The sequence below is a fragment of the Triturus cristatus genome, chromosome 3_2 (assembly GCF_964204655.1).
Source record: "Triturus cristatus chromosome 3_2, aTriCri1.1, whole genome shotgun sequence".
NCBI lineage: Eukaryota > Metazoa > Chordata > Amphibia > Caudata > Salamandridae > Triturus > Triturus cristatus.
The window spans coordinates 49683042-49755130 of record NC_140584.1 but is presented as its reverse complement, the minus strand read 5'-3'; positions in this window follow the sequence as shown (position 1 = coordinate 49755130).

Genomic DNA, 72089 nt, shown 5'->3' with positions numbered 1-72089 from the left:
CTTTGCAGAGAAGTTTTAAAGGTTTGCATTCTAGTTTTAATTTCGAGACGGTGGGGGACGGGTAATGTTCCTGTCACTCTGTTTTAGCATATGAGGATATGGGGAATCATAAATCGTATGCGTGCATTCTAACTGCAAGAACTGTGTCCCATCCTTAAAAGCTTGCGAATGGTAGATGCATGTGGCAACGGACGAACTCCTAGATGTCAATTCATCGTGAGTGGTCATTTTAGTAAAGATAAAGGTGGCAAACTAGTCTCATATTCAAGAGCGGGTGACGGCTAATGCTCGAGAATAAAATAGCTAGCATATGAAGACACAATCGGCATTTGCGTGCATTCACATGCTAAAAATATCTCATAGTTTGTTGGTTAGGAATTGCGGTAAGCTGCTGGTTGTTGGCTACAAGAAAGTAAGTAGTGTCTAAAAACCTTTACAGTGATTCTATGTTAATGTGTGGGTCTCCAAAGTCGCAGCCGCCTGAGAGGTCATGTCAGTGCGAGGCTCGATTGGGTACACACTTATTTAAAACTACCCTTTTGATCAGTGCGATGGATCAAAAGTAAAGGGGTATTTAAAGGCATCATAAGCTATGCTACACGGAGGCCAACAAGGTGTCATCCTGTGTTTTGTGGGAAAATATCCAATACATTAATTCTTGAAGATAGAGTTCCATGGGATGGTGTCATTCAGACCTGTAAGGTGAGTCGAAAGGCGATACACCCATCTCTGCTCCTTTTCGAAGAGTCGTTGCTGAGTATGTTGTCCAGGTTTCAGTTTCTCAATGACTGACCAGGCCATGTCGTTGGTTGTGTGATTGGCCACAAGAAAATGCTCTGTTAGTTTAGTACTCAATTTCCGACAGCGAATGGTGCTGCGATGTTCGCAGATGCGCTGTTTTATCTTCCTGCCGGTCATCCCGACATATCTCAATCCGCAGGGACAGGTAATCAGGTAAACCACGTCTGTGGAGTTGCAGTTAGTGTGTGTCATCTGCTCCCATCGTTTCCCTGGTTCTAGTTCAAGATATTTTGAAGGGGAAGTCAGGTGGCAAACACTACATGAGCCGCACGGGTAGTGGCCCACAATGGGAGGGAGGCCCCATGCGCTGGTGATGGACACAGTCTGTTCTCTGTCTTGTGGCCTCGGGCGAGTATGAACCAAAGCATCCTTCAGACTTCTTGCTCTTTTGTAAGAGAATAAGGGCTTTTCCCAGTTGTGTTTGTTGCTCGTCAGGATGTTCCAATGTTTTTTTATGGATTTACTGACTGCGTTTGATGCTGCATTGAAAGTGGTCACACACGTGAGAGGTATGGTGTCTTGATCGTCTCTTACATGGTCTTCTAGTAGAGCATCACGATTTTGGTTACGGGCCCGCTTATTACTTTTAGAGAGGATCTTATCAGGGTAACCACGGGATTTCAGTTTCCAGGTGAGTTCTTGTGCCTGTTTCTTGTAAACAGACAATTCGCTACAATTCCGGCGTAAACGCAGATACTGCCCAAAGGGGAGGTTTTCCCTCAGTGGGCGAGGATGGTAACTCGAGAAGTGTAGCAAATTATTTTTCGCCGTGGGCTTGTGATGAGTTTCGGTTACCAAGGTATCGCCGGTTCTGGTGATGACCACATCCAGGAAAATCATCTCGTCCTTACTGTGTGTGTAGGTAAATTTAAGATGGGGATCGCAAGTATTTACCCATCTAAAGAAATCCTGGAGGCGCTCCTCAGAGCCCTGCCAAATGATAAGCACGTCATCAATGTACCTTTTCCAAAAGAAAAGATTTGGCAGAAAAGGGTTATGTTGAGCTAGAATGAACTTGCATTCAAAATCGAATACGTATAACCCGGCTACCGAAGGCGCAAAAGTGCTGCCCATTGAAGTTCCTTTGGTTTGTTGGAACAAGTCACCCTTGTATTCAAAGAAATTCCTCTTCAGTGCGAGAGTAGCACAGCTTACAATGAATTCTCGCGGGGTGGTGTAGTTCCAGTCACTGGACTCAAGAGTGCTCCTTACAACATTGATGGTATCATCCTGGGGGATACAAGTATATAAACTTTCAATATCCATTGTCACCAGAAAAAGTGCTCCCTCTGGGAGAACAATCCTTTGAAGTATTGCTAGCAGACTCTTAGTGTCTTTTAGGTAGGTGCTGGTTGATTGAATCAGTGGTTTCAGAAAGAAATCACAATAACGTGACAGGGGTTCCAGCAATGAACCGATACCAGACACAATGGGTCGGCCGGGAGGAGGTGTTTTGTTCTTATGTGTTTTGGGCAGGGTGTAAAAATACGGGATCTTCCCTTCACTGGTAGTGAGGAAAGTCGCTTCCTGTTTGGTGATACTGCCATCAGCTTCAGCACCCTGAACCAAATCGTGAATGATATCTTGAAGTTCCAGGGATGGGTCCGTAGTCAGGGGTGTGTAGCTGATAGGGTCATCTAGGAGACGTCTGCATTCTCGGACCCATGACGCTAACAATACCTTTGTACTGAGTAAGAGTTCAGCCCCGTTTTTCCATGTTGTTGTTGTTTTTACCAACTTTATTTGTAGTCATGCACTGGAGCAACGGCGCCTGGCAAACACTATGTGCGCTCGTTTCAGCATGCACTCCACTTGAACGAGTCAGCTATTTTTCGGCATACACAATGGCTAAATAGCCCCTGTCGACTGCATATCGCTGGTCGACCAGCCAATACAGTTCTATTTGAACTTTTTCACAGACACAAATAGTGCTAAGTATCGTAATGAAAGACACCTATAAATGTATAGGTCCTCTTAGCCCTTAAGGAGCACCGCACCCTACTGTGGGAGTTTTTTATAACCACATAATGTTATTTAACACAGACTCCCGCGTCACAGCATGGGCCTACCATTTGTGTTCACCTGAATCACATAAAGTATAAGCAATTCAAGTGACACAAAGTGTCTGTCTTTATATATCTTTATGTGTGTTATGTCTGTTTTTGTCTGTTTTTTCTTTACAGGCGTTACTAGCCCCTGAATTATAGGATGGCTTTTTGCGGTATAAGAGTAAGTTGTACCGTTTAATAACACCACTGGTTAGGGTGCACCTTAGCGTGTGCATACCGCCGTGGTGCTCCCCATGGTCCTGACGAATGCTTAGCCAACTAGGCATGTTAAGCAGAAACATGTTCCCATGACGCTAACAATACCTTTGTACTGAGCGTTACTAGCCCCTGAATTATAGGATGGCTTTTTGCGGTATAAGAGTAAGTTGTACCGTTTAATAACACCACTGGTTAGGGTGCACCTTAGCGTGTGCATACCGCCGTGGTGCTCCCCATGGTCCTGACGAATGCTTAGCCAACTAGGCATGTTAAGCAGAAACATGTTGACCTATCCATAATTAGGACGAGCCTTGTCCCACCTAATAGGCCGGCTCTTGTCCGACTCACTTGCTTTTATCCGGTTTTTGGTTTGCCAGAATTAAATTGGTTATTGGTTAAAACCATTTACCTTTTAAACTTTCACCTTCCGTTCTATCACAACCAGCTCCGCTGTAATTCAGGCGTTGCAGCACACCAGAGAGGCATTCGGCCTCTCTGGTGGGAACCCGATGATGAAGCATGTCACCAACTAGGTTGGTGAGTGAGGGTTCTTTTAAAACACTATTTTGGTTTTTGCCCACGCCTTTTCTCTTGGTTTGCTCCTTACCTAACTCACTCTTTTGTTGTTGATTTATTATTAACCAGGGGGATCAAGAGTGATTTTCCCTCACCCTCTTGTTGTTATTGTGATATTTGGCAGCGCACAGCTGCGAGGGTATTTTTCCCTACGTTTTGCCTTTTATTAGCGACTCCTCAACACAGCATCATGGATAATCTGGGCCTCTCTTACTCGAATGAGGAAGTGGATGCCCTTCTGGCAGATCCCTCACTTTTTTCCGATCCCTCTATCGCTCAGACTATCTCACAAACTACCGAGTGGGATAAGTTAAGTGAGCAGAAAAGAGGGCGGATACGCACCATCCTTCACGGCACGATTCTCACTGAATATCTCCGCAATAATATAGCACCCAAGGGTCTACTAGTTACCAATGCCCCTCGCATTTTCCTAGATGATGCTCAGTTTAGGAAGGAATGGGCCCAAATCGCTTGGCACTGCACCAGGGATTGGTTGGTGCTGATAATAAAAACGGCACTTAGGCTCTCGGAGGCCATAATGGTAGAAATCCAACTAACGGAAACCCATTTCAAATCAACACTAGTTGGCTACAAGAAACGGCTTGATGAACTCAACAAAGAGATGAATGAATATAAGGAGTCTCTCACCCACTCCAAAGCCCAAAAATTCCAGAAAGATCTGGCTAAATGGTCCTATGTGCGAGCCTACCCTTATACTAGCCCAGATTACACCCCACCGACCAAGAATGACTTTGGCACTGACAGCTCACTTGATGGTTCAACGGGAAGTGATTCAAGCAGCGGCAGCTATAAAGCTCGGCAGCGGGGAAGAGGGAGGAACAGACGACAACACAACAATCAGTCTTGGCTCCCCTACCAACAACCCCCATTTCAACCACCCCCGTTCCACCCGATGATGGGTTGGAACCCCGGTTTCTTTCCACCTCCACAGTTCCAACAGAACCAATATCGCCCCCCTTTTTTAGAGAGGGGCAGGAGAGGCCGTGGCAGAAGAAGAGGTTCCACCCAAGTCCACTGGCAACAAGACGAAGCAGTGGGGGACAACACGAGAAGCAAGACCCAACGAGCAGGCCCCAGCAATCAATGAGTCTCATCACGAACCTCTCAACCGTTACACTCACGTCAGAAGAAACTTCAGTACTGGAAAAAGGGCTTGGTTTTATACCCACAGCCAACTTTGATCGTTTCAAATTGAGATGCGAACTCTCCAACTTTTTCAGGAAACTCAAGCTCAGGAGCTTTTTTGAGAAACTACCTTTGGACAACACCGATTCTTCACCGAGTGACACAGGATTTAAGGTCAAATCTACCTTTACTCCTCCTCCTCACTCTATTCCGCCCGAAATTACAGCATTTGAGCAGGCGGTATCTAATGACGTTGAAGCCTTCATTGAACCCAACCGTTTCAAGAACATGACGGCGGGCGAATTCCAAGCACTAATGTCTCTACAATCAAACACGGATATCGTGATCAAATCAGCAGACAAGGGTGGGGGAGTAGTCATTCAGGATTCCACTGCCTATGACAGGGAATGCAGACGTCTCCTAGATGACCCTATCAGCTACACACCCCTGACTACGGACCCATCCCTGGAACTTCAAGATATCATTCACGATTTGGTTCAGGGTGCTGAAGCTGATGGCAGTATCACCAAACAGGAAGCGACTTTCCTCACTACCAGTGAAGGGAAGATCCCGTATTTTTACACCCTGCCCAAAACACATAAGAACAAAACACCTCCTCCCGGCCGACCCATTGTGTCTGGTATCGGTTCATTGCTGGAACCCCTGTCACGTTATTGTGATTTCTTTCTGAAACCACTGATTCAATCAACCAGCACCTACCTAAAAGACACTAAGAGTCTGCTAGCAATACTTCAAAGGATTGTTCTCCCAGAGGGAGCACTTTTTCTGGTGACAATGGATATTGAAAGTTTATATACTTGTATCCCCCAGGATGATACCATCAATGTTGTAAGGAGCACTCTTGAGTCCAGTGACTGGAACTACACCACCCCGCGAGAATTCATTGTAAGCTGTGCTACTCTCGCACTGAAGAGGAATTTCTTTGAATACAAGGGTGACTTGTTCCAACAAACCAAAGGAACTTCAATGGGCAGCACTTTTGCGCCTTCGGTAGCCGGGTTATACGTATTCGATTTTGAATGCAAGTTCATTCTAGCTCAACATAACCCTTTTCTGCCAAATCTTTTCTTTTGGAAAAGGTACATTGATGACGTGCTTATCATTTGGCAGGGCTCTGAGGAGCGCCTCCAGGATTTCTTTAGATGGGTAAATACTTGCGATCCCCATCTTAAATTTACCTACACACACAGTAAGGACGAGATGATTTTCCTGGATGTGGTCATCACCAGAACCGGCGATACCTTGGTAACCGAAACTCATCACAAGCCCACGGCGAAAAATAATTTGCTACACTTCTCGAGTTACCATCCTCGCCCACTGAGGGAAAACCTCCCCTTTGGGCAGTATCTGCGTTTACGCCGGAATTGTAGCGAATTGTCTGTTTACAAGAAACAGGCACAAGAACTCACCTGGAAACTGAAATCCCGTGGTTACCCTGATAAGATCCTCTCTAAAAGTAATAAGCGGGCCCGTAACCAAAATCGTGATGCTCTACTAGAAGACCATGTAAGAGACGATCAAGACACCATACCTCTCACGTGTGTGACCACTTTCAATGCAGCATCAAACGCAGTCAGTAAATCCATAAAAAAACATTGGAACATCCTGACGAGCAACAAACACAACTGGGAAAAGCCCTTATTCTCTTACAAAAGAGCAAGAAGTCTGAAGGATGCTTTGGTTCATACTCGCCCGAGGCCACAAGACAGAGAACAGACTGTGTCCATCACCAGCGCATGGGGCCTCCCTCCCATTGTGGGCCACTACCCGTGCGGCTCATGTAGTGTTTGCCACCTGACTTCCCCTTCAAAATATCTTGAACTAGAACCAGGGAAACGATGGGAGCAGATGACACACACTAACTGCAACTCCACAGACGTGGTTTACCTGATTACCTGTCCCTGCGGATTGAGATATGTCGGGATGACCGGCAGGAAGATAAAACAGCGCATCTGCGAACATCGCAGCACCATTCGCTGTCGGAAATTGAGTACTAAACTAACAGAGCATTTTCTTGTGGCCAATCACACAACCAACGACATGGCCTGGTCAGTCATTGAGAAACTGAAACCTGGACAACATACTCAGCAACGACTCTTCGAAAAGGAGCAGAGATGGGTGTATCGCCTTTCGACTCACCTTACAGGTCTGAATGACACCATCCCATGGAACTCTATCTTCAAGAATTAATGTATTGGATATTTTCCCACAAAACACAGGATGACACCTTGTTGGCCTCCGTGTAGCATAGCTTATGATGCCTTTAAATACCCCTTTACTTTTGATCCATCGCACTGATCAAAAGGGTAGTTTTAAATAAGTGTGTACCCAATCGAGCCTCGCACTGACATGACCTCTCAGGCGGCTGCGACTTTGGAGACCCACACATTAACATAGAATCACTGTAAAGGTTTTTAGACACTACTTACTTTCTTGTAGCCAACAACCAGCAGCTTACCGCAATTCCTAACCAACAAACTATGAGATATTTTTAGCATGTGAATGCACGCAAATGCCGATTGTGTCTTCATATGCTAGCTATTTTATTCTCGAGCATTAGCCGTCACCCGCTCTTGAATATGAGACTAGTTTGCCACCTTTATCTTTACTAAAATGACCACTCACGATGAATTGACATCTAGGAGTTCGTCCGTTGCCACATGCATCTACCATTCGCAAGCTTTTAAGGATGGGACACAGTTCTTGCAGTTAGAATGCACGCATACGATTTATGATTCCCCATATCCTCATATGCTAAAACAGAGTGACAGGAACATTACCCGTCCCCCACCGTCTCGAAATTAAAACTAGAATGCAAACCTTTAAAACTTCTCTGCAAAGAGCATTCTCCGAGCAAAACATAGCTGGGATTTAATCTACTACCACACGCCCCTTTAGTTGACGTCACACGTAGACGCACGCATTTACGATCACGTGACACACGTAAATGCGATCACCTGATTGGTTAGCGCTAGTATTTCTTCCGCTTTCGCTCTGCACTCACCAATATCCGGGCCGAGCAGGACGAAGCCAGGTATTCCACGGGAGTGTGCGAGCATGGAAGTAAGTGGATATTTCTTTCCCCCGTCATCCATTCGGTCCCAGAGAGGTCCACCTGTGAGTACCTAGACAATTCAGTTTCTTCTGTTTTTACCCTCACAGATACTATAGCTCACTACCCCCCTCTCGGACCCATGACGCTAACAATACCTTTGTACTGAGTAAGAGTTCAGCCCCGTTTTTCCATGTTGTTGTTGTTTTTACCAACTTTATTTGTAGTCATGCACTGGAGCAACGGCGCCTGGCAAACACTATGTGCGCTCGTTTCAGCATGCACTCCACTTGAACGAGTCAGCTATTTTTCGGCATACACAATGGCTAAATAGCCCCTGTCGACTGCATATCGCTGGTCGACCAGCCAATACAGTTCTATTTGAACTTTTTCACAGACACAAATAGTGCTAAGTATCGTAATGAAAGACACCTATAAATGTATAGGTCCTCTTAGCCCTTAAGGAGCACCGCACCCTACTGTGGGAGTTTTTTATAACCACATAATGTTATTTAACACAGACTCCCGCGTCACAGCATGGGCCTACCATTTGTGTTCACCTGAATCACATAAAGTATAAGCAATTCAAGTGACACAAAGTGTCTGTCTTTATATATCTTTATGTGTGTTATGTCTGTTTTTGTCTGTTTTTTCTTTACAGGCGTTACTAGCCCCTGAATTATAGGATGGCTTTTTGCGGTATAAGAGTAAGTTGTACCGTTTAATAACACCACTGGTTAGGGTGCACCTTAGCGTGTGCATACCGCCGTGGTGCTCCCCATGGTCCTGACGAATGCTTAGCCAACTAGGCATGTTAAGCAGAAACATGTTCCCATGACGCTAACAATACCTTTGTACTGAGCGTTACTAGCCCCTGAATTATAGGATGGCTTTTTGCGGTATAAGAGTAAGTTGTACCGTTTAATAACACCACTGGTTAGGGTGCACCTTAGCGTGTGCATACCGCCGTGGTGCTCCCCATGGTCCTGACGAATGCTTAGCCAACTAGGCATGTTAAGCAGAAACATGTTGACCTATCCATAATTAGGACGAGCCTTGTCCCACCTAATAGGCCGGCTCTTGTCCGACTCACTTGCTTTTATCCGGTTTTTGGTTTGCCAGAATTAAATTGGTTATTGGTTAAAACCATTTACCTTTTAAACTTTCACCTTCCGTTCTATCACAACCAGCTCCGCTGTAATTCAGGCGTTGCAGCACACCAGAGAGGCATTCGGCCTCTCTGGTGGGAACCCGATGATGAAGCATGTCACCAACTAGGTTGGTGAGTGAGGGTTCTTTTAAAACACTATTTTGGTTTTTGCCCACGCCTTTTCTCTTGGTTTGCTCCTTACCTAACTCACTCTTTTGTTGTTGATTTATTGTGAAAACACATTTGCCTTCCTAACAGAGAACACCAGACACGTTATGAGCATGCACTCGAATGTTTAGGGATTAAAGTCCCCTGCATTGACTTCCCCAGTCTGATCCTGGCTGTCATTTATTTTTCCGTCTGTCTTGGCTAGGATACAGTTCTATGCTGTGGGAAATTCTATCCGTGCCAGACCACGTGCTCTCTGATTTACTACAGGATATAGGACACGGGTGGCTTCATCCGGACTCATGGCCATGCACGTGGCACGCTGTGCGATTGCTGCGTAAGAACTCGTTGACGTCATGCCAAACGCTAGGTTACACATAAGTGCCCTAGCTGTCCCAATCAGTATTAGGCAGAGATTGTAGCACTGGACTCTACCATTAAATCACATTTCTTAATTAAAGGCTCTCATTAAGTGGTTATAGAAAGCAAACAAATTGTGATAAGAGAGCATAAAATACCCTGCTTTTCAACCACAGGTAAAATATTTCCGTAACCACATGCATTTACTTTAAGTTCATGTATTGAGGATTTTAGCTTTATTACCGCTTTCAGTCCTGCAGCCTTTCCAGAGCTGGCATGACACAAATGCAGAAAGAAATAGTTGGGACAAGTAGAACGAGCTTTGTTATGAAGGGCGTGTGGTGAAGCTGGGAAACGTAAAGAAAGAAACCAGCCACTTAATGCAAGAAATGCACATATGCAATATATTCTAGCTTCTAGGATGGGCACTAAGAGTTACAAAGCTCTATTAAATATGACATTACTCAAAAGACTTACCAGAAGTGAGAGCCCAGGGGTTTCTATTTCTGCAAATCTTTGTGGGTGAATTGAAGTTAAATGGTCTGCTTCTTTGTTGCCATGGCATCAAGTAGGCGTGTTAGCCTATCAATTGCAGCGACTCATGATTGTACCCGTCAGGTGACTACTTTTAACTTCAGCCGTTGAGCTCAAACAGACAATGCATACCACAAGCTTCAACATCATGGTTAAGATTATATTCCAGGTCCTTACGGGCACTATGTCCAGTCCTGAAATGCTCATCTACAAAACATTGGTTTGAGGTGAGTGACTGACCTGGCCCTTTTTGCACAGTTATCCTCCAACTTGGTGCCTTCCTCCTCCTATTTTTTCAGACCTTCTTATTGTTGGCTTTAGGACTCTGGGCACTGAACCACTGCCAATCAGTGCTAACATGCATGTGATCTCTCTTCTAAACATGTTATGATTGATTTACCTCTCTTTGACATATTTGATTTACTTATGTCTCTTATAAAGTGGTATAGTATATACCCAGGGCCTGTAAATTAAATGCTAATAGTGGGCCTGCAGCACTGAAAGTGACACCCACAGATGTAGCCTTTCAAACCTGTTTCAGGCCTGCCACCACAGGGTCTGTGTGGGCAGTTTACTACCAGTTTGACTTGGCATTTAAAATTACTTGCCAAGCCTTGAACTTCCCTTTTACTACTTATAGGTCACTCCTAAGTGAGGCCCTAGGTAGCCCTACGGGGAGGTTGCTCTGTAAGTGAAAGATAGGACATGTACCTTGGGAATTCCCTTATATACAAGTAAGCAGTAATTGCTAACCAGAAAGGAGTCGCGTTGCCATGTTTAGAATGGTAGTGATAAATCCTTCTTACTGGTGAAGTTGGATTTAACATTACTATTTCAGAAATGCCACTTTTAGAATTGGGCATTTCTCTGTGTTTATGACTCTTTGTGCTTTGCAGCCTGTCTCCAATACATGCCTGGGCTGGGTGACAGCTACACTTTGTGCATTCTCTCCAGACAGCCTCAACACAGGAGGGGCTGGGTGTGAAAGAGGATACATATCCATTCATCTGCATACTGATAGTCTTCCTGGGTAGGGAAGGGAGAGGTGGTTCACACTCACATTTGAATAGGTTGTCATGCCCTTACACCAAAGGATGATTTACCTCCAACTGAATGTCTGGAGCCAGGGCTGGGCTGCAAGGGATTTTTGTGCACTTCTAATGGTTCTTTTAAAGTCACTCCCTACATCAAAGGCATGTTTGAGTATAAGCACTTGGTCTCTGACCACATATTTTTAGACACTGCGCGGGACTTTTAACCAGATGCTGCTGGCTCTACATCTGCAAATTACCAGGAGGACTGAGGTGCTGGCAGGAGAGACCACCATTCATGTGAACTGCTTTGCTGTGTTTGCCTGCTGACTGCTGGGCTGAAGGAGGGACTACCACTTTACCACATATTTGGTTGATCTGCCCTGCTGCCTGCTACCTGCTTGTGTCCCAAGTGTTCCTCACAGGCGTGTTGGCTTGTGTCCTGTATTCTGGGACCTCAGGGCCATCAAAGATCCCCTACGTGCCCCAGCAAAGTGACTCTGCAGATGGTGAGTCGGGACACGGGGCTTTTTCACAAACCAGCATGTGGCTGATCTACTATTCTGCTAAAGCGCTGGTGCTTCCTTCAGGACCAAGCGCCCTGGGTTGTGCAACTGGTGCTGCAGTGCTGGAAATTGATGCTGGCAAGATCTCCCCATGTGCTCGGGAGGATCCCTGGAGGGTTGGTGTGGTTGCTCTGGCCTGGATGTCCTTCCCTTGACTCCTGCTGGGTTACCAGTGCATGCTGAGTCACCGAGAGCTCTGTGTCTACCCCCAGAGGTGACGAAGCACATAGGGCCTACACTCTGACCCTGCCCTGTGAGCCATCCAAAGTGAGTGATCTATCCCCCTAGGAGGCACTGCAGCAAGGAGGGACACCCTCATAGCACGGACTACTGCTGTGTGCTGCTGAGTGCCAGGATCGTCTTCCAGGCCCGCTTGCCAACCAAATTAGAGGCGCATTCGTGTGCCATGTCTCCTCGGCCACTGAGGACAGAGTTGTGCAGCTGTCAGTTCAGTGGTTAATCCCCAATAGAGATCATTGCCTGAATTTACCGTGAAGCCCCTATTAAGTGTGCATGCGCTTTGCCTGCATTTACTCCAAAGGGGCTCACTACTTCCAACAGTGTACAGCAATTACCGTATAAAGTTTAGTAGGTGTGGACAACATGGCAGACGCGTTTTGAGCTCAATCCCCCATTTATTCCCTTAATCCGATACATTTCTCCTATTTCCTGAATCATCCACCACAGCAAGATGCCGTATCAGACCGGTGGGTGAGTCCCCAGGCACTTGATGGACTAACAACATCGCTGTGCGCCTCAAGACCCGGGCTTGAGGTGCGCGGCCTGCGAGGGAGCCGCACCAGCAGTGGAACGGCAGTGGGAAGTTGTGCAACCTGCTCCTCATCGTGAATGCAATAAACAGAAGAAGGAGCAGCACAAAGAGCCGTCTGGCAAGAAGCTGGACGGGTGGCGCTGTGACACCAGTAATTGGGCCTGGGCCTACTTGGACCAGCTGAAGAGGTGATGTGAGTGGCGGTTACAGGACACTGAGGTGAGGAGTGGCGGACAACGTGGACACGGACCACGCCGCCTGGTGTGAAGGAATACAGGCAGCGCTGTGCTGCGGAGGGTCAGCCATTGCCCTGGGAGTGGCCTGGGCTCGCCATGAGAGTTGGTGTGTGCTGCCTGGAGAGCGGGGAATAGATCATGGAAGTTACCAGTGGACCCCACGAGGTGGACAGCTGTTGAAAGAGATGCCTGGCCCTACATGATAAGTGCACTAATTGGTGGCAGTGAGGCGTACAAATACAGGAGACTCTAGGTGCCCGGGACTGGGCATTCCTGAACTGTTTTTTGGCGGCAGACTGTGCTGACACAAAAGTGGGCTTGCACAGCTGTGGAGAAGGCAGAGGTTGCCAGTAGGTCTGCAACAAGTCATAGCACTGAAGCAGAGGCTGGGCCTGGAGGAGCACTATGCGTTAATACCCCTGTGAATACAGGTGCTGATGAAAGGTTGCGGGCTGCCCGAGGTTGAAGCGGTAGGTGCACGATAGTGGGATGAAAGCTCACTGATAGACAAGGAGGAACCGCGTCACAATGAAGTCTGGCTGGAAGGAGGTCTGAATGTTACTGCTGTAACATTCACAATACCAGGTTTGGCGTAGGCCAGGGGGCAGCATATGCTTTTAGACATGGTGACGTGCACACACCTTTAAATGCAGATGGAAGTAATGGGATAAAGACCTGCAGAGGGAGACACCCCTGGCAGGAAGGCTATTGTGTAATGCGCTGGACCTAGAGGTGGGCTTGACAGATTGGATCATGGGGTGCTGATCGGGGAGGCTGCCTGAGACCCACAATCTTAGAAGGGGAACCTTGGACCCAAGATAATGGGCACTGGATGGATGTTATAGGGTGATTACTTGGTGGGCCCAGGACAAATTCGTTGGCCATCCTAGTGGGGGACTTGCAAGGGGCCCATTGTGGAGCTCTCACCTAGTGGTACAACACAGTGAACTGTGACGACATTGTGATTATACTACTCTGCCCTGCTGGGAGTGCTGTGGCGACGGGTGTACACCAAGGAACCCAGTTGAGTAGATGTGTCGCACTAAGGGAACCGGGTCAAGGACCTCCTCGCAAGTTACTGGCCTGGCAGATATGGACTAAACGCAATCACTGACACAGCAGAACCTCCTGAATGATTGATTAGATGCCATCTTGTATGCAACAGAGTGATCCAGGGAGTTGATGGAATCCAAAATTGATAAAGTCACGCTAGATCTCCCACTACTGCATGCGTATCAAAGAAAATTGAAGGAAAGAGTCACGGCTGTAGAACAAGATCTTACAGAACTGAAGCCCGCAACCGATTTCCTCTAGAAACAGCAAAATGCACACAAGGCCAGAATACGACATCTTGAAGATCGAGTGGACGATGCAGAGGGTCGTTCCAGGAGAAATAATGTCCACCTAATTTGGGCTGCCGGAGGGAGCGGAAGGTCAGGACACAGTAGCCTTTCTAGAACAATGGCTTCTGGCTCTGCTGCCCTCCTCTTCCTTTTTTCCATTCATCACCATAGAACAAGCGCACAGCATTCCAGGCAGGAGACCGCCGCCTGGTGCTGGGGCGCACTCACTTATATTTAAACTGCTACACTTCAGGGACAGGGATATGATCCTACGGGAGACCAGGAAGATGTCGGAGGTCAAGGTTGACAATGTTAAGGTCCTCTTCTTTCCAGACTACACAATTAGAGTTCAGCGTCAAAGGGGATCCTTCCTGCAAGTCAAACAAAAGCTTAAGCAACTGAACATTGCATACTCGTTGCTCTATCCAGCAAGACTTTGTGTGGTCTCTGAGGGAAAAACGAGATTCTTAGATACACCTGAGACTGGTTGGAAACCACGGACCAGTTCTCTGGTCCCAGACCATCAGGCATACTTGGCACCAGGAGTGGAGAGGTAGGAGGAATGAGGAATCGTCATCGATGGCCCAGGAGACAGCTCCCCGGCCGGTCAGCAGCCCCCGGTCCGGAGCAAATCAGACAAGTATGACAGGCGGCAGTTCATGTAGCAGAGCAGATTACTGAAGCTGTAGAGTCGTTCAGCAACGAAGGAACTCCCATTCACTCCTCGGAGAATGAGAGCTCGTCTGCAGCTAGACTATCAGATGTTGTGTCACTGAGAATGCCTGATGCCACACCGCAGACTTCTGATTGTATCATATGAGTGGTGTGGCCACGGCAGTGACGTCTTGAACTGTCAAAAGAACTGCACCCCACTGGCATTTGGTACATTTTGGTACACTTACCTTAACTTTCCTTTATTTGGCAAAACCGGCAAACACAGCTGAATATTTCTTTTTGCCTTTCCCAACACGTTTCGCAGCTCCTGCTGCTTGGTCACGGGACAGCATGCAAATGGGCAGATGCGAAAGAGACAAGTCCCTAATTGGCTGTTTTATTACTGTTTTATTCCTTCGTCACAAGGCTTATGGGACCTGTAGTTCTGTCGCTACAATATGACCCACAGTGGGTTCTGCCTCGAGCATCATTATTTCAAACTCTCCATAGAACCTTCAGTGCGTAGCCAGTTTAAAATACATGCAAACCTGTCATCCTGCTTGTACGATTTCAGTGTAGCAGGAGCTCCGAAACGCGTAGGGCTTATCTGATTGTCCAGGAATGCTTGCCGGTTGTGAAATGCAATAAAGGATCCTGCTGGCACTTGCAAGGTGCGCCTGATTTTGTGTGCGTCTTCAATAGTGGACAACTTTTTGGATGATTTATTCCGGCCGTCCAAGCCGGGAAGACAGAACCGCCACCAAAATGAAGCGTGGACTGTGGATTACAGATTCACCGTAATCACATGTGACAGAAAAACAGGTTTAGACATTAATACTACAACCGGCAGCACATTTGGAGGCCTATTGGAAGGTTTTTAATATCATGAATGACGTTGTGTTATGGCAGAACGTATGCTACGGTAAATCTGGTATGCAAGCACTACAAGTCCGAGGAGGCTAAAGTGACATTCCCATCTGAGGGCTTTTAAGCAATCAATTACGTGGCTTGTATTTTGCTTGCAAACTCCCATTTCACTTGGACAGCCTGTGAACAAGGAGCAGGAGCTCCCAAACGCGTAGGGCTTATCTGATTGTCCAGGAATGCTTGACGGTTGTGAAATGCAATAAAGGATCCTGCTGGCACTTGCAAGGTGCGCCTGATTTTGTGTGCATCTTCAATATTGGACAACTTTTTGGATGAGATATATATATATATATATATATATATATATATATACATATACACACACACACACTCCTTTACTCCGCCACCTTCCGTTCTCTTGAAAATACGAATGCAGACCCAGGAATCTGTGCAAATTATTTCTTTATTGAGGAACACCCTGCACCTCCGCCATATATATATATATTTACATGTTTTGTTTTCCGATATTTAGGCCACAATATTTTTGTAGCATGCTATATCTGTCCTCAATATTCTGACTCATACAGCTGAGGTGTTTGAATTTGGTGAGCAGGGGTATGAAGGCTTCCCCGGACAGGACTCTGATGAAGAATAAGGGTGAGAAATCATCTTCATAGGAAGAGTCTTTGAGGAAGTGGAGGATGTTGGCATGGTCTGAGAGAGATAGGTTTGAAAGCTGACCATCGTGAGATATAGCACAGACGGGTAGGTTCAGAAGAGAAGCACGTTTGGTTTTGTCGATATGCTGTCAAGTTGTATTATTTTAATTTTTTTACTGAAGAGGAGATTGATGGTATTCCACTTGTCTGTGAAGTGTGTCTTAGGAGGGTTAGTTAGAGGGTTAATGCAGTACTTTATTGTCTAGAAGAGCATTCTTATTCTGTTGGTAGCTTCATTGATGTTAATGGTATAGCAGGAGTTTAGTTTTAAATGTACACTGATAATGCACAACTGCTGTTCAAAGTGACAGCTTGGCATTCAAAGTACTGATTGCAGTTCTTATGCAGGAAAATCCAAGTGAGGCCCTCATCAGTGTACAGAAATGGATGGCCTGCAACTTTCCCACTCCACTGGCTACCAATAAAGAATAGAGTGCATTCCAAACGACTGGTCACAGTGCATGCAATCATACACACTTCTTTTACCTCCTTTTCGGGTCTCTGAACTTTAGCCAGGGCCGGGTCTAGGGCGGTGCGACCGGTGCCACCGCATCGGTTGACTCTTAAAGGAGGCGCCGTATTTGGAAGTATTTTATTGTTTTAAAAGCACGTGCTGCTGCATTGCTGGCCTCCGACAATTGCATACAACAATAAAAATGTCAAGATAACTCCAGTGAGTAATGTTCTTCCTAGAGAGAGAAGGAGTTTTGTCTAATGGAAGTTTTAACTCATTTTATTGTAGCATAGAGGGTTAATATACCTGCTGCAAAGAATGTGTACCATGCAGATCACAATGTGAATATAGTTTAAATAGGTCAGTGCTTTTGTCAGAGAGATCCGTTTGTTACTAGCCTTGGAGATATTAAAATCCTAACATGGAACAGTGAGCTAAAAACTGTCATCAAAGAGCTGCATGCTAACTGCAAGGTATGGATTAGAGGGTTAGGATTTCTTCCTTCATCTTTCATTATTCTAATGTTTCAAAAAGGGTTAATTTTGGTTAAAAAAAATCCTTATTATTAAATGTACCCCCCAACCATGGTTCTATGTTTTACATTCTGAGTCTGTGCTCCTCCAGGCCAAGCACTTTTAAAATATACTGTCTACCAGTATGGATGACATGTGACTCACCTTGTAGTTTTCTGGCTTATGTAACATTTCCTATACACTGATCTACACACATATGATTGATTGTCTCTGTGTAATGTGTGTGTGATATAAAGTGCTCTGACACCCTACACTGGTACAGGTGGCGCTGTATAACTAATTAAATACATCTTAGAGAGAGTAGTTATGGAGACTTGAGGGGGGCACTGTTAAACGGTGGTAGTGAGGGAGTCCATGGGGGGGGCGCCAACAAACATTGCCGCACAGGGCACCACCAGTGCTAAAGCCAGCCCTGATTTTAGCTTTTCTGTCTGAGTCACCCTCTGCTTTCTGGTTAACAGCTTTTACTAGAAATGCTCAAAAGTAAATCTGATACTTTTGGGAATAGAGTCTTTTCAGTGGCAGCAGCAAGGGAATGAATCTAAGTGTCCACAGAACTGTATGCAAATTTGCTTTTAACCAATAAATAAATCAGTGCCTACACAGCCTTAGAATGTTATCTCTCAGGTTGTGTTCTTATTTACGACAGTGACACAAATCTTTAGGGTAGTTCAGAGAAAGCATAGCATGTAGTAACTGGTTTGACTGATGCAATGAGTTTTAATGCATTTCAAGGGGAGGGATTTCAGTTACCTGAAATCATATGGGGACAGTTATTACTCCATTCCTTCCATTGTCTTTCGTGTCTGCAGATCAGTGCTTAATTTGTAAAATAATAAGTGCCGGGGCTAAAAAAAAATGTCGTTACCAGCGCTGCTGAACGTGGGGTTGACATTTATGTCAGCTACCAGCAAAAGCTCCCTGTCCCTTAATTTTACGTTTGCAGGTTCTGTTTCATTCCTGCTTTCTCCCCCTGGTCTCTGTTTTCCAGTCTTTCTCTTCCTCCTTCTTTATACCTTTTCTGTCTTTCTCTCTGTCCCAGTCCCCAAAAATGAGTGCTGGTGGCTATCACCTGCAACCATCGGCTCAAATTAAGCACTGGAATTGGGAGTCCTGGTGACAGTGTGGGCCTTTACTTTGGCTCTTCCTGTCTTGCTGCTTTTTCAAAAGCAAACAGCCCTTGGTATAACTACAAGCAGCAATTATGCACTGAAAGCACTCACATATTGTTAATTTCGTGCTAGAGGAAAACTGGGGATTACTTAGAGAAAGACGGTGCTGTTTAAATCATGACTAGGTGTTGTGTTTAGTTATAGCTGTTAGTGCCACTATTATGGAAGCAGTGCATTTTTTTCCATATTGACCACATCGCTTAAAGAATGTCAGTGGCAAAACTAAGCCACCGCTTCTTGCAGCAAAGAACTGGCTTAAACTTTATTGTGGTACCTCCAGGTGAAAAGAGCATAAAATCAAGCAATATGTTAATAGGGCAGATAGAGTGGAGCATTCATGTATTCTGGCATGCTCAGGTGCCTCAGTGAAGCAGAACTTTTATCTATTTGTTCCACTTTGTTAACTGAAGTCCCCCCAAGTTACACGTGTAGACCACATCAGACTCTGTTATGGTTGTTGTTGCAGTCCAGACTGTTACTAGTCTACCATGTCCTGTCATGAGGAGGTGCAGATCTCTAGTAACTGGTAAGGAGAAAGAATGGAGGACAGGACACAAGGAAAGCTATGTACTATCTGTATACTGTTAGGGTAACTAAGCATGTCTCATTTTACTTGACAGGACAAAGCATCATGGGGATTGTAGTTTCACTTTTGCCATTTTACTTATGGGTCTACAAGACACAGTATAATTACAGATCAGTGATAAGCTGTTACTGGCTGAAATCCACCTTCATAACATAATGCTAGTAATGCAACTCTTACTTTGAACTGAGGGGTGGAATGCATCAAAAGTCAGAAGGAAGTGCATTTTCCAGGAACGTGCACGGCACAACAGCACCATGGATGGCGTGGAGAACTCCAAAAGCCTGTAAGAAGGGAGAGCCACAGGATTCTAAGGAAATGGGCAAAGCATTTCAAGAACCTAAAACGAGGGAGAAAGTGTTACAAGAGACTGAAATGGTGGAGAGATTACAGGAGGAGCATGGTAGAAGTGAATGCTGATGCATGTGCCCAGACAGAGGGATCACACAGGAATCTGAAAGGAGAGAGTGCTGCAAGTGCGCAAAAGATTGGTACAGGAATTCGAAGAGAGAGACATTTCTGAAGATCCCTTTATTTAAGTAAATAACAATGAGAGATATGAATGTGCTTGCATCAGGAGAGTTGAAGGAGTGAGCTCTCTATTTCTAAAGAGGGATGGAAGTGATGTTACTAAATAAACAACAGAGTGCTTTAGGTGCCTGTAGACAAGGATAATAACCGAATTAGAGTGACCTGATGGCTTGCTGTCACAGTGATGCTACTTTTCCATTCTTGGGTTTTGCTTTGACATATCAGTGCATTATGAGAGTTGTAGTCTTTGTTGATTTTAACTGAGCCAATTGGACAAACACACGTAAAAAGGAACGAGTACGAATGGAAAAGTGCTGTCCTGGTAGCATAGAACCAGGTCATATTACACAGGATCTTAAAGATAGGGGGGCCTCAACTGGTATGTTTTAGAGGTTTGTATAGCTGCACAAGCCTTTAGGAACTTTAAGTCCGGCTGCTGAGCTTGGAAAGAGGAAGCCTGCAGGTAAGAAACAGAGTAAGAGCAGCAAGAATTTGGAGACAGTGAATTAGGGTACAGAACTTGTACAACAAAAATGCATTTTAGTGTTTTTACACGATGCTGAGCTAATGTGTAGGCGTTAGCCTTGCAGAGGTCAGATTAACAACCCCAATGCATACACATCTGATTGAGCATCTCTAATCCATTGACATCAATTCCCCAAAATGTTAGGGGTTGCGGAAGTGATGTCACATGGGCTATGACCCACCAACAATGATATCACAAGAAATTAGATTACAGAACATCAGGCCTGGTGCACTACAGGAACTGATGTGATATATCCTTTTACTCTGATGACATCCAGAAAGTAACACCACTGAAGAAAATAAAAAGTTACAAAAAGTGCAAACTTGAATGTGATTAGCATAATAAAAAGTTGCTAAACTAAACATGCCTATTACAATCACCAAGCATGTACTAATTAGGGTGCTGCCATTGTATGTCAGAGAGGCATCAGTCACAGATCCAAAGGGGCAAATCAACCATGCGGCAATCATGCTAAGCCCAATAACAGCTTCAAATGCCAGCCACATGCCCACACCCAAATACAATTGGAAGAGTCCTCAGGCACACATTAGTAACAATATAGGCGGCATCATTGTGCACCTTTCAGAGACCCAAATAGAGCATAGTAATAGCAGCAGCAATGAAAGCTTCCCTCAGCAGACAAAACATCTAGGCTTTTGAAAAGGACTGTTTTGCTGTACACCTGCAGTATAAAATACTTCATCCCGCAAGTTCCTGCCATCAACCTATAGGTCTAGAAATAATAGCAGTAACGTGCTTCAAACGTATACTTTCAGTAATTCTGGGATTACAAAAAGTGTGTAAGCTTTTTGTCCATGTTGCCGTTGTGAATCTGAGTAGCTGGAAGATGAAAGCTCACATAGTTGCATAATAAGCAAATATAAGTAATTAGTCTGCTTGTAGGGTCTTTTGAAATGTGCTTGGGTAAGACTGAAAATTAAACATATCAGTCCACCAGCATAAGCAACGTTGTTCCGCAGACACTGTGAAGACAGGCGCTCTGCCTGTGGGAAATTCAGTCGTGGTACACATGCAATAAAGAAAACCCCGTCAGGATGCCCTTCCCGTGCACAGAAAAGAGCACCTGTGTGTTTGATCTGCCTACACATGTGACCCATGGTATGCCATTCAGACTATCTTGTGGTGTGCTTTTCCTTAGCAAAATATCCAGCTCTTGCATCCTTTGGTGTGCAGAAAATCTGGAGAATGCTGAAAGAATTCTGCCTGCCCTCTCTTATACAGGCTCCAGCAAACTCTCCCGCAAAAGACTTCTTATTTCGAGCCGGCAAAAGGCTGCCTTTTTTTTTTATAATGAAGCGTTTTTAATTTTAATCATGCACTTTGTCTACTGCACGGCCCTGGACATTTAACTCCAGCTGCCCACCCTTACTGACGACTCTTGAGTGATATAGGTACATCTCCTAAAGTAGCCCTAAAAGTACTTACAGATAGGTGCAGGGTTTCAACGCTGACTCAATGCAAATCTGGTTTCCACTTAAAATCGACACGCTTGGGGCTTTAGATTTGAAGCACTTTCATTTGTATAATTTGCCTCTGTCTGCATCCGATGACGTCCAAAAAGAGCAAATACAAACATTCTCCCCATCAGTCCCCTAGGCCTCTAGTAACCAATAGGGAGCTGCTGAAAGGCATACGCGATACGTAACGGACATGAGGTTTGCCAGCCTTGTATCTATTTCTTATTCCCTTAAAGGCCAGTGGGAGCTGGAAGGCGTGTCAACTGTAGAAATTAAGGTGGTTCTTGACGAGCCTGTTTGCGTTTTTATTTTTTGTAAAAGTTCGATTTCCAGTCACTGGTGTGCCATCTAGGGACGCATGCATTGATGAATGGGTAAGCGTGAGAGCAGCACAGATGATGTGGGGGAAGTAAAGCTGAGCTGCCGAGGCTTGTGCATGCATTTATCAAAAATTTAGTTCACCGCTGCTGTGTGAAACAAAATGTATAGCACCGGCCCTGTCAAAAAAGTGCCGGTGCTGAGCACCAAAATGCACTGGCACAAATTAAGCACTGCTGCAGATGGTGCATTTCCTGTTGCAGTGGTCATTAGGTACCAGGATTCAGAAGGGTTCAGATGGCACTTTTATGTTTTATTTGGACCGTAGTTGTTGACCTGGTTTTACAGAACTGTGATTAAGCTTTTAAAAGGACACTGATGTCCACTGTGGCAAGTTGAGATTTGTTCGAGCTTAAAATCATCAACAGAGAAGTCTTCGAAGGATCTGAAAGAATTTTGTTTATTTTTGGGTTGATCTCTGGCTGTTAGTTGACCTTGAACCTTGCTCACTTTGCCACTGGATTCATGCTAGCCTGGCTGATGAGAGGTGTAACCCTGAAACCTGTCTCAGGATGCTTGTTTCCGGTCCAGGGAAGACCTGGCTTGGCAGGTCGGGCTGGACTGTTCCCATGAGGAACAGGGTCAAGAGTGATTTGCATATGACTGGGTCTGTGATGGCAACATGAGCTAAGGAACGATGATGGATTTAACACAGATCTGTGATTGGGGGTTGAGTGTCTGAAAAGTTTCAGCTCTACGTCCATCATCTCCTTGTGTTTGCTTTGTTTGCCCTAAATAGGTAGAGTATTATTAGACATTGGTCCTTTGCTCACTTTGCCACTGGATTCAAGCTAGCTTGGCTAATGAGGGGTGTAACCCCGAAACCAGTCCCAGGATGGTTGTTTCTGGTCTGGAGAAGTTCTGGCTTTGCAGTTTGGGCTGGACTGTTCCCATGAGGAACAGGCTGAAGACTGATTTGAATATGCCTGTGTCTGAACTGGGGTGGCGAAGTAAGCTAATAAACAATGATGGATTCAACCCAGATCTGTGACTGGGCTGTGTGTCTGAAAGGTTTCAGGGCTCCGACCATCATCTCCTTGTGTTTGCTTTGTTAGTTGAACTTTGGCCCCAGTGATTGGGATGATGTGGTGCACAGGCAAGTTCGGGGATATGGAAGAGTTTGCATTGGGTGGATGGCGATATCAAGAGGATGAGGGTGAATATTTGACTTTTGCAATGTGCTTGTTGAGTGACATGCTGTACACCTTTGAGTGTGTCATTGCAGTTGAGGAAGGAATATCTTGTATTTTTACAAGGTTGAGTAACCTGGGAGGTTAAAGTCATCAAGAAACCTGGAATGGGCATGTCTGATGGATGAGGAGGTTTGAGAATTAATCTATTAAATCCATATTCTGCACTGGGGGCCTGTATATTAGTTCGAAGGTGGTAGAACTAGTAGTGGATAGAGAGTAGTAGTATGTGAGAAGTGCCATGGAGTTGAGTGTTGTTTGCTTGCCTAGAATGCGCCCACATGCCAGACATTGTAGCCTAGGAGGGAGACATTTTTCTGTCAAAGCCTGGCCATGGGGTACTGCAAAGCCAGCATCAATGAGCTTGAACAGGCGTGTGTTTGGTAGTTTCAGGAATTGTGGTTGTTGGTTTGATGTGTGTGAGGTAAAGTGTATGTACTGTGAGGATTTGCTGTGAGCATTTGTGTGTTCTAGGTCTCAATTTAGTTTTAGGAAATTGGAAGTGAACGGTATTGCTAGGCATGGTGAGAACTTACCATGTAGATGCATGCTGACACTGCAGTGCTTCAGTGGCTCTGGTTCTGTGCTCTTTCTGGCTCTAACAAATCCAAACAGCAGACATCTGTCTGTGTCAGTGCTTAGCTTAAAACACACTTTATCAATTAATCACCCTCAAGCGTTGCTGCGGACCACTGCTCACCATAGGAGAGAAGCGACAAGTGCAATAAATGGAAGAAAAAAGCAAAAAGTGAGGAAAGGCGGAAATGAGCTTATAAAATAGGGTAAACAAATAAAATGAGAATAAAACCCGATGATTTAGAGATGAAATGAAAGAGAATGCAGACCAAATGTCATAGCTAGAAAGATGGAGCAGAAAAACTAAAAAAGAGAAAAATGAGCACAAAAAAAACAAGAAGGGATGAATAGAAAAACTGCAGGCTTAGGGAACAATCTAAACCAATTTAAATATGGAAATCTGGCAATTCACAAGATCATAAGTTTGCAAAAGCAATATATATATATTTTTTAATTCGAAACCCATTTTATGAGTCAGAAGTGAACTGGCAGCCAACACCAAATCACAATTTGGGTGTAAACAAGGCATTCCTTCCTGAAAGCTAATTGGTGTGGGATGTGTCTAGGGTTTGTGACTGTAATTGTGGTTGCACACTATTGATCAGTTACCAACTACGAAAGGAGGCGGTAACGGATTTGCGAAGATGCTAGCACTGGCAGATCTTTACATGTAGCCGATGGGCTTTATAAATGACAAATAATACTAACAGATTTGAAAGTGGAAGGAATTTCTTTAGGGAATCGTGTTGGGTGATCTCTGGGGGAGCAAACTGTGGCCTAAGGGACCACTGCCTGCTTTCTAAGATGTCTTCCCAAACAGCAAACTATTTTTTTTAAAGAAGTGGCAAGTCTTTTATGGAAGACAGTCTACTTAAAGAAAGGTTTCCGATTTGGGAATCTAAAGACAGGTAGAGTTGTTTGCCGCCCCTTGCGTGCCACCATACCTGTTTTTGAATCCAATCACAGAGGATCACAATTAGTGACCAGCCTACTAAATTGTCGTTCTGTGACACCTTTCTAATTGAGTTTTTGCTTTGCGACCTACTAGTACACATGTTGTCTTGCAAAATAAGAGACTTGTCAGAAAAAATGACTGTGTAGTTTGCGACTGCTTTTTGTGACCTCTCTCTGCATACATCTGACTACTTATCTTGAACAGAGGAACAGAGTAGATAGAATGAAAAACATGAAAGCACAAAAAGTAAACCAGATCTGTATGTCATTCATTAAAATATGAGTGAAATAGCGCATGGATTCAATGTCCCTATTGTAAAGTTTTGTGTAATATGCCGGTCACTGTTTCCAGTTCCTGCGACGCTAAGCAGTGGGTTAATATACCGACTACAGGCTAGAGGTTGTAATCGCAGTCCGAGTATTCAGTTGTTGAATGCACTAACGACTGTGCTTCTTGTGGGACACAGATGCTTATTTTAATGAGTAAATACAATGGAGAAAATGCACCCACTGAAAATATTTACATGCAATGTATGAGTAGCAGATTCCAATCATATTGAGAAAGAACAGTTGTTTAAAGCACTTAGGCCCAGATGCAGCAAGTGCTTTTGCATTCGCAAATGGACCGATTTGCGACCACGAAAAAGCATTTAGGTGTGTAAATTGTGATTTGGTTTTTAAGAGGAGCGTGTTTAGGATGTTTCAAATATCAAACTTGAATAGGATGTATTAATATCCTGTTGCAAAAAGAAAATGCTTTATCAACTACAAACATGTAGTGGTAAGCAATTTGCAAATGGAAAGGGGTATCCAGGGATCCCTTCCCCTATGTGAATGTTGAAGAAAACTGTTTTTTACAAGTAGGCAGGGGTCCCGTGTGCAACTGGCTACTCGTAAAGTATGTTACGTAAACTTTATAAAAATGAATCCTATTTTTCTTTTATAAAATGGCTGTGTTTAAAGAAGAAAATGCTTAATTTAAAAAACAATCACAGATATGGTGGTCTGCTTACCCTCAGCAGTCCACCATTCCAGTGATGGCTGCAATTAATGAGGTGGGTCATTAATATTCAAGAAGTAGGTTGAGATTGCGACCAACTAGGAATTGTAGCTTGCAAATTACCATAATTAGTGCAAAAATAGTGGTCGCAAATTGCAACCAGTATTTTGCAACCAGTGCCGCATCCTCTTTTCTACTTAATCCAGTGAGATAACTCCCAACAGCACCTACAAGTGTGGGGCCTTACCAGTGTGACTCTTTCATCAGTACAGTTCATAGTAAAAAAGGAAATTTTAAAAATGTAATTTGATGTCCCAAAGATGCAACAAATGCCACACAGAATGCCGCCGCAAACTACGACTGCCCAAAACTCCATCCTACACCACATATGACCCACGCAAGAGTCTACATGGCTCTTTGTCTTCGCTCTCCCACTGTAGTCTGGAGATCTGTGCATCAAAACAGAATGTTTACACTTGTCTGCTTTTGCCAGTAAGACCAATGAGATTTGTATTGATTTAATGTTCATGGAAGGAAATATGTTCTCTACAAAACACTTTATTAACTCAAGAAGTCACTAAATTGCACAGAATGCCCTTTTCATGCCAATACCAAGCCGGAGAAAAATGTATTCCGCTGTAAAAGAGGTGTCTGGCGTATACCAAGAAGGCTGAATCAATGTGGACATTTTAAATAAACACCATCAATGATCATGAGGTCCATGTAGAACAATTTGTATGCAACTTTATTCGTTGTGGAGGTCTTGAAAACGTGGCATAAATCAGGCTCTTTTGCACAGTCACAGACCATCACTGATCTATTTTGTCACTTAAAATGTTAATTCTGTTGCATTTAGAGTATTGAATGCATTTATGTATTATCTATTTGTAATTAAGCTTTCCAAGGAATTACCTTAGCATGCTTGATTTATAAACTTTCAAACATGTTAAACTCAAGAATAAGATTTTTTTATATCTTCTCGAAAAACAATACATATTACTTAATAGACCTACATACAACTTTGATAGAATGTAGCACACAAATGTTGTTTTGGTGCGGACAAGAGGATATGTTGTGAGCTATATAATCCAGAGACAAGTGATGTAGGTTAGGTTAGACTTTTGGCCAAATGTAGCCTGAGACATAAACAATTCAAGCTTTATTGTACATAAATTATATTTAGAGGCAAACTGTAATAGCCGTTTGTTAAAGGATTTGTGATCATGGTGGGAGCAGTTCAACATCAATCAATGAGGCTGAAATTAGCCTCTTATTCGACCAGTATCTGATTCGCTGGTGGAAGTTTGCATCTGGTTCATCTAGCATCATATTTACAGGTGGAAGGTAGCACCTTATTTGACCAGCATTTTACTTACGACCAATAGTTTATATAAAATACAAAGAATTTACTGAACCTTAAATAATTCATCTTACTCCATTTTATCAGACTTTCCATTTCCATACTATAAATATGTTGGTTTTTAATTACAACACATACTACTATTAGGTCTATTAGGATTTAGTCTGAGAGAAGTAATGTGGGACAGCTTTGCACCCTCAACATTTATATTCATCTTAAGAAATAGAGCACGCCTTGACAGTACTTGTATGTAAATTGTCTGACCAGTCATAATTTGTCACAACAGGTGACACCATATAGGTCCACCTGACTTCAATTCATTCCTAGGCAGGTTTGTCTTAATCATAATTTTCCTTTATGAAAACAACATTGGTTCCCAAATATTAATGCTATGTTGGAAAGACATCACACTCCTTACAAAGTCCATGAGGATTAACCATCAGCCAAGCAATGTTTCCACCTTCAAGCCAATGCATTCCATGGGATGAACTTGGCTCATCAATTTTCATACTGATCCTAATAAAGGGAGTACTCCTTCTTTGCTGCCTGTACGTAAATTGTCTGAGCCAAGCAATTTTTTTTTAAACCAGTGGCACCAAAAGGGTGACCCTCTCCTCAATGTATTTCTAAGCAGTTATATCCAAATATGTAATCATAGTTTTCGTATAGGAAAGCCACATTGGTTCAAAACTACATATGCTGTTTTTCGAACACACAACAGCACCTTACAGGGTCCATAAGGATTTAACCTGAACCAAGCAACGTTTCCATCAAAACATAGACCCAATGTCCCACTCATTGGCCAATGCATTTCTATAGAGTTATAGATGAATAAGTAACCATAATGTTTGTCATGAAGATCAACTTGGCTCACTAATTTTCAAATTGCTCTTAACAACAGGAGCATACCTCTACAATACCTGTATGTAAATCGTCTCAGCCAAGCAAAATTGTCACAACAGATGGCACCAAACAGGTTACCCTCACCTTAATGCGTTCCTATGCAGTTGCATCTGAATAGGTAATCATATGTTTCCTATGAGAAAATAACATTGGCTCACAAACATTTATGCTGTGTTTCAAGCACATCACATCCCTCTACACGATCCCACTTCATGGTCCATGAGGATTGATTTTGAGCCAAACAATGAAATGAAATTAAATGAAATTTGGATTTGTAATGCGCACTAATACCCAATGTTCCTACCTTGGCCCGCTTAAAGACCCTCAAGCCAATGCATTCCAATGGCGTTATAGACGAATATGTAACAATCCTTTCATTCATGAATATCAACATGCCTCATCAATTTTCATATAATTTCATGATAAAGTGTGCATTCCTCTATACTACCTGCATGGAAATTGTCTAATCCGAGCGAAATTTCTCGCAACAGATGGGCCCAAATAGGCCGCCTTCACCTCAATATATTCCTATGCGGTTACGTCTGAATAAGAAATTATCATTCAAATCACATTGGCTCACACATATGTAACACCAAATGATTTCCAATAACAGCTAATGCTCTTGAGTGTTGCACTCTGTATCCATACTTATGTCTGATACTGGTGCAATCAGTAAGGGAATCAGCCAATATAGAGCCCCTCTATGAAAAGTCTGGCAGATATTTAGATCAATTTTATAGCAGTATGCACTCAGTAAGCCAAGTATAACATAATTAAAGTTCATTCACTATATGATGTGACTTCATCTACAGGAAAACACCAGGTTGGAATGTCATTCAATTAAAAAAATATATACTTTATTCTTGTAATTTTATTCCAAAATTCTTATTGTACCAGAATATCAAAATCCATTCAACAATTTAATTCATAACTGATGCATTTCATCCCAGCTGAGACTTCCTGAAGGCTGTAAACAATAAACAAATATACATGCATTCGCAACAATTTTTTAAAAAAGATTTTAAAAACATTTCAAATAACTCTACTGCAGCAAACATAGTACACAGAGAGAAAATGAATTGTCCTTAAAATCCAGATATCAACCTTGCATTCTAACTTATGTTTACCTATTGCATCTTATACAACTCGTGGTCATAGATAGCCATAAAGCTGTTTTTTCTCTTAATATTAGAAATACCACCATTGTTATATGCTTAACTTTTTCATGTTATTACAAATCTCATCTTATTATTCAATTCTTATTTTTGGACATTTTTGAGCAAACCCCAGGAGGCTATTTTTACAGTCTGTAAAGCCTGTTCCCTTATTACATTATTTGATCATTCCCAAGGTACCACAAAACCCACTATCCCAAAACAATGTATTATATATGAATTGCTTATCCTTATAAGTCGTAACATCATATTTGATCCTTCAACAATCATGACGTATCCAAACCTTGTCCAAAATGAATTGATTTTTAGGATTCAGCTCACATAAGTACTGCTTTGTGCATATTTCCCACCCAAAGCTCCACTCAATTAAATTCAAATTAACAGTGCCTACATTACAATACCTATTCTGATCCAATTGTAACATACCAGAAGCATACCTTCATTTATTTCATGAGCTATAAAAAGAATATGGTATTACGTATACATGGTTGCTTCTTGACTATCGACGTCACCTCAACATCCTGTGTTTAGGTAATAGTCAGACATCTTAACACACTGAATGTAACTTTCTTCACATCTTGTTTTAATCAAACTAACCACAAACCTCATCACATCTGCATTTAATTTTTTTTATGCAGGGAGAATTAAGGGGTTGTTTTAGATCAAGTCGGAGTGGATTAGTTCATCACAAACGTGATGGATATCCCATTTGCCGTATTACGATACCATTAAATCCTATGAGGATCATAATACGGGGGGAATGGATATCCATCATGTTTCTGACTGAGTATTTCCTCCACCGAGATCTAAATCAGGCCCTATGTATTTTAGGAACCGATTTTTTTGCATCAATTCCAACAAAGGGGAGGCATGCCAAATAGCTGTCATTTTCTGACAGTATCACAATATTCATTCATAATGTTATTGTTGTCAAAGAAAGGATGCTCTATTGTGCATACCACCACTGCTGAATTATTTAATCTCATTACTGTTCTTCATTTAAACCAGGTCCAGAATCCCTCTGGGGATGAACCCCATATTGCTTGTACCGTATGTATTGCAGTCTACCTCCGAAACACCAAATTAAGGACCCCATGTGGGAGAAAATGCTAACTCAGACATCATGGGAGTTTATTTTGATGTTAATAGAACAGTCTGAGACAAAAATGGAAAGTCTTAGGAGAGAAATTGATGATGTTAAAAAACAGATTGCAGAATTGAAATTGGATGAAGGTACCAAAATTAATTACAATTTATTATTGTTCTTGAGAACGCTCCAGAGAAAATCAAAGAGAGAAAAAGGTCAAAAAAGTTTAAGGATTTAAAGAGACCTCCAGAGCAGTAAGAGTTTAGATGTATACCAAGAAATTAGATGTAATTTAGAAAAGCAACCAGTTATGACCAAAACATCGTCTTTAAGTAGTACATCAGGATCTGAGGTATTGTGAGTAGAATTACATATCATTAATCTTGAGGCTTTCCAAAGGACTTTAATTTGCATCAGCTCTCTGGCAATCATATTTGTTAAGAGTAATTTGTGTATTGAATAGGTCAAGGTAATTGTAAAATATATTGGTATGATATAAGAAAATTAAACATAATCATGGATTTGTATTGAGAATCAATTGTACAACAGGAGGTGAACCTATATGTATTAAGATTGTTAAACTTATTGCTCCCATTTTAGAATTTATTGTGATTGAGTGAACCAGAAAGGTTACTGGCCGCAAAGGGTTCATGTAGCATAGGGGCAAGACATCAAATTAACCTTTTTGTTGCAACTATGGATGTGAATGCGCGAGCTTGGCTATCATGTTTGTCTCGTGCACTTATTATAATAATCCTGAATAGCAGAGGCACTCAATTCAAGCGTTTCCTAATGATCTATTAACACACTTTTTAAATCGAATTTAGAGGCACCTAAAAGGAAAGACCACAATGTTTACGACACCAGTATCCCAATCATTTACTACCATGCTGATCGGGTATGTGGGTTTTCAAACGCAAATACTGCAGATCAGTCTTTTTCTAACAATGTACTGTTCAGTCTCAAGGGATTACATAAGGCCCTTGCTTCCACCAGATCAGAATAAAGCAGAGCTCATATAAAAATTCAGGGGTATCAGTTTTGGAGACATAAAAGCTGGCAGCAATAGTTTTTTACACTGGACAGATACTCCAGTAAGGCTTTTGCAGAAAACAAGTAGTGCTTTCTACTTCTTGGCAGTATGTTCATAAAAACTTTAAAAATCAATATCTCCTGCTCTACTAATTGGACTTTCATCATTCTTGTATCATTCTATTTATTAAAATCAAACCTATTTTCTTTAATTTTGGGGGGATTTTTCTTTAGTTGTGTTTTTGCTTTATTACTATTTGTGTACAAGGACTGTGGTTGTTGCCTGAATGGGGCTTCCACAGCTCTTAACCAATAACCCAAATTGTTAAAATAACTCTTTAAATGTAACTGCATAGGAACGCATTGTGTTGTAGAGGTGACCAGTTTGGTGCCTCGTATTGTGACAAATTTTGATCTGCCCACACAATTAACATAAATATAGTGTAGAGGTATTCTCCCTTTACTGCAATATTTATGAATATTGGTGAGCCAAGTTGATCTTCATGAGAGAACACATGGTTACTAATTTACCTACACCTCCATATGAATGCATTGGGTAGTGGGTGTATATTGGACCCAGGTTTTGGTGGGAACGTTGCTTGGCTGAGTCTAAATCCTCATTGTCCTTGTAAAGGGATGTGGTGTGTTTGAAAAACCCCATACATATTTCTGAGCCAATGCGATTTTCCTATAAGGGAACTGTGATTACTTATTAGGACATAATTGCACTTGAGAACATTGAGGCACGGGCAATGTGTTTTGTGCCATTGTTGTGACAAATGTTGCTTGGCTAAGACAATTTACATACAGGTACTATAGAGGGGTGCTTCCTTTAATATAATTGGTGTAAAAAGTAGTGAGCCAAGTTGATCTTCATTGGAGAAAGGATGGTTATGTATTTGTCTATAACTCTATAGGAATTCATTGGCTTGAGGGTGGCACAGTGAGCACAGGTGGAAATACTGCTTGGCTCAGCCTAAATCCTACTGGACCTTGTAAGTGGGTGTGGTTTGTTTGAAAAACAACATACATATGTGTGAGTCAATGGGGTTTTCTTATTAGAGAAGTGTGATTACTTATTTAGAGGGACATGTATAGGAAATGTATTGAGGTGAGGGAAACCTGTGCATTACCACCTGTTGTGACCAATTTTGCTTGGCTCAGCCAATTTGAAAATTGGTGAGCCAAGTTGTTTTTTATGGCAGAAAGGATGGTTACTTATTCATCTATAACTCCATAGGATTGCATTGGCTGGTGGGCCGCACAGTGAGCCATGTTTTAGTGGAAATGTTTCTTGGCTTTAGGGTAAATACTTGTGGAGCTTGAAGGGGGATATGGTGTGCTTGCTTGAAAAACAGCATACATATTTGTGGGACAAAGGATTTCCCAATAAGAGAACTATGGTTATGTATTTGGATGTAACTGCATAGGAATACATTGCTATGACGGCAACCAGTTGGGTGCCAACTGTTATGACTATTTTTTCCCAGCTCAGGCAGTTAACATACAGGTATTGTTGAGAGGTGCTTCATTTATTAGGATCATTATGAGAACGGGTGAGCAAAGCTGTTCTTAATGGGAGAAAGAATGGTGACTTATTCGTCCATAACTCCCTGAGAATTTAGAGTCTGCAGGGTTGCACAGTGGGCACATGTGGAAACATTGCTTAGCTCAGGCTAAATCCTCATGGACCTTGTAGGGGAGTGTAGTATGTTTGAGAATCAGCATACATTTGTGTGAGTCTATGTGATTTTCCTATAAGAATCCTATGATTACTTATAAGGACTTAACTCCATAGGATTACATTAAGGTGATTGCGACGTGCTTGGTGCCACCTGTTATGACAAATTTTGCTCCGTTCAGACAAATAATCTACAAGTAGTATAGACGGATTCTCCCTTTTTTAAGATCAATATGAAAATTGGCTTGGGTGGCATAGTGGCCTCAGGAAGAAACATTGCTTAGCTCATAATAAATCCTCATGGAATTTGTAGAGGGATGTGGTATGTTTGAAACACATAATTAACATTTGTGAGTAAATGTTTATTCTCTTATAAGAAACATATAGTTAATTATTTGGACATAACTGCTTAGGAATGCATTTGAAGTCAGGGTGAACCATATGGTGCCACCACCTGTTACAAATTATGATGGACTCAGACAATTTGCACACAGGTATTGTAAAGGCGTGCTCCATTTCTTAAGATGAGTATGAATTTAGAGGGTGGCAAAGTTGTCCCTTGTTTTGGTGGAAAGGGTTCTTGTCTCCGGCTAAATCCTATCAGAGCTAATAGTGGTATGTGCTGTGATTGAAAACAACATATTCATAGTATGGCAATGCAAAGTCCAATAAAGTAGAGTTAGCTAAATTATTTTGGGTTCAGTAAATGTAATATATCTAACGTAAAAAATTGCCTGTAAATAAAATGCCCAGCCAAATAAAACGCTAATTTACTCTTGTGAATCTCATTCTGGCAGAAGAAGACACCAACTTTCACTAGGGAATAAGATGCTGGTCAAATAAGCGGCTAACGCCAGCTGACCAAATAATAATCTCACTGAAGCCTCATCATGAATCGGCACTCTACTAACTAAAAAGAAGGTCCTTTGGAGGGCGGGTGGAGGAGGAGTTAGAGGGGGTATTATTCCTAGGCCCCTTGCTTCTTAAGGACTCCAGTAAGATGCTAAATATATTTACTGCTTTTAAAAGAAGGCTGCACTATTTAATAATGAGAAGGTGTCTAAAACGTCTAATGCCATTAGGTAGCGCCAGACACATCTGTTAAGTTATTTCTTTCCTTGCAGCCATTTGTTTTTAGCTTTGAAACAGGTCTGTAGTCAATATTTGTTGTTTTTACACTATATATGTGAAATACTCTGAGATATTCAGTCCTCTTCTTTTTTGTAACATTGGACATGGACAGTATTCACTGTAATAAACAAATACACAGAAAAATGTTTTCTTCTTTTTTGTACTTATTGGTCGCTGGCCTAATAGAATTATCTATCAAAGCTGATAATGGCAAGATCAAGTTTGCAATATTTCTCCAATTGTGCATAGTGTCAAAGTGCCATTACTTGTAGATGTCCCAGGCTTTCATTCTTGGATTGTATGCACTAGCTGGCATTTCCACAAACATGTTTAAATAAACTTATAGCTCATTTGTTGTTTGCAAGGTTTGACCACAAAGAGGTATCTCATCTTTCCTCTACTTAGACAATTTTCTTTCATTAATAGCATCACCTGACCTGGTGACGCCAGGGAGGGAGGGTGTGCAGAGGAGTGACAGTCAACTAGGAGAGGGGGTGTCCTAAGCCATAGTCCTCACAGACACTACACTCTCCTTCACGACTTTGTACATTTTTCCTTTTTAGGCCTTCCCTAAGACAGCTCATGCACTGTCAGTTGAGACATATTGTTGGATTACAGTGGGCTTAGAGCCCGCCCAATGCTTGCCATTTGCTTGCTTTGTTGTAAATCTCATTTACTTGCTTCTTATTCATGTGCATGTGGGCTTTCCTTCCTCTTTTTGTGCTGGTCTCTCCTCTGGAGCATGAGCCCATTAATGTTGACTTCCACTGCTTGCATTTTCAGGTGCCACTGTTTTCTTTTACTTTAAGCACTCCACGCGAGTGACTGTGTTTTCCAACTGGCTCACTAGTGCTCTTCTTGCCTCCCTCCCCCTCACTTGGTTTTCCTCTCACAAACCCATTTTCTTCGCCCGTACTCCCCTTGTGTTGTCTCCTGAGCAATGTGCTTCCCATATGACACTTCTCCCACTCGCAGCCCCAGTTTTGCTTCTACCCCCTCCGATGTCCCCTGTGCTGCCTTCCTCCCCAGCATTTGTTGGCTCCCAGTATTGGTCCCCCCAGTGTTGTTTTCCTGGTGTGTCGTCCCCCTTCCACTCAAAAAAAAGCAATTGAGCACGTTTTTCTTTCTTTTCAGTTATGGATCCAACTCAGATCAGTTGCTAAAAAAAAAAGTAGATGTGTCGTTTTATATGGTGCGCACCTACACTGATGAAGCACATAGGTCCTAAAGGCAAGACCTATTGACACTGCCAATGCTTGTTTATGTTCTTATCATTACACCTTTCATCTTTTCCATTCTCCTCACTTGATGGCCTTAAATAGGTCCATATTTTTTTCTCTTGCTCCATCTTTGTTATTTCTTATAGAGCTATTTCCTTCTTCCAGCTCCTTCCTACTATCCTTTTCCATTTGCTGTTTTTTTCTAAACCTTTGCCTCTAAAATCTATCTTCACCAAACATAACTCCTCTGTCACTCTGGTTTTCTTTCTACCACACTTGTAGTCCTCTTTCTAGTCTTTGACACAAATTCACTTTCTCCATCTCTAAACTTTTCTCTTGCCCTCCACTCCTTCCCAATCCTTTTTTTTACACCTTTAATCGCCTTTTTCCCCACTTTTTCTTTCAGTTTCTATCTCAAAAGTTTCCATATAGGCCCTAACTGGCATGATTTATCATACACATATTTTGCAGAATCACTCATGGCTCCTGTCCTGCTGCCTGTGCAGAGGCACTGCAGAACATCCATTGTCCTGAATGTTGGTCTTCCGCCACTTTCAATGGACAAGTATTTCTCACTTTTTCAGCTTTTTATGAGCTGTGAAAGAGATGCCTGTCTGTGGTTGGGAGGGAGGAGCTGCACACAGCAGGCATCTTGCACAATACAGCTTCAGGAGCACATTCAGCTGATGAGATGCAAATCCTGCCTCTTGCAGATGCACCACTCTGAATTGGTACCCAAGCTGGGTACCTGTCCTAAGACTATGCCTACGTATAGAGTTTATCACCGTCATTAAGCCTGTTTCAAAGTGCTGATATATTGTCATATCAGTGGACAGTTGCACAGGCAGGGCTGGACTGGGAACCGAACCGGGCCCTGGCAAACTGCTTTGCTGGCCCCCTTGGGAGGGGGCATGGGGGCAAGCCCAGCTGTTTGCTAGGGATGCTGTCAGCTGATATTGTTACAGGGGGGTGATATTACTGGCCCCGGTAACAAAAATGGCCCCACAGGGGCCCAAAACCGGCCCCCACCCTGGTGGCCCACCGGGGAAATGCCCGGTGCCCGCTACGGCCAGTCCGGCCCTGGGCACAGGTAGAGTATGCTTTGCCCAGGATCAAACGGTTTGTTAAAGTAGTTGATCCGAGACTTCAGTGCATGCTTACTTTCTGCAAAAGCCATGCATTTAACACTGACCTGCCATTTGGTGCGGAGACTAGACATTATTACACTCCGCCATATGCTATTCCAACCATTTTTTAACCACACACTTGCTAGCAGCTTCTACATTAATTTTAAATACCCCCAACCTTGCCAAAAAGAGAGCAGATTAATACATTAAAAAGTAATTGTCCAAGAGCACACATTTTGGCCAAAAGGGAGACAAGTTCAATTGCTAAATCACACCCATTGGGCCTGGTCTTGTGGCTGAAAGTGGTTATTCTGTAGTATGTGTGGTAAACACTGATGTTTACCATTGTTGTTTCAAAGCTCAAGACTATTTTATTCCACTTGGATACAGAATTTTTCATTTTATTAAGTTGTCTCTCAAAAGTTGCAATAGACCAGTCAAGGCTTGCTCTGGGAAGTGGAAAATGATAATGGAAGCAAATACAGTGCAAATAGTGATCACATTCGATAAACTGACAGAGATGTATATTTCAAGATGGGCCTGATTTACTGCAGGGGAACGTAGAATGAAACTCTAAAACGCGACTCGGTCCCCATTACCCAACAAGCGTCTTCATGTCTCTGCATGTGCAATGTTTCTCCACACATACAAAGTGATAATGGAAGGTTGGTCTTTCTAATGCAAGTTCTTCCTCTCCATGCGCTCTCCTCTTGTTATTTTATGTTTTTGTTTGCAGTAGGTTATGTTGTACCTGCTGCGTCTAACTCTCTTCCTGTAGCCACGCCCCATCCCTCTTCCATCTGCTCTTCCCTTTCCGTTTATCTTTACCTCTAGAACTTAGTTTTATTTCCTTCTTTGCCTCATACCACTTCCCTGTTTTTAGGTCAAGCCTGGAGAGCGCATGCGCTGCTGCGAGGCATGCAGTATTAGAGTATGGACTTGAAGCCCCGCCCACTCTCCACCCATATTTTTCATTGACTTATGTCAATCTCCCTCGTAAACGCTGGCTTCTGATTCATTCATATGCTTGTTAATCCCTCCTTAGTACCGGCTTGTCTTCATTTGTAGCAACCCATCAGGGCTGGACCTTTTACCATGTCCTTTCTGAATAGCTTGTATTAGGCCTCAACAAGAACTCTTTGCCTAATTAATGTGAACACGGTGCACAGGCGCCGTTCATGATGTTGTTGCATGGCACCGATTTTATCATTTAAAATATATATATGCACGGGCGCATGATCATGGTGCCCGCATGAGGTTGTTGCACGGCGCTCATTTGAGCCTTAATTTTTTTTAAATATATGCAGGGGTGCCAGAGGCACAACTAGAGCCAAATTTCTGGGAGGAGAGGGGGGCTAGGGGGGGGGCTACTAAAAATTTCGGGGGGCTGATTCTTCCAGCAATATGCAGAGTGGAGATACAGGCGCTCTAAGAAGGGGTGAAAACGCACAAAGCGTCGATAGCAAGTAAATGGTCTTTTAAAGACCTGTGAAGTACTTGTGTGCAGCTGTATGGTACCCGGGAAGCTGTCTCAGCAGCCAGGCTGACATACACGGCGGGGGGGGGCGGATTGGGGGGGGGGTGGATTGGGGGGGGGCTGAAGCCCTTTGAGCCCAATGGGCGCTGCGCGCCTGACGGGCGGTGCGCAGGCATTTACAATGCAATATGTCTCGCATTTGCGAGAATTTGAGCTATTGCCATTGTAAATGACAATGCCTTTTATTTACGTGATGGTTTTTATAACATAAATAAAAGGCACTGCCATTTACAATGCCAATAGCTCAAACTCTCGCAAATGCGAGACCTATTGCATTGCAAATGCTTGTTTCTATTGTCCTGAGCTATTCTTTAGCACTGCACTGGTGAGGCCTCACACGCGGTGCGTGAGGCTCCCCTCTGCCCGGTCACTGAGTGAACCCCAGTGCACCCCCTCTGTCGACGGTAGCTCATCCGTCGCCTGTGAGGTGTCGGCCTGGGGTGGACCCCATTACATTCCGAATAAGGAATTATTGTAGATCAGGGGAAGGCCGGGGACGAGCAGCTCTCTGCTTCTGCTCGACAAATTATTCTTCAATCAAACCGCTCATCAGCGGCTCGGCAGTCGCCACTCAGGCTTGGCTGATTGCGTTTCATGGGGGCACACAATTAAGACGTGCGCCACGCGCCCCGGCAACAATCTGAGGCCGATCTGGCTGGCTGTGCAGGAAAGTGCTGCGCTGTGAATAAGAAGCGTTTAGGAGCGGATTACGATGCACTCTGGGTCATAAATCGGGCAGAAGAAGTAATTGGCTTCAACAAAGAGTTGCAAATAAAAGCTTGTCCCCATCCGCAGCGTGACAGGACCCTTACTGCGCATGCCTAGCTGTACATTGTCATTCTGTGCGCATCCGCGGACCTTGACAGCAGGCCCTAGCTCAGAAGCCTTCGATGACAGCTCCGACGCCCTCTTGTCTCGGAGAGCTTTCTGCAACTTTAGTTTCCGGTATTATAAACCTTCACCGCGGATCCATACGTGAACCTCAGGCCGCTACTTTGCGCCTCTAGGACTTCGCTACCAGCAAAGTGGCTAGAACTTTTATTTCGTGTCTGACTTATATTATGATAGCTCGTACGAAATGCATAATATTGTATTGTCTTACATTACACAACATTACAATTTTAATCTGTTGCATTTGTGCCTATGGTAATGGGTTTCCAAAGAATTATATGCCATTCTAATAAATAGCAATACGTTATTTTCTGCTGGACTGCATGACATGCAATTTAATTTGTTCGATTACATTGCTTTTCAGTCCTCATTTTCAATATAGAAAATGCCCAGTTACAAAAAGGCGGGCAGGTCTCTGGGGTGAGTGAAGTGAGGATAAACGTCATAACTCTGGCTTAGAGGGCAAAAGCATGATAGAGGGGGAGAAAGGTGAGATATGTGGATGATGGAGGGGAAATCAAGGAAGGGCCTCCTCGATTCTTCAACAGAGGAACTGACCGATTAACATGAGATGGAGGCAGGCGGGCAACTAGAGCCAAATTTCGGGGGGGGCTGAAAAAGATTTGGGGGGGGGGGGGACTAAGTCTTCCATCCATAGGCAGAATGGCTGTAAGAAGGGGCGAAAACGCAACAAAAGCCTCATTAACCAGTAAATGGGCAGTACTCTGGTGCGGCTGCAATTAGACGGACGCCAGCCCGCGAGGCTGTCTCAGCCGGGCTGACACACACGACAGGGGGGGGGCTGAAGCCCGGTGAGCCCAATGGGTGTTGCGCGCCTGGTTGGAGGTGAAGTCACGAGGAAAGCTGGTGCGAAGGGAGATTTGAATTGTATTATTGTATATTTCAGTATGATAGCAGAAAATGGTCGCTGGACTCAACTAGCATGACCCCTTCCATCCACTTTCCACTCCCTGCCCATGCCACCTAGTTTTCCAGTTGCTCTGCCAGAATAATCACCCCTATGTCTGTACCTCTCCCTTCAGAAATCATTTTCGGTTCATCTACTCCTCTTATAATACAATAATCGAATTCGTCACTGTTTTTTTCTTTTTGTTTTAACAAAGATTCTGCAATATTTCTCTTGAAGTTCTATTGTTCCTCTAATCAATCTAACCTACCAACATAATTTAAGAGTTTTCTTCCAGTGTCTAAGTGTATCTTCTCTCTTTGAGACACGAGAGAATATAGTCCAATTATTGAAACCCCTCCTTGGAGGACTTGTTAATGCCTGAGATGCAAATCGATGTCAGAAAGGGAAAGCACAGGAAGGGTGTAAAAGAAGTGACTATCAATAATCATCAGGCGGAGAGAGCATGTTGTATTAGGAAGGAAATACAACACGTTATAATCTTTCTTTTCTTATGTACCCTTGGGCTACATGCGGGACAAAAATTGGGTCAAAACACAGTTACTCCAAGGTCATCTGTGAACATGGTTCTTTTCCTCACTTGTGCCTCCGAATGCTGAAGCTGTGTGTACTGAGCTCAGAATTAAATTTCTTTGAAAATTAATTGGCGCTTTTACCAATTTCCCCGCTTTGGTGTGGTGGACGATCACTTTTCTCTTATTTTTGTGAGCAACTTTTGGGAAGTTCTCAAGAGAAGTCCCTCCGTGGCCGTTCTATTCCATTTGACGCCATTCTTTTCTTCTTTTTTGAGAAGTTTAAAACATGCCATTTATTTCTGAGCACATACTGCTGGATTCCGTAGTCAAATACTATTCCTAGCTGCTTTATATCTAGTGCCACCACTTGCTGCACGTTAGCCTTCAGCCGCTCTCCATATCTATACCTTGATCGTGGGGGTCCAACCTAGGAACAGGATGGCCAAATACATTCCAGATTTCCAGGGTAACTACTGACTATGTAAATTAGTTAATCTTGGAATAATTGTATGTAAGGCTACCCTAAAAATGTGACATGGTTCCCGCTCTCTTGGTTCTAACTTGGAAACCCCTCTCAGTTCTTTATGATTCTCTTTAGATGTGTTGTCAAACCATCACCTCTGAAGACTGCCCAATCCAGCTTCTCTATGCATGCTAATATGGATCCCCTACAGCTGTGGCAATGTCTAGTCTACTAATCACCACCTCCTGCCTCATTCTACATGCCTGATGATGTTGGGTGATCCTTTGCCCTATTCTCTGCTGCTTTCTAGTGTGTCCCACCTTCCACTGCTATCTAATGGTCTGTTCGTCATCCAAACTTGTTGCTATGTTTGTACTTCAACACCAGTTAAATGATACATTTATCAACTAACTGTGCCTTGTTTGTCCAGCCTCCACCAAGTATCAATGGCTGTGTTATTTCTGTGAAATAACTGCATTGATTTAGGGCCTGGCTGTCCACTAACATGAACATTGCTCGGTCTATTGTACTACACATGTTGTGTGGAATGGTATTAGGTAATAGAATGTGGTATTCAGGGTGCGTGGAACGTAGAAAGGGTAGTAGGCATAGCTTTAAGGGTGATGGTTAGCGGAGAAATTGGAGAGCCACGGAGACACTGTGTTTATGTACCTGCCTGCTCTTCGTTACGAATAAAGTAATCTACAATATAACATTTCATTTTGAACTTTATTGTAACAAAAATGCCAATGATTATTTCTTGTGTGTGGCAAATCATCCTCATGTTCCTAAAATGATGATTCTCTCAAGATCGGAGATTGGTAAGTCTCCAAACCTGTAAGTGATTGAAGTTCCAGTTCTGTGAATTTTAGTTCCCCGGATTTGTGAGTGAAGATCAGTTGAGATCTGTGTAATACAGTTCCCAAAGTTCTTTGAATGGCAATGCCAGTTCTTCTACACCTGTGAAGAAAGCTCCCTTCACAAGTTTTAGTTGGGTAAGTTTAAATATCCATAAATAGCGATCCCCCAAAATCTGTGAATGACTATTCCTCAAGGTCAGAGAATGACTATTCCATAAGGTCTCAAAATGATGATACCACTATGTGCGTGAAAGGATGTTTCTTCAGACTGATTACTGGTGGTTACTTAATGATGATTCGCCTGATGGAATGGGAGCAAGCATTGTCCAATGACGTAAACATAGATTCCCCCAGTTCTGTGTGTGTTGATTCTTTTGGTTAGTATACGGCAATTCCCCAGGTCTGTGAACTTCAAATCAACTACATTGGTCAATGCGGATTTCTCTGAACCAATCAATTGAAATTATGACAGTCTGTGAATGACAGTTTCCCAGGACTGGAACTGACTAAACCTTTAGGTCTTTAAATGGCAATTTTGTGAGGTTTGTGAAAGACAATATCCCACGTCTGCAGCTGAGAATTTCCTCATTGTGATCCCTCACTCGGTGCCTGTGAATGAAGATTCCCCTGCTCTATCACAGTACATTCCTCGTGGTCTGTGAATAACTTTTATTCAAAGTCTGTGAATAGCAGTTCCCCAAGGAGTGTGAATGGTGATCCCACTAAGAATTATAATGAATTTTCAAGGTCTTTAAAAGGCAGTGCCCACGTTTATGAATGTGGTCACCCTTGTTCCCTAAGTGGTCATCACTCTCAAAATGTAAGAGGTCATTTTCCCACATCTGTGAATGGCCAATTCCTTTTTTTCTCAAAGACGAGGCCCACAATGCTAGAATGTAGAACTCTACCTCATTATGCCATGAAATTCTTAAGAAATTAATTGATAATTGAATTAACTCAACCTAGCATATATAACCTAATCTCTTTTGATCGATGAATGATGGCCTTTACCTAAGGCACTTTGGAAACTTTCTATTATTTGTTGGGATGTACAGGCTGTTCTAGCTTCTGCTTCAAGTTGCATATTTTAGCTCAAAATCAGTGGCTGGCAGGGAACGGGGGACAAAATACTTAAAAACAAAAAGAAAAACACTTGCCTCCTCATGCCGCGGCCACCTCCGTCTCTTCTCCCTCGTAGCTTTAGAATCCGGAAGCACACAGGCTACCCTAAGCCAATCACAATGCTGCAATGCAGAGTTGTGATTGGTTTGAGCGCCATGGTTCCACGCTAAGACTGGGACAGGGAGCATGCCCATGTTCTCCACCTAGACTGTAATGCAGCCTGGGTGGGGAACATGCAAAGTGCGCAGGACTGTTTTGCCAGTCCGAGACGGCCAGCCAAGCAGTCCTACATAGTCCACTCCTCCTCCTTGAGCCACCATCCCCGCCCTGCCCTAACCCAGCTCCGCAGAAACGAAAAATAAAATGATGATAACCTTGTTATTATCATTTTATTTTTTGCTTTTCCACTGCTTTGAAAGCAGTGGGGCGACGCACCCCCACCCTAGTGGAGGAGCCGCCCCTGCTCAAAATGATTTTAATGTAGCAAGTTGTTTTAAGTATTTTTGCATATATTTTAGAACGTTTTTCTATAGGATTATGGGCCTGATTTAGAGTTTAATGGACTAGTACTCCTTCACACACTTGGCAAATATTCTGTACGACTTATTACAAGTGTATTATATCCTATTGCACTTGCAATAAGATGGATGAGGCATTCGGGACATTTCCGATCGAGTAACATATCGGCCAAACTCTAAATCAGGTCTTCGATTTTGCAAATACATTTTTTAATTAATAATATTAATAAACAAACTCCACTAGGTGCATGAAAGACCTCCATCTTGTGCGTATATTATGACTACTCCAGGTCAGGTCTCTAAATTACTAGCTGGCCAGTTTGTTTGAATGATAATTCGCTCAGTTTGTGGATAAGCTAGCACTTGATGTAATCACTTCATCCCTGCTTCAATTTTTTCAATACATCATAGTGCAAGAGTTTAAGCTTCCTGAGAAGTGAGCCAACTGAATCCTGATGATGAGCAGGTTGGATGTAGGTGCAGAGATATTGGGTTCTCAGAAGATTGGTTTCTGGTTGGTATCCCTGCAGCTAAATCTAAGCAGCTCATAATAAAAGTCTTAGATGGCTAATTTTCCTAAAGTTTCACAAGCATTTGTTTGTCCTGGGAACAAGGAATAACCTTGAAGATGTGGAATAACTTGAGAAAGTTGTAAATTTAAGTCATAAGCGAGTGCAGGTCTGGGATTGTTGGACCCGGAAGGTGTCCTGGACAAAGAAAATCCATAATCTCTCTTGGTGAAGCATTGTCTAGAGGTGGCAGGTACGGGCAGTTTGAACTTGTGCCATTAGCTCCTGCCCCACCTTACCCGAGGTGTTACCAGGGGCACAGCTGCACCTGTTAAAGCTGGGTCCTATGTTCCCACACCCAGTGATCCCTGGTGCGGGGCCACTGGGCCACTCGGAATTGGCTCAATTGCCTTCAGTTAACTTCACACAATAGCTTATATGCACCTGTCTATTCCAATGAATTCTCAGTATCTCTGCATTTATGTGACATTGTGTGCATGCATTATGCATCAGCGATGCAAGGTTTTCTGGCGCCCTAGGAGAAATGACTTTCTGATAATCCCAGGCAACGGGATACACATTAGGTACATTTTAGGGTAAAATGGTTCTGTTTGTTTATGGCACCCTTGGTCTGCCTGGTCGGGCTTTGCACAATACAGCCAATGTGTTATGATATTTGTAACACCTAAGGATTATCCTATTGTTGGAAGTGTTAGACCTGGTATCTCCAGTTTTTGACTTAGTTTTTCTGCTGACTTTAGGACTCTGAGCACGTTACCACCGTTGACCAGTGCTAAAGTGCATGTGTTCTGTTTCTAAAATGTCATGACAATTGGCATCCATTTTTGGCATATTTGGTTTACTTATAGGTCACTAGTAAAGTGCACTACCTGTGCCCAGGGCCTATTACTCAAATGCTACTAGTGGGCCTGCAACACTGGTTGTGCCACCCACCTAAGTATCCCGTAAACTATGTCGCAGACCTGCCACTGCAGAGCCTGTGTGTGCAGTTTTAAACTGCTGTTTCGACCTGGCAAGTTCACCTACTTTCACCTACTTGACAGGCCTAAACCTTCCCCTTTATGACATATAGGTTCCCCCTAGGTCCTGTACAGCCATGGGCAGGGCTCAGTGTTCTTAAAAGATATGACATTTACTTTTAAGTTTTACATGTCCTGGTAGTGAAATACTCTTCAATTCAAATGTCACTACTACCAGGCCTATTTCTCCCATAGGGTGACATTGGATCTGCTTTGTAACCTTTTACAAGTGTAAGTTTCAATTGGAAAAATATATTAAAAGTAAGTTTGGTGTCCTTGGACTCATAATTCAAAAACATATCTTTTAGTGAAGTTGGTTTTTAAATTGCAGGTCTGAAAATGCCACTTTTAGAAAGGTGTCCTTTTCTTACTTAAATGCTTTAGTGCCGTCTGCCTGCCTCAAGAATACACGTCTGGGCTGGCTGACACCTGGCTTTCTGCATTCCCTCTAGACAGACACACACAAAGGAAGGATAGGTGTGCCTGAGTGGCCATCTGCATGTTGATGGGTCAGTCTGAGCAGGATGGGTGGGAGGGGCTGACACTTCTACCTTAAAGGGCAAGGGCCTGTCCCCACACAAAGGGCTGCATACCCCCCCTGTAGTGAGTCTGGAACCAGGGCAGGAAAGGACAATGCCTTGTGTGGTACAAAGACCTTTCTTTGAAGACTTTCTACTTCAAAGGCTAAAATGGGTATAAGTACTGGACCTCTGACCACATGTACTCAGTTCACTTTTGGGACATGAGGAGAGTCTGTTAGGAGGAGGAGCTATGTTGCAGGAGAGACTCCCACTTTGCTAACTTCTCTGCTGTGTTAGCCTGCTGCCTGCTGTGCTGTAAGAGGGTCTGTAATTCTGCAACTTGCCCTGCTGTTTTGGTCTGCTACCTTTTGCTTGACAGTGAGAAGAACTGGATCTGCTCTCTGCATCCTCTAGAAAAACAACTTAAGTAACTCCAAGGGTGGTTGATTTGCCCCCTGTTCAAGAAGTCTCAGGATCACAAAAAAGAGACCAAGGAATGAGCCTTCTCTGACTCCCCTTCCAATGTCTTAAACTCGCAAAAGAGAGAAGGACTACAAAAAACAGGGCCAAGGGTATAAACCTAGATTGAATTGTAAGGTTCCTGTCCCCCGTTCTATCTAAAAGTAATTACTAAGCAAGAAACAAAGAGAGAGGGAAAATCGAAAGATTTCTTAATACTGTCCTCACCCACTATGCAGTGCCATGCTTCTTCATCATAGCGCCGCTGCAGACGGCCAGGCACAGACCAACACACTGGACGAAGCACTGTTTTTTTGTATATATAGTGGTGAGGGATAGAGTTAAAAGAAAGAAAAAGAAATTTAGTGAAAGGGAAGAATATTCCCTTGAGAAGGGATCTCAAGTGCAGATAAATAATATAATAAAAGTGTATAAGGAGATACCTTTATTCTTGGTTCCCCTTGGCAGGATTAAAAAAAAAGCGATCTGGGGATATGCAGGAGGGGTGACTGCCCCTAAATCCCCACTGCAAGTACAAAAATGTTTTGGCCTTCCAATCTAGCCCCCATGGGTCATCGAGGCCTTCTTCAGTGTGTGGGTCCCTTGGTTTGTACGGTCTTGACCCACACTGTGGTCTTTGTGGCACTCAGGATTTTTTATCGTAACATTTTTTTTATCTCTGATGCACCTTCTACTTTTCCAGTAGGGTCTACATTTTCTGAGTTTACGAGTAATTCTCTGAACCCAGGACCGCCGTGGGAATGCTGTCTTATTGTCAAACCTTCTTCAAAGACTGGCATTCGTGGTTTCAGTGAACAAACTGAGCCCCACTCTAGGTTTATACCCTTGGCCCTGTTTTTCGCAGTCCTTCTCTCTTTTGTGAGTTCAAGAAGTCTCAGGGCCATCATAGACTTTGCTCCTACAAACACTCCTGCTGGACCTGGCTCTCACGGTGCCCTACCCTGCGGAGATCACCCAAAACCAGTCCAGGGCATCAACCCAGGGTTCCTGCAGTTGTTTTCCTGTAAGCTGACCGAGATCGCTGTGAAGATTGCCTCATCTACCTGCCTCGCCATAGCATCACTCAACAACAGCCCAGTGTGGCTCAGCATACATCGCGGTAACCCGAAGGTGAAGGGGCATCCGCAGTGCAGGACCGATCAATAGCGACTGCGCTTCTGCTCGCTTCCTCCAGCCCATTGAGGCTACCATTAATACTGCTGCTGCTGCAGCATCCCACAAGCATGACTCAGCGCGACTCACTGCAACACAATTGCCTGCCCAAAGCAGGAGATCCCGACACCGCAAGCTGCATTCAAGAGTCACTTGACCTCACAGCTTCCCCCCCAGAAAGTGTGTACTGAGGCCCACGAGCAGTGGCAGCTCCTTCGCTAAGGCGGAGGAGTGTCGCCCCACTGCTCTGTGAGCAGTAGTTAAAGAAAACTAAAATGATAATAACTAGCTTTATTATCATTTTAGTTTTCCTTTCTTGGTGCAGGACTTGGCTGGACTGCCAGAGCAGGGGAGATAAAAGCAAAAATAACAGTTGATGGACAGAATGCAGAACAATGTCATACATTCACCCCAGTACAGAGATCTGGGCCTAAATCCATCTTTTTTTGCTCACCATGCCATTCCACTATGAACCCAGCCGTATGCAAATCAGTCTTGACCCTGTGCCTCATGGGAAGAGTCCAACCCGAACTGCCAAACCATGTCCTCCCTGGACTGGAAACAAGCATCCTAGGACCGGTTGCGGGGTTTCACCCCTCTTCAACCAGGATAGCTTGATTCCAGTGGCATGGAGAGCACGGGACCCACATCTGGGCATATCCGTCCCACTGGGGATAACAAATGCAAAAACAACAGTTGATGGACAGAATGCAGAACAATGTCCTACATTCACACCAGTACAGAGATCTGGGCCTAAATCCATCATTTTTTTGCTCACCGTGCCATTCCAGTTTGAACCCAGCCATATGCAAATCAGTCTTGACCCTGTGCCTCATGGGAAGAGTCCAGCCCGAACTGCCAAGCCAGGTCCTCCCTGGACTGGAAACAAGGATCCTAGGACCGGTTTCGGAGTTTCACCCCTCTTCAGCCAGGATAGATTGATTCCAGTGGCATGGAGAGCACGGGACCCACGTCTGGGCAGGGGAGGAGTGGTTTGCCCACTCAAAGGTGCGCAATGATGCTTTGACCTGCCCTCTAGGGCCAGCCAAACCATCATGCACACTTTGCCTAATCTGCACCCAGGCTGCATTACAGCCTGGGTGTAGAACATGCTGCAGGCTCTCATTCCCTACCTGAGCGCCGATCTATGGCACTCAGACCAATCACAGTGCTGTATTGCAGAGTTGTGATTGGCTAGGGGAGTCAGGAGCCCTAGTGCTTCCTGTTCCTGACTCCAAAAGCGAGGGCAGCAACAAGCGGACCGAGAGGTGGCGGCTGGCCGGGTGGCTGGCCTGAAGATGAGTGGGTTTTTTTCTTTTAATTTACAACCCTCCCCATCCCCCCACCCTGCCAATCCTGGTAAATAGCAGCCGCCATTGCCCAAAAGGTAAATGTAGCTGACCTGCGCATTATCGCGGGTGTAGGAGAGTAGGCTCTGCAATCCTATGATCACCCAGATTTTTTGCTTTTGCTTTATTGGTTTACGACTTTCCCCGGCTGTGGGCCTGCCAATCAGACCCACAGCCTAGCTGGTCTCTCTCGAAATTAACACACATGTACATTAGGTGCATCCACCAATTGGAACTGGGCCGCCTTGTCAGTCCCTGTCTCAGCATACCACAGGTATCCAGGGCATCGGTGTACCCAGGGCCTACCAGGGGCTGCAGCATGTATTATGCCACCCCTGGATGGCCGCCCAAATCTGACACAACTGGCTGCACGACAGCTGGGGCAACGTGGTGTAATCACCCGTTGCTGTAGGTGTAGTATTCCTACACCTAACCCTAAAATGGACACATGGATTCCTATCAGTCACTCCTATGGCAGGCCTTATCAATCCTGAAGGCAGAGTGCAGGGAATCATGTGGGACGGTGCTCTGGCGCGAGCTGAGCCCGTCGACGGCTTGCGGAACCAAGTCCTAATAGCCGTTCCATGGTGACGCGGGCCAACTACTTTTAAATGCATTATAATCCTCGCGGTTATTTGCTAACTTTGGCATCGCATCACCTACACATGTCGAGTAAGGTGTCATACGAATTGGAATACGAACCCCTCGCCAGTTCTGGCGACGGGGTTAGCATTCCCCCCTTTTAGAGGGGCACGACATGGAAGTAACCTTGAACCCCGGTTAAAGTTGACTCAAGCCTCAGCATCACAAAATGGATGCTGCCACCAGACAAAAGTCTGACCTCCTGCTGCTGGGAGACCTTCCAGCGAGGGGAGCTTGGACAAAGGGTTTCCTGTCGAGGGCGGTGTTAGCACCATCCCAGACAGGGTTTGTGTATCGCAGGTAGGCAGGGCTGAAAGGAAGGTGATTGCAAGTGGCACCCCGGTGCTCACTGTGCATAGCCCGGCTCAAACCAGTTTCGGGGGCACACCAGCCCCTGAGCTGGGGCGAAGCCGGACAAAGGATAGGGGTGTAACCACCCCCCTCCTGGCTCCACCCATAGGTAGAACCTAGTCACGGGCCAGCCCCTTTTCTTAGAATAAAGGTAGGAGCGAGTCCCCTTCCCAAATTGGATAATTCTGAATCTTGAACTACTTTCCACGAAAGGAACTCTTGACTATTTCTGAAGACTCTCCCTTGTGGCTAAGGAGTAGCCACCCTGCACCAGCAGGCACCACCTAAGCGCTTGCGGTTTGCTGTAAGTCTCGCCTACGGATCAAGACTGCCCAGCTCGACGAGACCCGAGTTCCCTGCCATCTCTGACCTTTTACCTACCTCATCAGCCCAGCTGAGAGTCGTAGGTGTGACGAGACTTGCGGGACCAGCCATCTTCAGAACCTGCACGACGCTTATCTAGCACGCCCACCGAGGGACCCTCGAGTGAGTGCACCTAGGGTTTGAGAAGCCCTAACCCTGAGCAGCTCCAGCACCGAAGTCTGCCTCCCCAGCATCCACGAGATCTGCGTGGGGGCCCTTCCGCTCCTTGCTGTTCACCGCGTTGTTCGACCACTTGCCGACCGGCTTGTGGCCCTCTTCACGACGCGCCACGATTGTTTCATCACTAGTCTGGTTGCTCCAGACTGGCTCTTGCTCCCCTTCAACAGAGGAGTACCACGGACCCTCCTGGTCCACTCCAGACGCCATCTTGACTCCACCGCGTGGGTTTGCCACTGCCAAGATCCGCTGCCCCATTCCTGGGCCCAGCATCATCGACAGCAGATACCTTCGTGGGACAGCTCGCCCTCCACCTGGTCGAGGTGACTTCAGCCGGTACCCTCCTGGTGCCCACACGATCGCTGGCTAGCGGTTGAGAACTGAGTCCCCTCTGCTTTCAGGTTTCCTTCATCACCGATCCAGGCTTGGATCTCGCTGAACATCGACACTGGTCGCCTGCCAGCAACTCTTCTTTCAGGCTCCTGAGACTACAACGAGGACTTCCGACATCTTGCCGAACCTTCCACAGCCGCAGCCTCTGGGCTAGGTAACTCGAGCATTTCGGTGCTCCATCGCAGGTTCGCTTTACAAGTGTCCAGTTCCTTTTTCATTTAGTCCCACTGATCGGATCACTCCGGAATCAGTAACTTTAGACTTTCTAACCTCTCCCCTTCCACGTGCAGTGTAATGGTTTCGTGCCCTCGGGCATTTGTGTAAATTGTGCAACCAGAAGTATTTTCCTAAGAGTTTTGTATTGTGCTTAGCTCCCTGACTCATAAAGAGCAGGGTAGTCTTGTTATAAATAAATATCCTTTATTTTCATAACAACTTGTGTGGTGTCCTTTCACTTGGTGTTCAAGGGGTATATGTGATGGTAAACAGCTGGCTTAACACGCCCTCTAGAGTTTAGCCTAAGACTGCTCGTATCCACGCTACTAGGATAGCTGGTCTATAAGGTTGACTTACAACCAATCATCAATAAGGGTTGTTTGGAATGATACACAGTGATCACTAGAATAGTGAGCACTACATATCAGGCCAACTTCTCACAGCGGGCAGCTGGATTTCCCTGATTTGCACTGGTCTCGAGGGGCCTGCAATTGCCTTACTATTTCCCTGACTGTTGAAGCAATGTATTTCTTTCTAACATGCTCAGAAAGCCTAATTGCCGATCCTCTGCTTGGATCTTCATAATTTCTCCAGTGTTACTGTAAATGACCTACTAGAAACGCATGTGTTTTTAACACTGCGTTCATAATTTTGAGTAGTCATAACTCATAAACCATTGATTGGAGTTTTGTTGTTTTGGTCTTGTTTGAAAGAGTAAAAGAGATACTATTTTTCTACAGCAGTGTGGAGTCTTTATGTGGTGTTGTCACCGTGTTACTGTGTGTGTGTGTGTGCGTGTGTGTGTGCACAAATACTTTACATAATGCCTCTTTAGTTTGGTCTGACTGTTCTGTGCAAAGCTACCTCAGGGTGAGCACAGATAAAAGTTGAGTGTGTGCTTCACTAACTCTCACTAGGATTATGGTCCCTGCTTGGACAGGGTGCCTACCTCTGCCAACCAGAAAACCAATTTCTAACAGGGAGCATTTAAGATGTTGCATCCCTCTCTGATTTCTTTTTATACAGTACTTGAAATTATACTTTCTTGTTTCCTCTTGCTTTCTATTCACCTTTGCTCTATGAATATTTGTTCTATATTTGTTTCTACATGCTGGTTGCATAGCTCTTTCTTCTACTCTAAGGTTGTGATTTACACATTTATCACTGTATGCAGGGCATGCTCCACATTTGCTTAACTGGGCTAGGGGGATAACACAACTCAGAGCCATCTTTACTAAGATTGGCATTCTGCTACTGTCATCTCCTGAGCTGGCACTCTAATTAGACTTCATTGCATGATGCACAACCTTTCACCACGGTATAGAGGTGAGCATGTGCTGTTCAGCATGTGATTTCCACTGGAATCATACCCATCTAGTACAAATTCCAATGCCTAGACACATTTAGGAAGGACCCCATGCATTGGATGTGTGCTGTGCACTTCACCACATAAGCATAGAGTGGATTTTTTTGACACATGAAAACATTTCCCCTTGTTAACGCCTGCTTCTAGGAAGCACTAGTTTTTGACACAAAGCCCAGCTTGTTTATCTTAGTTGTTCGAGCTTTGCATCAAAACCTATGGGTGTTTTCACTGAGTCACTCAAGTAACTACCCAGTAATGCCCCTTTGCCCTCTATGTAAAATTAACAGAAAGCAATGCAAATCACCTTTGCATTGAAAAATAAGTATCTTTACAGCACTAAATATCTTTTGCACTGGAAACTATTACAAATGCGTTACTTTATGCGTCATTTGGCAATGGCACACATCCTTAGTAAATCTGGGCCTAACAGTTTCCTTTATTGTCTTTCTTTTCTTTGATTATTATGTGTTATTTTATTCACCAACCCCTGTCTTCTCAGCAACCCCCCATCCTACCTGTTACTTTGTCAATCCTTTGCTCTTTTCCATCCTTTCTTTTAATTGACTGTATTTTTTTCTCTTTCACAGGTAAGTGATGTTCTATCTCTCCTTGAGGGGTTGCTGCTACTAGCTGCACTTGAGCCAGTCCCAGTCCTGATGAGAGGACCATATTCAGGTACCTCTTCTGTTCACTTCACTTGTTGTGGGTTGCAGGTATAGGAGTGTCATTGGAAGCTTTGAATCACCAGACCTTTAGTTATCTTTTGGACAGGAAGCCATAAGTTCCTGTTCCTAAGTAAGATGACCTGCTGCACATGTTTTGGGGTTGCACAAGTGTACTTCCCTACTGGATTGGAATTTACATTGCATTGACCAAGTTGCAGGTATATAAGTAGAGCAGGCCATCCAAACTACTTGTTGGTTTTACTACCCAGGTCGAGATGGCAGAAGTGACAAGCCGTTGTGCGGAACTTGCTGCGTTGTTGCCTAAGCTGCAGAAAGCACTGTGTTGGAAGAGTGTAGAAGCTCCATGACTGAAAGAATGGGAAAAGGAATTGCGAATTGAAGGCCAGATTCACAGAACTAACTTAAGACAAAATGCTAAACTTACTACCATTTTGGTATTCACAGAAGGCACTTACTCATTTTGGTATTCACAGAAGGCACTTACCCATTTTGGTATTGACAGAAGGCACTTACTCATCAATGAGTAAGTGCCTTCTGTGAATACCAAAATGAGTAAGTTACTCAAAATGAGTAAGTTACTCAAAATGAGTAAGTTACTCCTTTTGGTATTCACAGAAGGCACTTACTCAATCAATGAGTAAGTGCCTTCTGTGCAGGGCCGGCTCTAGGGCGGTGCGAACAGTGCCATCGCACCAGGTGCTGACTGCAGGTGGGGACGCTGTATACTATTGTTTTAAAAGCATCCATTTCTTTGCTCTTTGCCTCCAGCAATTTTCAGCCAACAATAAAAATGTCAAAATAACTCCAGTGATTAATGTTCTTTCTGGAGAGAGAGAAAGCTCGGAGTTTTGTCTCCGGGACCTTTTTACTCATCCTAAGGTAACACCGAGGATTAATATGCCTGATGCAAAGAACTTGTGCCATGCAGATCACAGCGTGCATATAATGTAGATAGGTCAGTGGGTTACTGCTTTTGTCACAGAGTTCCGTTTGTTACTTGCAGTTTATGAGTTAGAATCCTGATGTAGTATAGTGAGCTATTAACTGTCATCAAAGAACTGCAAGAAAACTTCAAGGTATAGGCTGGAGCGTTATGATTTTTCCCCAGTCTTTCATTATCCTTATGTTTCATCAGGGTAAAAATCAATTCTTCTTATTAAAGACAACCTCCGACCATGTTTTTTTTTAAAATTCTAAGGGCCTCATTTATGAGAAGTGATGCATCGTTGCGTGCGCCCTCCTTGCAACACCATTGATGCATCCTATTTACTGTATGACGCATCATGTCACAAGGAATGACAGATACGTCAGTATTTCTGACATATCTGTTGGCGCAAAACTGACGCATTACTGGGGTGTGTCTGAAAATTGACGCAACTCCAGCAATGTGTCCTTTCACATGGGGCAAGCCTCATGTGAAAGGGCCTGCGTCAGTCTTATGCCTGCTGTGAGGTAGGCATAAGATATTGACGCAATGGCGTCCTAGAAGTGGCGCACTGAAATCACATAGATTTCAATGCGCCAATTCTATGAGGCTTTTTGCAGGGGAACGCCCCCCCTGCATACATTATACCTGGCACAGGTAAAATGTGGCACAGGGTTTTACAAAGTGACGCATCTGCCTAGATGCGTCACTTTGTAAATAGAGCACAACATGGCACATAATTTACACTGCTGCTGTGTCACAAAAAGTGACGCACAGGTGGCATGAAAGTGATGCAAGGGCTCATAGATAAGCTTCTAAGTTTGTGCTTCTCCAGACCAAGCACCTCTGTCATGTAACATTTCCTGTACACTAATTTACACACCTATGATTGATTGTCTCTGTGTAGTTAGAGTGTGTGCAATGTAAAGTGCTCTGACACCCTACAAAAGTATGAGTGGTGCTATATAATTAAAGGCATCTGAGAGAGAGTGGTTATGGAGACTTCAGGGGTACTGTGAAAGGATGGTAGTGAGGGAATCTGTGGCGGAGGTGGTCATTAGGGGGACGCCAACAGTTATTGTCACACAGGGCGCCACCAGCTCTAAAGCCGGCCCTACTTCTGTGAATACCAAAATGAGTAAGTGCCTTCTGTGAATACCAAAATGAGTACGTGCCTTCTGTGAATACCAAAAAGGTAGTAAGTTTAGGATTTTGTCTTACGTTAGTTCTGTCAATTGGGCCCGTTGGTGGGTGCTGAATTCAGGGCACTGAAGCGTTTGACATAAGGTAGCAATGCCCATAAAGGATTAGTGAGTGGGAAGATATTTCAATCCAGTTGTCCAATAGAAATAATGACAGACCACAGTGAACACCAAAGGTACTTTCCTTGCAGGGGGCTGATAATTGATGTAATACTATGCAATGTATATGGAAGGATTAGACTGTATGTGATGCAACATACAGGATACTGTCTGGTGTGAGTTGACAGTTATTAAATGGTGTATTGTCATAATGTCTCTATTGCCCCATAAGGGTGTGTGTGATACCTGATAGTAAATGGTTTGTGCCCATTTGTTGCCTAATAAACATATTTATAAAAGCTTCTATTCTCAAACATGGGTCAATCCATTGTTTTGAAAGTCTAAATATCTCATGAGTTAAACATTTTGGGAATAGACTTGAGTTCACCAAGGTCTTTCCGTCTGCAGATATTGTGAGGGAGATGATGATGTTTTAGAGGGATTATAACAACTCCATTTGAGAAGGCAGTGATAGTCACATTTGATATATATTCACCACAATGGAGGGAAGGAGTTGTATGAAGCAGAAGGCTGATCAAAGGTCCATAGGTTTAATGGACAATGTTAATGTTGTGTCTAGGCATAGTGACACAATGCTTGCAATGGTCTGGAATGAAGTAAAAGTTGTAAATCATAGTAGTAATGGAAATGGGTAGGTAAGGAAAATAGTCCCATGTTGTATATGGCGTTGCAGATCTTAGAGCTTTGTTTCAATGAAATTGAAAATATCTAAATATTTTTGATTGGTCATGAAGGGGTTACTTCTCAGAGTGTCTGAGTTCTCTGGTATGGGTTTCCTATGTTTGATCAGTAGCAGCCACTCGTAGCATGTAGTGGTGAGGCGGGGGAGGCAAACGCAACAAACAAGTATAAGAAAAAATGAAAATTTACTTGCTCAGACGGCCGCCACCTTGCTCGCGATCCTCGCGTTCTTGCCAGGAGCCCGCTGAACACTGTTCAGGCTCCCAGCTCCCAATCCCAGTGCTGCTCACATGCTGGGGATGCTATTCCTAGCATGTGAGCAGCACTGGGATTGGTCTGAGAGCCTCGGTTCAGCGCTCAGATATAGAGTGGGGGCCTGTGTTGGTTTCTCTACCCAGCTGTACAACGCAGCTACGTGGAGAAAGTCTAAGTGATCATGACGGTTTGGCTGGCCCCAAAGGGCCGTCCAAACTGTCACGAGCACTTGAAAGCGCCCATCACTCCCCCCTCCTCCCTGGTGCTTTAGCTGCAGTGTCAGGATGGGAGGCCCCACCCCTCCCTCGCAGCCTGCAGGGCTAAAATTAAAATGATAATAAAAATGTTTTATTATCATTTTATTTTTGTCCTGGCTTCTTTGCCTCTGCTGGCTTTCAGCAGGGGGGCCACGCTCCTCCGCCATAACGGAGGAGCCGCCCCTGTATTTGATTTGGGTGAGTTGAGGAAGCATTCAGCAATGAATGCCTGTTTTATTCTTGATGGCTTTATGTTAACTCTTCCAGTGTATCTTGTATCGTCCTTTATCATTCCTTTATGAGACTTGCCTCTTTGATGTTCAAGGTAACAATGATCTTGTTTCAGCTCTGCTATGTCTCTGCTGAACCACCTAGTGCTTCTCGGATATGGATTCAGAAGAACCTTGTTGTCCCTTACAAAGAACTGAAAGGCATACGGTTAGGTGAGATAAAGTGGCAAGGCTCACAGAATATCCTAAGATTATAGATAAAACTGTATCTCAGTTGGATGTCATAAAATGATTGAAAAGGGATCTATTACCTCTATTGTAATAGAGCTATCCTCGGTCATTGAAAATCATTTCAAGCTACTGATATTAATAGTGTGGTAACAGCGACCACGTCAGACAAGACTACATTAGTGTCTACCTCATGAAAGATTGCCAGTAGTGATCACTTCAGTGAATCAGATAGGATTGCCAGTAGTAATGTAAAAAAGGCTTAATAAATTTGGAATGCCTTTACATGGATAATACATAACAGCCATGGATGATTTGTCCCTGGCACCAGGGTAATACTATGAGTGATATGTTGCCCCAACGCTGCATTATATATCAATCAAATATCAGCTTTATATATATTTTGTAATTTCAAATATTTTTTTCCAAATATCAATTTATGCATCTTGAAAATGCAGATATTTCCAATCTATGTTTTCCATTCTACTATAGATACATAAAGCCAATCAAAAGATTGTAATTTAGTATGCTGGGCTGCACACAGGAGAGCTGCCTACAGTTAGCTGGAGATCTACAGGTGTCTCACAAGCTACTAGCAGAAGCCTGTTCTAGGCAACACTGTAACAAGTTAAAACAAATTCCAGGGGTGTTGCAATTGAATCATCTTGCTTCCACCAAGAATAACGTAGGTGGTTTATCGGGGAATGCTATATTACAAAGGGGAAGTTGCTAAATGTTTGGAATCTCCTAGATTAATGAAGTTGTGTTTCTGCATGGCCCATTACAAAAGGTTCTTTGTGACTGTTGATGTGATCACTTAGAGTAGGTGATAATCGGGAATAATTGGCACCAATTATAGAAAGAAGAGGAAGGGACTTGAATGGGAGAAATAGATCTGTGGAATACCACATTAGGGTCAAGATGTGGTAGTAACATTTTTCCAATTTGTATGGAGCTTCTACTAGGTGTGCATAATCACTTTGATGAATTTACCGCTAAAAAAAGGTGGCTGCCTTCAACATGTAACATGTAATTGAGCATGTCTATATTACAATAGAAGAGGTTAAGACATATGTCATAACCCAAAAGTAGAGAAGGGTCCTCGCCACAACTTAACTTCAATTAACTTTAACTGTTAAATTGGTGTGAACTCTTGTTGATCCATGTTAATAAAATGTTAGATGGTGACTACTGCTTCCATCACAGCAGCATGCCCCTGTTGTTCTAATTTGTAAGAATTGTGATTATTTGGCTCCCACAAATCACTAGGTCTGGGCAAAACTTAAATTGAGCTGGAGTAATTGGAGTGATTTCGATCATTTGCATTACCCTTATAACAAACAATAATTGAAAATGATGCAATTACGTCTGATTTCATAACTGCAGGTGCAAATGCCTACCTAAGAGCATAGGAACAGAGCGTGATAGTCTGCTGGATGTTCCGTCGCATTTAGCACTATTTAATTGGAGCAAAATTCGTCCTCGGGTCCATTTTGTATGCAAGGGTGCAGGGTTGTGCTCCTCGTGTAATTATGCTGTAATTTCACATAATTACACTACAGCAAGCTACAGGAGTTATGCCCACCCCTAGAAATTACAGAATTTCCTTCCTTGACGGGATTAGAAAAATCTTTGGAAAAACTCCTTGTCTCTTGATGGCATTTAACTTTAAATGCTTATAATACAGACAGTTATATGTAACAATACTGAGGTCAACAATATTGACTTGCTTGTGTATTGACTCCACAACAATGACTACCAAAATATATTCAAGGTAAGCTATATAGAAATATATAGAGTTACTACTCCTAACTGTAATTCTACATACTTGGATTATATGTGTCAGCGCTTTAACTAAAAAGTAGGGTTGAGCTGCAGGATCAGGGTCATGGGAAATCCACAGGTCTGCTGTCCTAGGATAGTAACGAAAATCTTTACAAGACTAAATTCTAAGTCAAAACCATAAATGTTTATTAAAATTTAAGAGTCAATACAGAAGACAAAAATAGTTGGCGAGTCAAATTCAAATCAGCATCAGTAATGCATCAAATAAAGTCAATTGTGAGAGGTAGTAACACAAGGTTGCCCTCCAAATAAAGTAAATAGCCAGAACCAAAATATAGTTGAGCATATGCCTAGCATACATCTGCTCAGTTCAAAAGTCAAGAAAAGTCAAAGTATAAATCAGTGCAAAAATGTCATAGAGACTTCTCAGTCTGTAAGGCAAAAACAGTCTAAGTATAAATCAAATAAACTAATATGGAGTCTGCACAGTTCAGAAAGTGAGAAAAGTCTTGCACACATCCCAAAAAGGGAAAATATGTTAAGTTTTCAGATAGTGAAAGGTACACTCTTAACACTGTATGAAGAGAGATCATAGGGTTTAATCACCATTAGTACAATCATGATGCATTAAACAAGAGACATTTAGGAACACCTGTTTTCCTGCATAACAAAATTTTGGAAATGCGAAATATGAATATATCATTGCGTCATTAGTGCAAGAGGTAAAAATAATACACAGTGACCTTAAATGTGTTGCACATAGAAACACTCAGCACATGACTCCCCTGTCAGGGAACACAAATTAATACATTTCAACTAAGGAAAATAAACAACACTATATAAGGAATTCTATTTCGCTTATTTTCTGCAAAGGAAAAAACAGGAGAGAAAACATGCAGGTATGAAAACCTTCTTTGACAAAACAATGAATTGTGCATTGTCTTAATCAACTTTAAAATGGATGTCAGTGGGACCAGGCAGAGGCCTAGTAATGCTAACTTGACACCTGGTTATTTTAATTGCGGCCTACTGATGTTAACTAAAACACATTTAAATAAGGCATTATTTTATATTTATCAAAAATGCTTTAAATTTGCTGGTGGTCAATGTTGTGCAGTTACTAAAGGTGGATAGCAACTTCAATACAGTGGAGTAAATCAATATAAACAAGAAGTGCCAATCACAGTATAGTCATAAATTAGGTACTATTGAGCAAGGCTTACATTTCTTTTATTGTGTGACATAGTATATCACTCTCAGTGGGTCGCGCTTTAAGATTTTATTGACCTCATAATCGCATTTGACAACACTGATTGATCGATAAGTTGAAATGTGATTTATGTGTTTAATGATGCAATATTGGCTTCATACTCTTACAAGACTGCTGCAGCACGCTATTAAGGTCAAAGGCAACACATTACTGGCTCTTTCCCATCAGTCTGTCAAGGTTCTCTAATATATTCAAAATTGATTCGTCTGAGCACCTGGATTTCGGTTGTGGTGTTTATCCAAAGGTTAATAATAATGAGTTTCCATGTCTTTTGTTTGTGGATGAGATGGTGCTTTTTGCCTGGAAAGAAAACGTCCTTTATAAGCTTTCAAAGGAGAACTCCCAAGGAGAACTTTCAAATACATTTTTAGAATTTGGAAATTGAATTCCAGCTGGAAGGGCATTTTCTGATTGCAAATACAAAACATGTTGACATCCATAGTAATTGTGTCAGTTTAAATAATAAAGGAACTTTGTTCATTATACAAACCTTGAGAAGTTTATAGAGCCAAGTCTTCTGCATACATTATATATGAACCAGAACTGTGGTATTATATAAAAAAGAATCAGTTATCTAAAACTCAGACTGATTTTTAGAGGAAGTTCTATTCATGTACCATGGAGAGAGGGGTAGGATGGGTGAGGGGCGGGCTCTTACATGCCTGTGATTTAAGTGGCATGGTGGTGTGCTCTACCAGCTGGGACATGGGTTTATGGGCTGCAAGAGTCTGTAGTTTTTACTTTTTGAGCTTTAGAAAGATATTTTTGAAAGTAGGAGTTCCTCACATTGGCCTAAACTATAATGACGCCCATGCTATACATTTATTTTGGGGAGGTAAGATTGAAACACTGATACTCCTTGATTTCTGGTTTCTTTTAGGGTGTCCTTGGATTAAATTGAACGTTGCCATGATTTAGGTTTGTCAGTCTTCGTAGATTTTCTCTGTGGGTTAATGTACACATCAGTTATGAGTGTTTCTGGATGTGCTCCCAGAGAAGTGGAGTTCCGCATCTCTCTAACATTTTTCTTGGGTATTGTCATGAGAAGCTCTTAGGTACTGGTCATTTTAGCATGGTGTTTGAACATCTTCTGTTTGTGTTGAAAGCGTTCGTTGTGGTCAAGGGGTGAAAGGTAAAATGGCTCATAGATTGATAAGGAATTATTTGGCAGGCCCCGAACAGTATATTGTGGTTTGAGAGGTGTGACTTGTAGTTTATTCTTAAATGTATTCTTAATGAAGCATAGTGGGTCTTAGGACAGTTGTCTAAAAAAGCTTAGAGTGGGCATGCAGAGATACAAGAGCTTCTGTGAATGCTCACATTGCCCCTTGAGAAAGCCACAAAGTCAAGAAACTGATTTGTTTTTGCCCTCATTAGCTTAAACAGAATTATTACTTTTTGTGATATATCTCGGAGATGTACAACAAGTTATAGCCTCTCCATGTGGCATACATATATACGAGTCCTGCCATCAACCTTATCCCAATATGGCTGATTGTACTTATGAGCTCTGGGCTGCTGTAGGATTTCAGATGAGGGCTAGCCGATCCTTTTTTTCAGCACACAGGAAGACAAAAAATTAGGCAGCCTCTTGTGCCTAGCAAAATATGATTTATGAGAGGGAGGCTAAGCCTGTGGTGTCCCCACTTCATTTCATGTTCCTGAACACTGCCTGCTGCCTGTTTCTAGGTGATGGAGGGCACTCCGCTCTTGTTGGCCGCTTCCAGCTCAGTACCTGGGCCACATTGAACATTGGCCAGCAGTAAAAGTTGTTCTCTGCTCCTTCCTTGACTAAATTCAGGAAGAAATTGGTGCTATATCGTATTATCAGTCCTAGGGCTGTAGATGCCTGTGAAATGAGAAATAGAACGAAAACGTGCATAGATTTGTCCGGAGTGTTTTATTAGCAGGATATATGGATTGCTATGCTGTTTCCAAATCTTTTTGTCGCTAGTTGTAAACCTCTTTGTTGTGTCTGTGCTCACAGAAATGTAGGAAAACACAGAAGTTACCATATACTCCTAATTAGTCACAAGTCAGATATTAATAAGCCAAGCAAAGTTTAGGTATTGCAGGTTTAACTAATCAAGCCACGAATGAGTTCCATGACAAAAGAGAGGCACAAGAATCCCAGTTAAGTAGTTTAATGAGGTAAAGGATTAAAAGGGTCTATATTTGTGTGTATGCATGCATGTATTTGGTATTTTTATAGTGTGGGCAGTGGAGTAGCTTACGCAGTCAATATGTGCTTGGAAGGGTGTCTGATTTCTAAGAACAGAAGTGGACTGTTTCTGTATAATAATGTTGTGTTCATAAAGGAACTGTGTTTTCAACTTTCCCCTATACCGGAGAGGTGTTGGGACAGTCCTGATGTATAAAAGCATGCCATTCCAAGTACATTTTGCTTTGAAGTAGAAGGCCGACTGCTGCTAGTCTGATGGTATCCTAGCTGGATGTGTGCTGAGAGCCGCAAGAGATGGTGAACATGTCAGTCAGATAGGTGGTGTCACTGGTCGTGATGGCTTTGTAAAAGAAGCAGCTGGTTTAAAAGGTGATGCCATTTGAGTGGGGGTGATGTAGGTATATTTCTTCAGAGCTTTGATAATGCATGCTGCAAAATGTATCTTGCCAATAATGGGGGGGGCAAAGAATATTAGGATTGCCACCATTTAGATGCAAGAGTTCAAGCGCCTGAAAAGCAGTTGTGAAGTCTTGTTTCTGGATTAAATGTGGGAAACAGAAAATGCTGATGCCTGGCCGTCTTGTATGGTGAGATCATTGTCCAAGATGAATCTCGGTGATTTTCCTTGGATGAAAGTTGGAGTTTGAAACCAAGTAAGTGCATGTTAATGAGTGAGGTTTGTACTAGTTGTTGCTTGTTCATGTCAAATAGCTGCAATTCTGTTTTGGTGGGGTTAAGCTTAAGGTTGAAGTTTTTTGGACACACATTACAGAATCCTTATCACATTGAAAACATAAACCCATTTTTTAGAACTGGAAGTGCTTTTTTCAAGATTAACATATGTGCCTATCCAAATCAATAAAGCCAACTTTTATGGTCATACCATGCCAGTAAATGAGAGTTCATATCACGCGCAGTCTATCACAATCATTCCTCTAACAAACATCTTTGAACTCTATATCAACTGATGAACTGTGCAATGGTAATGATTATGCCTTGAGAAAGTCACTTCAAACACGCTTTGGCTGGTAGCTCATGGAAAGTGCACACTGAATATTGTAATTTTTGCGAAGAATGGAGACTTAAAACAATTGAAGACGATTGACTTATGAATGCCAACTGGCAAAAGTGTTGGCTAAGCTTATCAGCTTTAGCTGATTTGATGAGTTGTCTCAGTGATGGGTAACATGAGGTCATCAGCGGTTGTCTTCCATTTTCTTTCTTGTCTGCGGATGAGGTGTTTGTTGTCAGCGAGGTCTTTGAAGCCCAATAGTGTTGAGGGTTTGGCTTACTCCTGCATGCTTTACATGGAGCAGGGGCATAGTTAACAGTCGCACAGCAGGTGCAGTGGCACTGGGGGTTCAGAACTATGAGGCGCTCACTGAACCCCAATTACTGCTATGTTTTAGTACCAACCCAACATACAGAAGTTCCCTTTTTATTTCTTGCACAAAGACCCGTGGCGCTCTTGTTATGCCACTGCAATGGAGTGCGGGTTTATGTACAATTATTTTGTACATTTCTTATTTTTTGAGATACAACCTTGCTTTCCTCTGCCACTACTGACACCATTATGTTCAGTCTATTTCACTGCAAAGGTGCAAAGGTTTGCTTTTTGCAACCATTGGGTAAATGGTTTGAAAGTTTTGCACTTTTGCAAATTTTCCCTCTTTGGACCATTCACAAGAGAAGGGTGCTTTGGTTTTCACATGTAACAGAATTCATTGCCCAACTTCGAACGGATGGAAGGCTCACTTGGCCTGGCCGTGACGCAAACCCATGGCCTTTAGAATATCGCAGCGTCAGCAGGAAGATTAGCTCTCAGTGAGCCATTTTGCTGGTTCATGTATAACTTCATAAGCCCTTCTTTCTGTGCTTCTAATTTTACTGATTTAGCGCAGAGAATTATTTAAACAAATATTTTGTTCTCAGTAGTCATATTTCTTTGCCAAATCTGTCGAATTTTGTTGTTTATTTAACTGATCCACTGCATTACATGTGCAGGACCAAAAGTGAGAATAGTTTAGTGTACAGTGTCATTGCTCAGCCTATGTGCTTGTTGTTTGCCTCATGGTTTTGATGCTTTCCACTGGTATCTACCTCCAGGTAGAGAAAATTAATCGCAGACATTGGAATACATCCGATACTATCTCACGAAATGTTGATGCTGTAATACATATTGATGTGTTGTAGAAATGTCTCACCGGCTTCCGATATTGGTTAACAGTTCTTATTTAATTGATGTTAAATTATGTGAAGTATAGAAACTTTCCTACTGCAGCAAAAGCCTTTCCTACAGTTGCTGTGACAATTCCCCCTCTGGGGAATAAGCTGCTAATGCATTCATATACAGAGCATTTCCTTAACTCCTTCCGTGCTCATGACGGAACCACGCCGTCATGAGCCACGGTTGCCGTGTGCTCATGACGGAGTGGTTCCGTCATGCCGCGGCCGTTGGCGGCCGCGCCGCCCACGCGGCGCTAATTCCCCGCCTGTGCGGGCGATTAGCGCTGTGGGCGGAGTCATGACGGAACCACTCCGTCATGAGCACAGCCCAACCGTGGCTCATGACGGCGTGGCTCCGTCATGAGCACCGGGCCACCGCGCTGCCCCCCCCGCACCCCCCAGCGCTGCGGCGGAATTACCGCCGCAGCGAAGGGGTTAAATCTTAGCTGTAAAAGTGGGAGACCAGCCTTTTTAGGAATTGAAGTGCTCAATTTGTCTTCAGAATAGTTACTGTCTGAGCGGTAACATTGTAACCATCAGTCGTTCAGAAATTTCAGGCTACACAGAATGAGAGCACGCATCGCGAAGACATAAGCACAGCATGTTCAAGAGCAAATCAAATATCATACATTTTCAAAGTAAATGTATATTAAGGTCAATGTTTAAGCACCCTCGCCTTATCCCTAACCTACACAAATGGATACCAGGAAATGTATGGTAGAAATTCTATATGTATAAATGCATTTGATAACTATGGTGTAACAAGTGGTAATGTAAGCTCCATAGGCTATTCACCCACAACTAGTTTTGTGTTTTTTTAGCATGTGTAGATGTATCTAACAATCCTGGTGGCACACTATGAGTTGCATATATTACATCTTTAAAGTTCTATTTCTTACACTCATTATCTATACTGCTTTATAAACGCTGACATTCTCACCTTGCTGTCACTTTGGAGCACTGGCACATTTACGGTGAAGTGATAATATAGTTAATAAAAACTGTGAGTGGTAGTTTGTAGCACAGCTGGATGTGAGGTGTTAGATCTCGCTTGGGTGGGGAGGTGCTACTGGGTCACAACCATGGTGACTGACCTCGTTTGCCACTGGTGTCCTATGGTCAGTCCTAACATGGCTTTAAAACATTGAGGAGGGCAAGTGCTTAGGGTGAACAATCAACCATCAGATGCAATACTATAATGTCCAACCCACTACTGGTCTTTTAATGAAAATAAAGTTCCTTAATCTCACAGCAGAACTAAACAGTACAAAATTCAATATGTACATTATACACTGTTGCCAAAAGTTATGTCCAAACAAGGAGGCACTGCACCCAACCCCACAAACCAGTACTTATTTTTCCTCCCTTGCAATACCTTTGCTAATGTTGGATTAGGTAAGATTAGACTCAGGTGCCAATTGCTCAAAAAATTCTCACTGTTTCGAGGAGCAACTCAGTTCAATGTCTCATCATTCTTATACACAGTAGTCTCAGGTGGGATGGCAGGCGAGTCAAGCTTGTCTGCATGCCTCAGTCTGTTTGACTCATGATTTTGATGCTGAGGGTGCTCAGGTGCGTAATTTACAATTTCTCATCTGATGGATCTTTTTAAGTTGAATGAAACTATTCGACTATTGTGTAGGCCATTTAGCGCCACAATAAAAACTAGGAATGAATAATTGAAGTTAAGTAGTTTTATTTCTAATTCACAATCAAACCCATATATATGCATATCAAGTCAGTATTAAAAAGATACATAATTACTGCTGGCAAGCTGAAATATTGCAATAGGTTTAGTCTCAGAAGAATTGGATATGAAAGCCACAGCAATAAAAAAAACCTGAGAAATGGGAATAGATGTTCTTTAAAGAAACTCCAATTCTCTCTCAACATAAATAAGTTCTAAAGTTGTCTAATCAGAGCTCTAAGTTTAGAAGAATGGTGTTTTATAGAATAGAGACTGAAGGAGATTTGGAAATGAGAGAAAATGTTAGCATAGTAAAGACACTAGTAGAGGCCTTCCAGAATTGGAATAAGTGTTTAGCATGAATCGTCACACTTGTAAGGATGAAGGAAGCAGAGAGGTCTGTACCCCTCAAGGTCTAAGGCAATCTGCTTTCTTCTAACAGTGGGGGCACTAATTAAAACCAGTAAAAATCCAGTAAAAATCATATCTCTTCCCACACCACCAGGAATCAATCGTCTTCTTTTGCTGTGCAATTGCAACATTACCAGACTTTCTCATCCCACAGAACTTGGAAAGTTGCTGCAACCTTGAACATTCTTCGTTCCTGATACACGAATAATAGGAGGCTTTATCTGCTCATTAGGTCTGCACGTTTCTTGTCAACATGTCTCAGGCCCTACTATCAAGAAACTAGTACAGACAACAATATTTGTTTTCTCTATCTAATGAAACCTTGAGAATGCACCTGCAAATTAAAAGAACAATCTGGACGAGCAAAATACATTTCCAAATTAAGGCCTTTAGTTAGGGTAACTTTAACTAAGCATTTAAACGTGAACTTGAAATACATGGTTATACATGAGCACATGAAACTAAAAAACAAATGTAATACACAAGTAAAAACATACATAACTACACTTTCAGAAAAGACTTTCAGAATATATGCAAATGTAACTTAAAGTATAGATGCAGACGTGACTACAGAATACATGTTCATGTTAAACCGAACATAGTCCTCACATTTATAAACTATAGTTTCTACAATGAATACATTTCATTAATGTGTTTATATGTTCCCACACATTAATAAAGTTATGGCACACTCTAAATGTAGTGCACCATGTAGGTGCATAAGGGCATTTCTGTGACACGTAGGGATGGAGTCTTAACTGTGCGGCTCCAATGCCTTCTAGTCCTATCTACCCTCAGGGAGAGAAAATTAATCACAGACATAGGAATGCATCCAATACTGTGACACAAGTTTCTGATGCTATAATACACATTGATGTTCTGTAGAAATATCTCACTGGTTCCGGATTTTAGCTAGGAGTTCTTATTTATTTAGATTGATAAATGTATTAGGGCACACATATTTGAAAAACCACAAAAAGTGGGTGAATGTTGCCCTTGGCAATGTAATCTGAAAATCCTCTTGGTATTTTTAACAAAGGTTCCAAACTCGCTGGTAGTTAATTTTCAGCTGTTCATATTAAGTCCCTAATTATTTTCTTTCTTTCATTAACAGGATTAAGAGTTACTTTTAATTGCAGAGTTCTTAATTTGCTTTATCAATCTGGTGCCAAACATTAAACTATTGTTATAGGTAAAAAGTGGCTACAAGGAATTTTATTTTGACTACGATGAAAAGTTATAACAGAGCATTACTTGTGAGCGCCTAAAGAGGTGGGTCAATCATATAAATTTGAAACATAAATTTCAATAATTAAACAATGTATAACTCAATATAGAAGCTAGTGTATTCTTTTTTGATACTGTTTATCATCAATGAAACAATAAAGGGTACAGGAATTATCTTAAATACAAGGGGGACAGAAATTCAAAGTGGTATAGTACAATATGTTCTTTTCACCTGTGCATTAGACCCATTTACAATGCCTATTTACATAGAAACTTGTCTCAAACTGAGGCATAAATTTCAAATACAAGGAAAGGCTTTTTCAACAAACAGAAAATAGGTCAACGTGTTGACGTTTTGGTGTTGTTGTGTACTTCATCTAGTAGACCCTCTTAAGGCCAAACAACTCTTTAAGTAAAATAGAGACCCTTTTGAAAAAAACATATTAGAACAAAGATATGAACCCAGGAACAAATGTGAATGGGTGTATATCTTTGTTCTACTATGTCAGTAGCTGACTGTATTTTTCAAAAATGTTTTTTCAGAAGGGTCCATATTTTACTTAAAGAATTGTTTGTCCTGAAGATGGTCTACTTGATGAACGAAAACATGATGAAACATTTTCTGTTTGTTGAAAAAGCCTTACCTGTATTTGAAATGTATCATGCACCTGAATATAGCGGTTAATTTGGTGGGGTCTAGTTGATAGTGTCGTTGTAGGTCTGTCCAGGGGATGACATCTCCATGTGCCCACAGGTCCCCTACTCAGGAAAAGCCAAATAAGTCCCATTTATTGAATTCTGGCTGAGCGCCTAGGGTGCCTAATTCCACAGTATTCCATAGGGGGGTAGATTGTGTAATTTTACCCTGCCATCCCATGGCCTTAAGAGCTACATGCCAAAGCATGACCAAAGTTGCCATGGAGCCAAGGAGGGAAGTGCTCTTAGGTGAGCTGTAGATAGCCCTGAGGTATTCCGATGGCTGCATAATGATCCATCCCAAACGCAGGTTCATTTGGAGGGAGATAGACCCAACTGTTGATAGTGGTAAGTTGTGCCGCCCAATAGTACTTCTGGATATTGGGGAGCGCTACACCCTCATCATACCACCCCATGGTGAGTTTGAGTAATGCATCCTGGCCGGGCCTCCATCCCTGAGCAGTGTTCTAAGTTCCCTTTTGATGGCTTCAAAATAGGAATTATGCACTGCGTATGGTGTCTTCTGTAGAACATAAAGGAAACAGGGAAGGAACAGAATATTAAAGAGGGCAGCTCTGCCAAGAAGAGACAGGGGCAGGGACCTCCAGTGATTAACATCTCACTTCAGCCTATCCAGCGGCGGTGAGCATTTGTTGGTGTAAAAGAGCTCGAGATCTGAGGTGATATATGCCTAGGTAACTAAATCCTTCCATGACTATTTTTGCCTCAGAATCTTGGGGCAGTCGTGGCTCTTGGCCTTCTGAAGATAGATTAGAGATTTTTTCCAATTTATACTATAGCCGGATTAGCAGCCATTAATGATCTGCATATACCTACTGACTGTGTTGATTGGGTCTGTGATGTATATCAGGATGTCATCCGTATAGAATATTATTTTTGGTCCTCCCATTTATCATTCCAATGCAGACCAGGGACCAGTGGTTCCTGTCTGAACCAGACTGCCAATGGCTCCAGTATCAGGGCAAAAATCTGCGGCGATAGAGGGCAGCCATGACAGGTGTCACTCTGAAAGCTAATAACCTGGAACAGCACTCCATTGACCTTCACCTTAGCCAGTGGGCCTGTGTAAGGCAGTCTCACCCAGCTGATGAATCATGTTCCAAAACCTAGTCTGGTCAAGACCTCGCACATATAGGGCTACTCCATCATGTCAAACGCCATTCTGGAGTAGAGAGAGAGTACTAGAGCACTCTCTTGGAAGTTGGTCGTCTGACTCAGCACACCATGAAGGCGTCACAAGTTAAGAGTGGTACTTCGACATGGCATAAAGCCCGATTGGTCCGGGTGGAATAATGTGGTGACCACCTTGAGTAAGGGGAAGCCAACATCTTTGCAAGGATCTTGACCTCAGTGTTGAGGAGTGATATGGGCCAATATGAGGTACAAACATCAGGATGCTCTCCCTCTTAGGGATGACTGCAATGATAGCTAGTCGTTGATCAGAGATGCTGATTCTCCTTTAACACATGCAGCAAGTAGGGGGATGATCTAGAGGCCAATATCTTATAGAGCTCAATTGGCACTCCATTTGGGCTAAAGGATTTCCCCTTATTAAGATCACATATTGCTTGTATTATTTCAGCTTCAACTAGGTCTTCTTCCAGGAGAGCCCTGTCAGACTGTTCAAGGGTTAGGGGGGTGGATAACGGCAAGAAGCTCCCTGGAGTCCAACGCTGTAGCAATGCCCACGGGGGAATATAGCTAGGTGGAGTAAGTGGCAAATTTGTTAGCTATGCTCTGCGGTTCTCTCACTAGTGATTCAGGACCTGTTAGTACCTCTAACACCCAGTGGCCTGTCTGTTACCTTTTGTCTAACCAGGCTAGAAATGTGCCCAACTTGTTACCTTGTTACCAACTTTGTAGTGGTGGCTTTAGCAGCCTGTTTTTCAAGAATCTCAAATTTAGCCCTCTTGTCACTTTTGTGGCCTACTATCAAAGACAGACCCTGCCCTTTAATGACTGCCTTGTATGCCTCCCATAGGATCTGTGGTGAGTCAACCAAGCCCTCATTTTTGTGAAATAGTGTTCCGTCGCCTCTATAAGGCCTCTTCTAATAAGTAGAGTACGTATAATGGACAACCCAATGTACCCTTGAGGGCTTGGGCAAGTATAGATGAATGGGTAAGAAGGTGCCTTCAAGGGGTTTATTTAATGAAAGTAGAAAACTTTTTATATTAATCAATGGTAGGTTAGTGATATCCCTACAGTCTTAGTCGTTGTAATTTATATAGTTTTTAGAACAACTTAATTTCTCAAAATGTTCATTAGATAAATGAAAGCATATCAATGCAAATTAGTCTTAACTATGTTACGGAGGAGAGAAAAACTGAACAAAATGATCAGAAGAAAGGTGTGTATTAAAAATTCAATTTTATAATCAAAATTCAAAAGGGTACTTTACATAGCAGCAATTGATCATGAAGTGAAAGAAAATAATTGAATCATTCAAGTCTTCACATTGATAATTAGTCAAACACTTTTTCACAAAATCATAGACAGTTGGTTCATTGGAAAACAGTGTGAAGTCGACGTTTCGGTCTTTACAGTTTCTTCTATAAGACCATCCTCAGGACTAAATGATTTAAAATGATGACCCCTGGTAACAAGACAATAATGAAATAAAGTCACAAATAGTGAAATATCAAAGTAAAAAATTAACACCTTTAACAACAATACTCTTCCTCCAAAAAGTATATGTCTATAAATCTTCATTTTTTGTAACATTTCTGTACATACGATATGTTAAATGGATAATTTATTAATCAAGTTATGTAAATAACCAGTCAATGTTGTATTAAGTCAATCCATACTAAACAATTGTGCATTGGTTAACCATTCATTTATTGACGGAAGTTTCTATTCAATCATAGTTTATTTCGCGTTTCAAAATAATCGAATTAGTGACCATAAGGCATGATATTAAGGTCCTATATTTGGTTTAACACTAGTTCTTGTGAGAGAGAAATAAAAAGAGTTTCTGTTCTTGTTACTCTTTTCAGTACGTTCTATGTATTTTTTTGTATTTTTTTGTATCTTTTTTTAACCTCGTCTCGAGTCATTAAGGTATTTGCAATCTAACATGTAGGGAGGATAATATCACCTAAATTAGCACGGTTCATATCTGAAATCTATTTTAGTATCTGAATGGTGATCAATAATCAGCTACTGTGGCATTAGTCTAAGGCAAGAGATGTAAACATCAATGGTTTTGCTACTTCATTTGTCACAAAGATACTAAGAGCGTTGTCTAAAAGTTCAGTTACCGCTGAAATATTCATGCTGAACATTACTTTGTATCGGGTATATTTAATTAACCATTGTTAAAAGGAGAATATCCTTGGTGTCAATGATATGAAGATAGAACATACCTTGCATGGCATATTAATTTCTTTAGCCAATGGGAATAATCAAAGAGCCGTGTAGGCGAGTCTTTCGTTAGTTTTCGAACGAGGAATCAATCGTTTCTCATGTGAGTAACGTTGTGCGCAGTTTCAAGTGAATCTGTGAACTAATCGGTAAACTAAAATAAATTTATTGTGAAACGTTGGTATATTTCAGAAAATTTGAAGGGCGTTTTGAACATACCTTGTTTAAGAAAAATTCAATCGTCTCAGATTTCAATAAAGGTGTAGACGCTCTCAATTTAATCTAGAATATAAACATTCAAAAGGCAGTTGTAAATTCGTACTACCCTAATGACATATCATTTGGAAATATTCAGAGGGCGCTTTAAACATACCTGGCGTCTAGAACGGAAAGCGAAGCACGTCAAGTCTTGTACGCAGCGAGCGAAGCTAGGCGTTTGAGTGTTCGCGGTATTTAAAGAGATTGGCTGCGAAATAAAAAACGGACTGAGCAGTCCGAGAATTGCTTGTTGGGTGCCATCTTTAGATGGGAAAGTTGTTATATATATCATAGGGGATTGTTTCTTGGGCTAAGTATTCAGCGGCCATCTTTGTAGGGAGTAGTGATGTCGGCTTAAGTGGCATATTATACAAGATTAGCTTTATTTATATAACAATTTAGATTGTTATTGATTGAATTAAACACAGCTAATAGTGGAAGGCTGTAAGATCGTTATTTACAGATATAATAACGTATCGAAAGATGATCGCTCAAAATTTTAAATAAAGAAGCATATTGGTGCTGGAAATATTGTCGCCCTGTAATTCGTCATATTTCAAAATTGTGTATACACATTAAGATAGTTGTCAGAACATTTCTTGTTACAATGGAGTAAGAATGCCAATTTA